Raw genomic sequence first — 70939 nt, 5'->3', positions numbered from 1 at the left:
TCCCCGCACCCGCACAGCAGGCGGAGGGATCCCTCTAAAACATCGGTCGGATCGTGCCACGCCTCCGCTCAAGAACCTGCGATAGCTCCCCGGCTCACTCTCGTCAGGCCCCCAAGACCTCCACAGTCTGTCCCCAATGTTCTTTGACCTCCTCTCCCCCCATGCTCTCCCTGCTCCCTCAGCTCTCGCCATGCTGACCCCCCTGACAGTCCTGTAGACACCAGGCAGGCTCCCAGCTCGGAGCTTCTGCACTGGCTGTCCCCTCTGCCCGAGATGCTCTTCCTTGATGTGGCGACCTGGGCACGGCAACGGTGTTCTCAGGCACAGCCTGAGAGGTGTATTTTGCGTCTGAATGGCCGGCTGTCGTAAGCTCAGAAGGAAATTCAGTCCTGCAGAGGTGAAGATTTGGCCAACACACATTAGATGCTGTGTGATGATCTTAGAGATGGCTTCACTTCTCTGTGGCTCAATTTCCTCAGTGGCTAACTAGTTCTTAAGTGAGCTGATAGCATCACTGGGGGTTGAGTTATCGCAGCTTGTGGGGAGACATAGGTCATAGGTCATGCCCTCGGAAGCCAGAGAGTTCAGCCTTGCAATTTTCTAGCTGGGGACACCGAGGCCCAGAGAGGGCTCAGATTGCCCAGACACCCACAAAAAGTTAGAAGTGGGGCTGAGGAGTTGTTTTTGCTCCTGTTTTTGTGTTTTAGGGATTACTTTATTCACCGGATCATTCATTTGTTGAACACTTCCTGTGGGTGATCCATGAACAAGACACGGTTCCTGTTAACGTCAGGGAATTGTCGGGTCGGTGGAGGAAATAGGTTATAATCCGCTCACCGGGTAAACAGTAATTCCCATAAACGATGTTCGGGGTTGTGGTGGAGGAAGGCTTGGGGCCTGAGGGACCTGAGTCGGGAGAGGGATTCTTTCTGTGTGGTAAATCAGGGTAGGCTTCACAGGGGAGGTGACCCTTAATCTGGGCTTTGCAGGATGTGCTGGGATTAAGGCAAAGAGGAGCATTTCATGCAAAGGGACCTAGGTAGGCATTCAGGGGCAGAGTCACAGAGGCGAGGAAGAGTGTGCAGAATCCGTGGGGCGGGGGTGGGGTGGGGCGGGAGGTGGGCAACCGGAATGGCTGGAGTTTGGGGGGACGCAGAAGGAATGTCAAGGCTGGAGAGCTTAGTAGGAACCAGACCACAAAGGGCCTCGTTCGCCAGACTCAGGTGAAACCATAGGGAGCCATGGGAAGGCTTTCAAGCAGGGGACTGAGTGGTGCAGTTAGGGCTGAGTTTGGGGAAGATGATGGGTTAATTATTAACCATGGAATTTTAGAGCTTGAATTGAGTGATTACCTGGATCCCTGGGCTGGAGTTTCAAGATAAACAAATTGAGGCCAAAGACGGAAATGATGCCCATCGCCGGTCAAGGGCAGAAGTGTTTTCTCCAATCTGGTCTCTCTAGGTGGGCAGAGCCCTGAGGCGGGGATATGTGTGCAGATCCTGTGGGGTAAACTGTCCCCAAGAGGACCAGTTCCCACCCCTCGGTGACATTCCTCTCTCTGTTTCTCCCCATCAGTCCTGCCCTGGAGTCTCTGAAAGCCATGACTGATACAGGAGCCCTCTCCCTACAAGCTCCTCGTCTGGCCCTGTGACCCTGCCCGTGTCCCTTCCCCTTTGCAACTTCAGTTTTCTTCTCTGGTTAGTGGATGTGGTAAATGAGGGGATTGCTTTCTGATGACTATCAGGCCTTCTGGGGTCTCTTCGAACCCTTGCTAAAGCCCCAAGGAGGAAGAAGACCAGCTGTTAACACATTTCCTGTCCACTGGCAGGAAGTGTGAGGCAGAAGGTGGCTCTGGGTGGGATGGGAAAACAGAGGCAGATAATCTGCTTCACTAGCCCGGATGTGGCTGTGGGTGGCTCAATCGAGATGCTCACTTTTCTCATTCTGGTCCCTGTGCTTCTCTTAATACGACCGGAGACCTAACAGCTGTGTAACTGAAAGTGGTACAACAAACCCACTGAGGAACTCCTCACAATACCAAGGGGCAGCCCTGGAAGACAGACTCTCTTTTCCAGTCCCCACAGGGCCTTTGCATGGCCGAACCCAACTGGTAGCAGACCAAAGCAGCAATGGCCCCAGGGCCTGATGGGTGCACGGGAGAGGCAGGACTGAGTCGTTGATCTAGCTGAACATGACCTCACCCCCCGGCACAGCCTCCACAAGCGCTCAAGACTGGCACTTGGGAAGGGTCACACGGCTTTGGCACTTGGCCAGTTTTAGCTAAGGCGAAGCACCACTGTGTCAGAGTCAGGATTATCGTAGAAGCTCAACTCCACCCTCAGGTTGGAGTGTTGGGTCTTGAGAAGGACCCAGAAATCCCTCAGGCAGCCAACGGGGGGGGCACTCGCTTGGCCTGGATTGGGGCCCCCTCTGGGCCCAGTTTTGTGCCAAGCCCTGAAGGAGACAGAGAAATGAGGCAGGCATGTTCCCTTTCTGGGGCTTTAACAGAACATCTGTGGTTTTCTCCTACTTGATATTAATGTGTGGTCACTGTGCCACATTTATAAAATACAAAAGAGCCAAAAGAGTGAAATGAAAGTCACTTCAAATGTCATCAGCAGAGAGAGCCATTGTTGGCATTTCGTCGTATTTCTTTCAGTGTTGCTAAACCGGTGACGGCAGGTCGGTTCATTCAATATCCATTTCAGCCTCGTACTGTGCGCCTTCCTGTACTTCAGGGGCTGGGGAAGCGTGAAGACCGCGTTGCGGACTCCCTTGCAGCTACGGTCTGGAGACCAGTGAGGTCGTGCCCATTAAATGCACCCATGCACGACCTGGAAGACAAAAGTGAGGTGGAGGTCTCTTCCTCAGCGTTGGCTGTATCCTGCCCGTTGTAAAGCCATTAGGATTCTCTGCAGCCGTGGTCTGTGTCCAGTCACCAGCCTGTGGGGGCCCTGGGGTGGCGGTGAAGACGTCATCGACATCTGATCCCTACATTAAAGCCAAAGTGACAAATTCCTGAAGACGGCGGTCCCAGGCCCCTGGGTTGTGATGGAAGCAGCAGCTCCCACGGTGGGCAGCATGGTGGGGGATGCTCTGAGTCATTCCTGGAGGCCCAGCCCACTCTCCAGATCTTCCCACAATTTTGCAAGAACCCAGCTTCCTGTATTAAATCTCTTTCTGTTTAAAGTGATAAATGTAATCTCTGCTTTCTGGTATTCCGACGGGTATAAACCACATCTTTGAGCCTGTTGACAAATTATTGCCTCAGGGAAAATTTCTAACCGTGGAATCCAGGATTCACCTGTTGTTTGCTTAGCTTTATTGAGATATAATTAACATGTCATGAAATTCAGTCACTCAAAGTGCACAGTGTAATAGCTTTTAATATATTCAGTTGTTTACCCTCACCACAATCTACTTTTGGAATATTTCCTTCACCCCAAAAAGAAATTCCATACCCATTAGCAGTCACCATCCACACCGTTTCCCAACTGATGCAACCACTAATCTTCTTTCTGTCTTTCTGGATTTGCCTATTCGGGAAATTTCATATAAACAGAATCACACAATACATGGTCTTTGCGACACACGTCTTTCACTGGGCATAATGCTTTCATTCCACGTTGTAGCGCGTATCGGAATTTCATTTCTGTTCAATGCCAGACAATATTGCATTTTATGGATATCTCCCATTTTATTCATCCACTCATCAGTTGAGGGACATCTGGGTTGTTCCTCCTATTAAGTTATTGTGAGTAATGCAGCTGTGAATGTTTGGGTACATGTTTTTGTGTGGATGTATTTTTAATTCTCTTGGGTATATACCTAGAAGCACAATTGCTGAAGTATATGATAACTCTATGTTAAACCTTTTGAGAGATTGCCAGACTGTCTTCCATAGTTGTTGGGCCATTTTACGTGCCCATTAGCAACGTATAGATTGCCATTTTCTCCACATCCTTTCCAGCACATACTATTGTCTCTTTTTAATGTTTTGAATGTTTACTTATTTTAGAGAGAGACAGAGCATGAATAGGGGAGGGGCAGAGAGAGAAAAAGAGAGAGAGATTTGCAGATATTTTCTCCCATTCTTGGTTGACTTTTCATCTTCTCGATGATACTGGGCGGCAGCACAAAAGTTTTTAATTGTGATGAAATCTAACTTCTCTATTTTTCTGTTTGCCATTTGCGCTTTCGATGTCATATCTAAGAAGGCTTTGCCTAACCTGAGCTCATGAAGATTTACTCCTATGTTTTCTTCTAAGTGTTACCATCTCAACAATATTAAGTCTTTTGATCCATAAACATGGAACGTCTCCATTTATTTAGATCTTTTACTTCTTTCTTCAGTGTTCTGTAATCTTAAGTATATATCTTGTACATCTTTGTTAAATTTACTCCTCAATATTTTATTCTTTTGATACTCTTACAAATGGAATGTTTTTCTTAATGTCCTTTCAGATCATTCTTTGCTATTGTATAAAAACACAGTTGATTTTTGTATATTAAACTTGTATTCTGCAACCCTGCTGAACAGGTTCATTAGTTCTAATAATTTCCTAGTTGGTTCCTTAGGATTTTCTGTATATAAGATAATGTCATCTACAAATAAAGAGAGTGTTACTTCTTTCCGATCTCGATGCCTTTTATTTTCTTAACTGACTGCTCTGGCCTGAACCCCCACTATAATGTTGAATAAAAGTGGCAAGAGTGAACTTCATTGTCTGTCTTGCTCCTGATCTCAGGGGAAGAAACATCTAGCCTTTTGCCAGTAAGTATGATGTTAGCTTTGGGTTTTTCACAGATGGCCTTTAGCAGGTTCAGAGCTCACTCCTTTCTTGAAGGCTTTTGCCTTGTCATCTGAATCATGCTCCTTGACATGCCAATCGTTCTCCTTGGTCACTCCCTTGACCACATCATTCCAGGGATGAGCTGGGCGACTATGAAGGTGTAGCCTCCAGAAATGACCAAAACTCTCCAACTGATGACTAATCAGCAGAGAAAGAGAGAGTCACCTTCCTTGATCAAGTTATGATATTTGGCGACCACAGTCATAATGTGGATTCTTTTATGAGCTTCAACTAATTAGTGGCTCTCAACCAGTCAGTGCAAAAACCCCTCCCTTTAAAAACTTCATTGAGGGGCGCCTGGGTGGCTCAGTCGGTTAAGCGTCCGACTTCGGCTCAGGTCACGATCTCGCCGTCCGTGAGTTCGAGCCCTGCGTCGGGCTCTGTGCTGACTGCTCAGAGCCTGGAGCCTGTTCCGGATTCTGTGTCTCCCTCTCTCTCTGACCCTCCCCCGTTCATGCTCTGTCTCTCTCTGTCTCAAAAATAAATAAACATTAAAAAAAAAAAAAACTTCATTGAAGTAAAGCGTTGTTATGTGTCAATTTGGCTGGGCCACAGTACCCAGATATTTGGTCAAACATTATTCTAGATGTTTGTGTGAGGATATTATTAACATCTAAATCAGTAGACTTTGAATAAAGCAAAGTACCCTCCATAATGTAGGTGGGCCGCGTTTAATCAGTCGAAGGCCTTAATAGAAGGTGACTGACCTTCCTGCTCCCCACTCCCTATCCCCTGCCAGAAAGGACAATGCTAGCAGCGGACTGCCTTCAGATTCAAACTGCAATATCAGCTCTTCCCTGGGTGTCCAGCCTGCTGGTCGACCCTGCAGATTTTTGGACTTGCCAGGATCCACAACTTGCCAGGATCCACAATTGTGTGAGCCAATTACTTCAGAACAAGCAAAAAAAAAAAAACCAAACACCCCCTCTATATAGATAGATATAGATACAGATATAGATATCTCTTTCTATCTATGAGTATATGTATGGTGTGTGTGTATTTGTATATGTATATATATGTGTACACACACACACACACACACACACACACACACAGAGGAAGTGCACATAATTGTACCGCTTGATGGATTTTCACAAAACCAACACATCAGATCCAGACATGGGGCCTGCCCATCACCCCAGAAGTTCCCTTGTGTTTCATCCAATCACCACCTCCCTGCCCCCCCGCCCAAATGTCACTGTTTCTCCTTTCTAACAGCATAGATTCGCTGTGCTGGTTTTAGACCTTCCTGTACAAGGCATCCTTCGGCACATACTCTTTGGGGCCTGGCTTCTGTCACTCAACTGTTTGTTCACGTGAGATTCATCCGCAGTGCCCTGCGTCGCTGTAAATGGTCCATCCTCCCCCCTGTGGGGCACCCCACTGCACGGCTCACCTCGGTCTAGGTATTCATTCAGCTTTGATGGATAGCCCGTTGTTCCCGGTTCGGGATTCTTACAAATGCTGTTGCTGCCAACGTTCTTCCACGTGCCTTTTGGTGAACACGTAGAACGTTCTAGTCGGGCATAAACCCACGAGCGTAATTGCCGAAGTTCCCTTTCTATAGCAATTTGATGCTTCCTTTCATTTTAATTTTCTGAAATGAAACTCACGGACGATAATCTCCTGACACACATAGGTGCCAACACGATGCCCAGTCCGTACTATAAACGGGGTATAAAAAGGGAAGTGATTTATAATAAAATCATGTGTGTTTCCCTGCGTTCTTGGGCACAGCTACCCAACAAGCCGCAGCAACCCGTATCTACACATAATGAATACGTTCGGATTCCGGAGGTGTAGGCAGATCAGACACCATTATACACGAGAAGCGCAGGTAAATGACAGGCCAGGAGGCACAGGTGGAAGTTAAAGTAAAAACTGTTGTTAGGGCAAGAGACAACAGACCCGACTTCTTTGTGTACGATAAGAGAAAGCGAGAAATAACCTTAACTGCAGGACGGAGAACATGCCAAGACACAGCGTAGCCTGTCCAATGGAGAGAATGAGGAAGGTGAGCCTTGAGTGCAGTGACACAGATCTCCCGTTTTGTGACACAGGACAGGGTGGCAGGGTCACACAGAAAACACTTCTTCCTTAGAGATCCATTCTCGACAGGGGTGCACTCTGTCTTCAGATCTTTAAAAGAATGCACTTTGGGGGCGCCTGGGTGGTTCTGTCAATTTAGCCTCCGACTTCGGCTCAGGTCGTGATCTCACAGTTTGTGAGTTCGAGCCCCGCGTCGGGCTCTGCGCTGACAGCTCAGAGCCCGGAGCCTGCTTGGGATTCTGTGTCTCCCTCTCTCTCTGCCCCTCCCTCACTCGTGCTCTGCCTCTCTGCCTCTCTCTCTCTCTCTCTCTCTCAAAGATAAATAAACATTTTTTAAAAATGCACTTTGTGATCATATTCCTCATTAGGCAGAGGTGATAAATGAACGTATCACAAAAGGAACCTCTCCTTCCGATGCCGTTGAAAACCCCGCGAGGCATCTACAGGGACAATTTCTGAGGAAGACAGAATAACAACAGGGTTTTCATCTCAACATGTAATTTTCACCACATAGATTCAAAACAACTATCCTCAAAGAAACCCAAACCAACTTCCCTTGAAAAAAATCCAATGAGATTGCATCTCTAATTTACGAATACAAGCAAAACCTTGGGTTGCGAGTAACTTGTTCTGTGAGTGTTCCGCAAGACGAGCAAGCATTTCGAATAGAGTTTAACTTGATAAACGAGCGATGTCTTGCAATACGAGTAATACGTGATGCCGAATGTCACATGATCACAACTGAGCCAATGGTTCTTGACGCATGCTTTGATATACAAGTGCTTTGGATTACAAGCACGTTTCTGGAACAAATAATGCTCACACACCAAGGTCTTACTGTATTTGGCTCTAAGCCCATAAAAAAGGAGTTACACATCCCTATTGAATATTTATGGTTGGTCTCACTGTTTTTGCAGGAACGGCATTCATGCTCTGGAACGCCTTTCCTCCAAATATGTAGCTGGTGATGGTCTATTGCATTGACCTCACAGATTGCAGAAAGGAAATGATTCAATAATTGAATTACTGTCCTTCTTCTATGTATGCTTCCCTGTCGATAACAACCTTCTCCTAAGTGACTGAGTTTTCCACGTAACTTCTTGTAAGAACCTTTCAGTATTGGGGTGCACTACAACCTGACCTGTTTGTATTTCTTGTGTTTTCATCTGATGGACATTTGTAAGGCGTGAAGCACGTAGGGCAATTTTCAATTTTCAACAGGGTGAGACTGTTCTATGCAACGTGGGATGCCCAGCAAACCTGGCTCTTGCCCCCTAAATGTCGTTAGAGGCTCCCACTTGTAGAAATGGAGGAAACTACCCCCCTCAAGAACTACTGATTTAAACCTGCTTTGTCTCCATCATGACCTCCTCACCCCAGACTCAATTGTTGGTGTTTGGGCCCAAGTACAGTGGCAGATATTCACTCTCAATAGATTTTTGTGTTCTTATAACCAGCCCATTGGTCTTGCAGGTCAAAGACTTTGGACATCCTGGTTCTGACGTCCAATGTCTTCTTTCCTCCCCAACCACACTGTAATGGACCACCTTCCCGTCTTAAAGTGATCAATGGACCTGTTGAACAGAACGGGGCTGGGCACCAAAGCCAGTGACATTTCACCCTAGACCTTTCCTCAGCTCAGCAGTGAGCTTATATTTGACATCTTCTGGCTCCTGGTTATTTTTCGACCTCATAGAACGCAGCCCACGTTTCATCAGCTTGTTGTTTGAATGCTTATGTGTTAGACCCCCTTGGGGTGGAAAGTGCCCAATTCAGAACAGGGAAGTGACTTGCCCAGGGTCACTTGGCAAATAAGAATAAAAGCCAGGGTACAGCGGTCTGCCCCAGGGCTGACCCGCTTCAGGTCCTGGGGGATTGAAATTCCTCTGGTGGCGAATCAGCAGCCCAGAGTGGACCATGCACTGCTCTGATCTGGCCTAAAAAGGGGTGGAATCCAGGGGCCTGTCCCAGCCAAGCACCCAGTGTCTTACAAGCCTATTTCGAAATCTGGCTTGTCTCTGGAGAATGGGCAGGGAGCCAGTGCTCTGTGGAGAGGGTAGGGTGAGCAGCCCATCAGATTAGAGATACCAGCAGCTGCCTGCTCAAGCATCTGGGACAGAGGGGTGGACAGAGCCTCCAAATGGGTGACCTGTGCTTCAGATACACGCACGTAATCTCTAGGCTTCTGTTTCCCTGTCTATAAAGCGGGACCACTCCTTCCTCCCTTGCTTACCTCCCAGAGGTATTATAAGGAGCCAACAAAGAAAACTAGACTGTTTAGGCATTCTAGAACATTCCAAAGACATTATATTTTACTCGCGGTGAGATGGGAGCCCTTGAAGGAGTTTGAGCAGAGGAGACAAACCATCCGATTTAGGTTCCAATAGGATGTTAACAGGATGCTGTGTGGGGGAATAGATTGCCCTGGAGAGATGGTCTGAAGCAGAGGGTCGAGTGAGGGGCTACTGCAATAATCCAGGCAAGAGAGGGTGGGGGTCGTGGGGCAGGTGGTAAGAAACAGTCAGGTTCTGGGCATATCTTGATGGGAGAGCCCGTAGGATCTGCTGACAGATCGAGCACGAGAGACAGACACCGAAGATGATTCCAGGGGTTCTGACCAAAGGAAGGAGGCAGTCGCCAGTGTCTGGGATGGGACGGCTGGTTTGGTGGGCGAGAAAGGGAGCTCAGTCCAGGACATGTGAGGTTTGAGTTGCCTCCAACAGCCGAGCGGGAATGTCGATCATCACGAGACACGTAAGCCCTGCTGTCTTTTGCCACGGGACACATGACTGCAACAACATGCACTTGACCTTCTGATGGTAGCTTGGTCCCACTAAATGGTAGCTGCTTTCTCCCCGAGATGCTCTGGCTAGACCTGGGAGCACCAAGGCGAGCTCTATAACCAGAGGCGGCCTATATTTAAGCTCGGGTCACCCCAAACACGACCCCATCGTGCGTAAACATACACTCCGTTGTTCTTTAGAGACACACAGTTTATTTAAGTGGCTCAGAGTGTGATGGGCTGGGTCCAACCATCGACTGTGCTGGAAGCAACCCCCTGAGACCAGATGGTTCGGGCATCCAAGAAATCAAAGGCCTCCAAATGGGCAATGCCTCTCTTGTGTCACACAGCAATGCAGGTCTGAGCCGAGGCTGGGACCCAGCCCGGGGCGTGGCTCCCACCCCCTGCTCTGTCTCTTCTGAGTGCACACACCCTGGGGATCTCTGGACATAAAGCAGTCCATCCTCCCGGTCAAAGAAAAATTCCCTCTTCCCACTCCATGTTCTCCTTTCCCCGAGAGTCTCCTCTCCTCCTTCCTCGCTCCCTGGACACTGTCCCCGTCTGTCCTGCTGCCCATCTTCTTGGGATTACTCAGGCCTCCGGGGACCAGACGTTCAGAGAAGGGTCTGAACGTGCGGTGGCCCACACATCCACGGAGCTAAGTACAAACTTATTACAGAGCGTTGACTGGGTGCCATACGCTGCTACGAGCCAACAATCACTTAGCCAACCCTCCCAGCTACCCCAAGAGGTACACAGACTCTATTATTAGTTCCATTTTACAGATAAGTAGACCGGGGCCCAGAAAAGTTAAAAGACAGAGCCGGGATTCAAAAAGGCGGTCACCATGGGGTGCCTGGGTGGCTCAGTCGGTTAGGCGTCTGACTCTTGGGTTTCGGCTCGGGTCACCATCTCACGGTTCGTGGGTTTGAGCCCCGCGTCGGGCTCCTCGCTGACAGTGCAGAGCCTGCTTGGAATTCTCTCTCTCCCTCTCTTTCCCTCTCTCTCTGCCCTTCCCCCGCTCACTCTCTCTGTCTCTCTCGGAATGAAGAAGTAAAACTAAAAAAAAAAAAAAAAAAAAAAAAAAAAAACCTGCATCACCACCACCAACATCGGGGTGGGGGGGGGGGGGGTGGCCTCCAGGGAATGTATGCTCAGGCTAAAAATCAGGGAAGGCCAAAGTGGGACCAGGTCAGAGTCACAGCAGGAGACTGGGACCAGGCCAGGGTCACCCATTAGTATCTCCCACCCCCAGCTGAGGCCTGGCTGTGCCAGGGGCTGGGGCAAGCCCTGCAGGCCAAGAAAGGGCTTCCCCCAGGGAAGCCTCCTCCTTCTGCCGACTCAGCCTGCCCCGCCCTGCTAGAGACCTCAGTGGCACAGCTGTCCTCCTCAGAGCTAAGGTTGGGCTAGTCAGGATGTTCAGCCCTAAGAGCGTGAGGCCCCCCCAGCCCTGCCCCAAGCTCCAGCCCTCTCTCCTGAGATGGGATCTTCGTTCTGTCCCTGAACACGTGTTTTGGCCCTTTATTTCCCCCAGGAGCAAGAGACTGGCAGAGGAACCTCAGAATGCCTGCAGGGACTTTTAAGCTGTTCACTTAACAGCTGGGGAGACCGAGGCAGTGAGCGAGGAAGGGATTTACCCAAGGTCCGTCAGCTAGTGAGGGGACAGGCCAAGCCCAGACGGCGCGACTCTTCGGTCCAGCTCTCTCCACAACGCTGCAGGGGCTCAGGAGAAGGTGGGGCAGGCTGGGGGCGAGCCGGTATCAGTGGTTCCCCAGCCCCTGCTGGATGCCCCTGTGATGTCAGAGCCCACACTTTCCTGATAAAGAGATGGTTAAGAAAGGGCGTCTCCAGACTGAAGCCATTTCTTAAAAACAGAAAAAAACACAATGAAATGAAACCAAAACCAGACAAAGCCACAAGGAATTGTACCCACCCCCACCTTGGACTCTGTCTTCATTCATTCATTCATTCATGCACCGCACATTTGACGACCTACTGTGTTCCAGGCTCTATGCTGGCTGTTTGGGATTCAGTTATAAGCATACCCGTCCCGATTCTCGTGGAGACAAACAAGTCCAGAGGCAGTTACAAAAATGTATAAATACGGCCAGCTCTGTGGTGGTCCAGGAACAGGAGATGGGCGTACCCAGAAGAGGTGCTAAACCCAACCTGGGGAAGAGCATGATCAGGGAGGGCTTCCAGGAGGAGGTGATGTCGGAGGTGGGCTTTGAATTGTATGTAGGAGTTAGCCCAGATCTTCCACTGGCCACCCAAGTCCTGATGCTGATGTTTCTGAGCTCCCCGAGGACCTGCTGTGACCTAGGCTAGGGTCAGGAGATGCTGCAGGGGTGCTGGGGACGGCGCCAAGGACAATCAGCAAAGACAGGGAAGCTGAAGGCCTGGCACTTTCTCTGGAACTTTCTAGAACAGACCCTTGAGCTCTTGGCACATGCGTATTCGGGGGCAGGGCGGCTGCCTTCCTGAGTCTGTATTTCCCATCTGAGGCTTCCAACAGGTGGGAGGATGTTCAGAGTTAGAATCTAACTCATCACTGCTGGTGATAACGATGAGCACGCGTCCTTCACTGAGCCCACCCCCCTTCTCTGCCCTGTGGGCCTGGCACCTCTTAAATACCGTTTCTGATTCTTGCCACACTGTGTCACAGCGATGGCCAGAGAGGTCGATGAAGTCACCCAGGGCTGCACGGCCGGTCAGAAGCTGAGTGGAGGTTGGGCCGAGGTGTGTCTGACTCCTACTTCAGCCAGCTGGGCAAGGGCTCCTGAGTGGGATGGACTGTCTAGGTGGCGCCTCTGAAGCAGACCCTGAGAGAGGATTTGTGCAAATGTGGTTCATCGGGGCGTGTCTCCAGGAGCACCAGAAACCCAGTGGGGGAGCGGGACAAGGCAGGGCGGGCGGTCAAGCAAAGGTGTGCCAGGTAAGTCCCCCTGCCGGGCAGATGGTGCAAAGAGCTGGGGTCTCTATTACCTCGTCCGGGCAGGCCCCTAGTGGGCAGGGGGGCATCAAAGCCCAGGCACTTCCAGCGCCCCCTGGCCACAGGCAAAGGGGCTCCCGATGGCCTGAGGCCGCCCACGACAGAGACGCAGGTGCAGGCTGCTGGGAGTGTATGCACATCCAGAGTTGGCGTGTGGAAAATGGGAAAGAGAGCTAAGCGTCTGGGCCGAGTAAAGCCCACGAGCTTCTGCTACCCATGCTTAGAGGAGCTGAGCACCATCCATGTCCCCGGGCCAGTGCCTGTGGCCGCCTTGTCATCTGCAAAATGCTTCGCACTGTCCCGCCTCCACACGTTTGCTCCTGCTGTGCGTAGCCACTCCATCCGTAGTCACCAAGACCCGCAACGCACACGCGGTGTGCTAGGCTCCCGGGACAGGGAGGTGACCGAAACAGCTTTGCATGGTCCCTGCCCGCCTCGAGCTTAGAGCCTGGCTGGGGACACGGGTGCCAGATTAGCCAGATGGTCACTGCAAAGAGATGTGGGCTCTGAAGGGAAAGAATGCGATTCTTGGAGAGCAAAGAAACTTGAGCTAAGTCAGGGGTATCAGGTAGGGCTTCCCTGAGGAAGTGACATCTGAGCCGAGACCTAGAGGAGTGAGAGGTACAGCACAGGTAGAGGGAACAGATGCCCGATGCTTCTCTGACCGGGGCTTCTCAGCCTGGGACGTCCTGGGTGAGGCGGGTCCTTTTCGGGACACTTGAACAAGCAGATCCTCTGGCCGAGCCTCGGTTTCCTCACGTGTACAATGAAGTTTGGACTTCCACCTGACTGCTGCCTCACAATATCCACCAACAAGTGGCAACGGCAGCCATCTAAGGGCTCTCAGTGACCTCTGTCCCTGTGACCCACAGATGCCTCCTTTGTGTCCTCCCGTGGTCAGATAACGAGTGACCTCCGGGCTTATCAGCCTGACCTCCGATTACCCCCACATATGATGTTGCATACGGGTTGCAAAAAACTGCCTACTTCCCCAGAAGACGGCCTGTCCAGACCCGCTTGGCCCAGACCGCTGTTCTTGCCTGCCTGGGAAATGTCAGCCCCCAGGGGAAACTGACCTGGGGTCAGTGCTTTGAGGGCCCTTGCAGAAAACAGCTCCATTTCTGGAGAAAGTCTGCCTTTGGTGGCAGCAAAGCTGGGTCCTGGGCTCACAGAGCCACGAGTGCCTCGGCGTATGTTCTTGGGCCATCCATGACTGCATAGTTATCACATCGTATCCTGGGGGGGGTCTTTGAGCTTCCAATGGGTGTCCATTATTGACAAATATTTACTGACTTTCTACTACGTGCCGGGCACTCTCCTGGGCGCTAAGAGAGATCGTAGCCGACAAAAAACAAGCAGAGCAAAACCAAACCAAGAACCCTGTCCTCGCGGAGCTTCCATTCGACTAAGGGGGTGAACGAGGGACAAACAGACAAACGTACCACAGTGCCAGCGGTGACAAGCGCTTTGCGGAAAAATCCAGGCTAGGAGCCAGCAAACAAGACAGGGGTGTCAAGGTAGTAATCTTCTCTGAAGAAGTGATGTTTGAGGATAGACCTGAAGGAGGTAAGAGAGGGGACTACGTGGAGAAAAGATACACCAGGCGCTGCAGGATTTTTTACCTTAATACCCGGGGTTCGTTGTCCCACCGCTTCCAAGAATGAAGAGGTGGGACACAAAATGAGCAGCGGGGGGAAGTTGATCAGAAGATCAGAAAGTAAGAATAGCAGGAGAGCTCTCTTTACAGAGAGGGGCTTTCAAAGGTGAGTGCCCCCTGGCATTCAAGGGTCAAGGGTCAAGGGTCCTTGTTTTATAAGGTTCTGGTCAGCACCACCACCACCCCTCCTTTCCCTTCCCCCTTGTTCCTTCTCAAGCCCTGTCCTTACTGGCTGGATCACTGGGTGCTAGGTGGTCCATTCCTGATTGGCTCTGCTCCATTGCGTGAGGCATCAGACTGGTCATACTGTCCCTTGTATGACACAAGTTTTATGGTTTACCTTTTTTAGTTAGGTATTTGGATTGTCAAACTCCTGAGAGGAAACTGAGGGGGAGTAGGTGATGTCTGTCACATTCCGAAGAGGGCCCTTGCACCCTATGGGGTTTGCTGTGGTCAACCGCTAACAGCACTGTTCCAAAATATGTATTTTTCCCCACCCAGGGCCCTCAGGTCCTAACCTTTGCCTCTCTGCCTATTTATCCTATCTTTCCTTATCATACAAGCAGGAAAAGGGGGGGGGGGGGAGACAGTGCAAAGGTCCTGAGACAGCCATGTGCTTAATGTGTGAGGAATGCCAAAAGGCCTGTGTGGCTTGACTGGAGTCCAGTGAGGGAGAGGGAGAGTGTGTTAAACATCGGAGTTGCATTCAGGAGTGTGTTTTGTCAGTGTGTGTGTGTGTGTGTGTGTGTGTGTGTGTGTTTGTGTGAGAGAGAGAGAGAGAGAGAGAGAGAGAGAGAGAGAGTCAGAGACAGAGAGACAGAGAGAAACCTAGAGACTGTCTCCTCTCTTTCTTCTTCCTCCCCCTCCCCCTCTTGGCCTCATCAAGATTAAGAGGGGAAAAACACAGATGATTAAATGATTTAAATGTGCAAGTAAAATAACTCCTCAGTGAGCACATTATGCAAATCTATGCGATTAACATCACAAATGAGGTGAAGCCACCCAGGCCAAGGAACTAATTTCTCTGGGGGTTCCAGCTCCATTCTTGCCCCTCCCTGCATGCCAGAAACTTCTCTGGGTAGAAGGGAAGAGAAGTGAAGTCTTGCCACGTGCCTGGGCACAGTGTGGTTTTACCTTCATCACTTCTTCAGCGCATCTAGCACCTGTCAGAAGCAGCGAATTATTGCCGTATTTCACAGAAGAGGAAATCGAGGCCTGGAGAGAAGGAGGTTAGAACCCAGGCCTCCTGGGGACAAACTTAGAGGTTTTTTTTTTTTTGCCGAGAGGTTTCCAATGTGTCTCTGGGGAGGTTTGCACTTCTAGAAGGGGCTGCGGTTTCCCCGGGCCTTTAAGGAAGGCAAACTTTCTGGAAAGGGCCAGGAAATAAATGTTCTAGGCTTTGTGGGCCATCCTGAGCTGTGCCCTCGTAGCGTAAGCAGCCACGGGAGTTCTGTAAGAGAGCCGGTGTGGTTGTGTTACAATAAACCCGCTTACGAAAACAGGCGGTGGCCCAACCTGAAGGCTGTCCTGGGCCGAGTGCTCTAAGGCATCTGGTTTAATCAGAGCTTCCCCTGCCGCAGAGCGTTTAGCCGCCCAAGGCTGTGTGACCCCAGACCAGTCGCTGGTCCCTCTGAATCTGTTTCTTCACCCGAGCAGTGAGGGGATGTTCTAGGGGAGGCTGGGTAACGAGAGGGGAGGAGAGCAGCCATGGTGGGGAGACCTGAGAACCTCGGGTGGGAAACCCTCAGCAAGGCACGCTCTTCCAGTACTTTCTCTGCATCACAGACCACTCAACGCTCCATGGGGTAAAATGACCATTCCATGACGCTCCTAGGTCCCGTGGGTCAGGAATTCAGACCCAGCCCGATTAGGGACAGTTTGTTCGGATCCATGATGTCAGCTGGGAACACTTGCATGATGATTCAATGGCGAGGGTCTGGAACTATCCAGAAGCGTCCTCACTTGCAGATCTGGCGACCAACGCTGGCTGTCAGCTGGGGGCTCGGGGAGGCTCTGGCCAGAACACCTCCACGGGACCCTTCCCAGTGGGGTCTCTCTGTGGGCTAGTGTGGGTTTCCTTGCAGCATAGTGGCTGGGTTCCAAGCGAGCAAAGTAGATGAGCGGTTTTAGGACTTAGCTTTGAGAGCCACATGGCGTCACTTTGGCCGGGCTCTTTTGGTCAGTCACAAAGGGGAGGGAATATAGACACCCCGCCCTCTCCCCCCCCCACTCTATGAAAGGAAAGTCAGGGTCACATTGTAAGAATAATGGAGGACGTGGGAGATGTCATGCCCATCTTTGGGAAACACAGTCTGTCCCACATATACATGGTGGGAGAGCCCCCAAGAGGCGTCTGGGCCCGGGATCTCCTTTGCCGGTTCCAGGCAGCACCAGCGCTGTCGCTGGGAGCCCATTCTGCTCAGACCCCTCCCTCAGACCCAGTCAAGACTTTTCTGGTCCAACTCAGCCCATGCTCAATCCCAGGTCTCCACGCAGAGCTGATCCTGGGACCCTTCCTGCAGAGGGAAGAGTGGTGAAGTCTTTTTCTTACAAACAGTGAAGGAAACACAAGCAAACCCCACCCCACACACACACACATCAGCCCTGTGACCCCAGGATTTGCAGGAGGGCTGGCCAAACAGATGGGGAAATGTTGAGACAAAACCAACTGGGAAACGCCTCCTCAAGCCAGAGGATGCAATTGCGCGAGGGCTGGAGGGCGGAGCTGGGGTCCTGGCCTGGCCCAAAGTGGGGAGACTCTCAGAGAGCCGGCTGTCAAAATGGGGCCTCTGAAAGAGGCCAGGAGCACACGAGGGTCACCTGGCTGTGAGCAGATGTCTGAGTAGAAAGAGCCATTGAGATTGGGGTTGCTGAGGTTCTGGGGGCAGATGTGAGAGGCGGGCCAGCCCCCTAGTTAGGTTAATGACAGGTCCCTAGAATCACATCCAGCTGATTCCGGACTTCTACTCTCCCCAGCAGAGCGAGAAGAGCCTGGGGCTCAGAGGAGGGGAAGGGCTCACAGTAAACCAGTGGCCAGGCTGGGACTTGAACCCAGGGTTCTGCCTTCTTCTGCTGAGGTGGCCCGGCAGAGTCCTCTTAGGGTTCAAAGTCTCTTGTAAATGGATCCAAATGTTAATAACAATGTGACCTCCCATTCGTGGAGCCCCTAGGCTGAGCGTTACCTGCCTTTCCTCACCCAGCCCTACGGTAGGGTAGGGCGGAAGGGTGGGGGCTGTTACTGACACAGCAAATAGGTGGTTGAGCAGGGATGAGACCCTGAGCCTGGCACTCACTCACTCTGAGAGAGGGAAGCGTCGTGCTCTGAGAGGGCTGGGCATGCTGGCATATTCCCAGTCCTTGGTCAAGCGTGTTGGCACTTCCTGCCCTGGATCCCTGGCAACTAGAACTCCCAAGAACCCCAGCCAGATGTGGCTATGTCAACGGGAGTTCCTCGGGGTGGGGGTGGGGGGGTGTGGAAACAGGTGGTCCCTACAGACATCCCGCTCCCAGCCATTGTATCCCGGCCTCCCGGCAACCAGAGTCAGGATGATTGTCCCCATTTTAACAGATAGGCAAACTGAGGCCCAGAGGAAAAATCAGATCATTCCTCTTCTGGAGGAGTTGAGTTGGGGGGGGGGGGGGGAGGGCGGGGAGCACAAGCCACAGCTGGATCCCAGCTAATATCTTGCCCACACGGCTGCTTCCCCAGGGTGACTAGGATGTGTAGGAATGATGGAATAACAGGAATGAGCCAGAAGCTCCTTCCCTGCAGACATCAACTGATCAGATAGTCCCCATGACTCATCCCCACATCCCCATTGCCCCGAGGCTGCTCTAGCTTCAGCCTCCTTACCCCAGCCTCCTTCCGCAGCAGTGAGGATGGCACCAGACCTTCCCCGTTCCTGGGGAAGCGTTGTCCTCCAATGAAAGGCACCAGATGGGTAGGGTGACCATGTAATTTACTGTCCAAAGCAGAATGCTTTGGGGAGCTATTAATAATTATGTGGGGACAGGAGGCATTAACCTAGGTTTTCTAAGGCAAACAGGGAAGTCTGATCACTCTACTCCTGGGCTAATTGCTCAGCTCAAAGTGCTGAAAGCACACAAATGTCTGACACCAAGGCTCCGGCCACAAACAAGGGCAAAAGAGTTCTTTGGAAGATATATTTTTGAGAACCCCTCAAGTCCTAGGACATGCCTAGGGGGATTCAACTCTATGTGCAGAGCTTCAGAAACATATACTCTGAAATGAGACTATCTGGGTTCACCTCCTGATTCTACTTCTTGAGGGCTGTGTGAGCTCAGGTCTCTTACCTAACCTCTCTGACCCTCAGTTTTCTCATCCATAAAACCGACCTACCCGCAAAGGCCTGAGGTGAAGGTGAACTGAGATAATGCAGGGGAATCATCACAACAGTTTTGGCACAGATTAAAGGCTCAGAGAATAAGAGGCCATTGTTATTTTGTATTAATTTTATTGTTATTAATGAATGATTCCAGGCACTGAAAGGGGCAGACCTCTGAGGTCTCAGATAGGGCCCTGTCCTCCCGTATGCACACTCTGGTGGGAATGAAGTCTTGAAAGACAGACCCAGGGCTGTGGAGTTCAGAGATGTAGGAGGGCCAGAGTTGGCTGGGAGCATCAGGGTGGGCTTCCTGAAAGAGGTAGCCCCTGGGCAGAGTCCTGGTCCAGGCCCTTCTGTAAGAGTAAGGTCATAGTCAGAAACTGCCTGGCATCGCCGATTCCCAAATTCAAATCCTGGGGAAAGAATCTTACTGGCGAACTTGGGTCACATGTCTCCTCCTCATCCAACCGGCTGCAGCGACCCTGGACCTGGGATTCACAGAGGACTCCTGGCTGAGGGTGCTGGACCGCCACTCTCAGAAAAGGGAGGTCGCTTTTGCAGGAGGGGGGCGCCACTGGGGCAAAAACATAGAGGTGGGGAAGCGGAGGCTTTGCGTGAAGGGCACCCAATGGCTGAGTTCGTGTCAACCCCGCTGTGGCTGCTTGAAGGGTGGTTGCTGCAGCCACAGCCCTGCCTCTGTGCCCAGTGGCCCACACGTGGGTGAGAAAAGGGAAGTCGAAAGTGAACTAGCAGCCGAACCAGCGCTCAAAGCCGGGTCCTTCTCCCAGCCCTGCTGGCTTGAGTGTCTGAGGGGTGGGGGGAGTGGGGGTAGAGAAGCAGGGAGAAGGAAATCAAGAAATAACAGGCTTCACAGGAGCCATAATGACATTTTAACTTGAAAATTGCAAGGAGACGGGGCTGTGGAGGCGTATGCAAATGTCCATGCAGATGAGATGCAAATGAACCTGCCTGCTCTTGCCTGGTGCACCTGGATGTGGTCGGTGACAAATCCTAACGGGCACCGCATGGCTGTGTGATTGATTATCAAGGCCAGCTGGGATGACAACTGCACTCCCCTCCTGGGAGCTGGGCGGAGATGAGATTGTTTCTAGAGCGCCCTCTGATGGGGGACCCTGAGGCATGGCCCTATCTAGCTCAGGGATATGGCAAATTTGGGACACATCTATTACTTCTGTCTATACTGGCATCCATGGCAGACATCATTAATCAATCATAGACTTCTTTTTACTGAGCCCAACGTGCACTCTAGGCAGTCCCTACTAATTGATCAAAGTTGGCATTCATTCATCCACTCCTCTGATGAATTTGGTTGAGTTTCTTCCCCGGTTGCCAAGGATATATTGAACAGAGACTTTCAGTTCCGGCTCTCACGAAACTCACAGTTTAGAAGAGGGCGTGAGCATTAATGAAATATTCCACAACGGCAGTTGGGATAAGTGCTGTGATGGAGAAGCCCTTGGTTCTAACACAAAGGGGTTTGACCTGTCCACAGTGGCCTGATGTTGCTGATATCTGAAGCATGAGAAGGGCTTAACTAATTAAAAAGGTGGGGGAAGAACGTTCCAGGCCTTGAGACAAGGAAGAGCTTGTAAGCAGACACCGTCACTGCTACACCTACGTTCCCTATGATCACTTTTTGTTTCTCTGCATCCTTCTGGTGGCTTTAAAAAAAGAACAAACAAACAAAATAAATAAATAAATAAATAAATAAATATTTAAAAAGAACAAACACCTTTATTGAGGTAGAGTTCACATACCATACAATTCATGCAAAGTGTATGATTTAATAGTATTTCAGCGTATTCACAGATACATATAACGACCACAGTCAATTTTCATGACCTCCAAAAGAAACCCTTTACCCTTTAAGGATTCATACTCTCCCACCCCACACCCCCAGCCCTAAGCAACCACTAATTTACTTTCTGTCTCTACAGATTTACCTTTCTGGACATTTCATGTAAATGGAATCATATGATATATAATCTCTTATTATATACTGACATATATGAGACTGGCTTCTTTTACTTAACCTAAACTTTATAAGGTTCATGCATGTTGTAGCATTTATCAGTACTTTTTCCTTAAAAAATTTGTATTTTGATAAAATATATATAACATAAAATTTGCCATTTTAACTATTTTTAAGTGTGCAGCTCAGTGGCCTTCATTTACATTTGAAGTGTGCAATCATCACCACGATTTCCAAAATATTTTCATCACCTTAACAGAAACGCTGTGCCCATCAAACAATAATTCCCCATTCCTTCCTCCTCCCGAGCCCTGGTGACTTCCAACTTGCCTTATATTTCTATGAATTTGCCTATGCTAGATATTTCGTATAACAGACTCATACGCTATTGGTCCTTTTTGCCCGGCTTGTGTCACTCAGCATATTGTTTTCAAGGATCACCTATATCGTGGCATGCACCAGAACATTCCTTTTTGTGGATGGATAATTTCCCATTTCGTGTACATTCCACATTTTGTTTGCCCATTTATCTGTTGATGGACGCTTCAGTTGCCTCCACCGTTGAGCCGTCGTGAATAATGCTGCAATGAGCATTGGCACACAAATGTCTGTTTGAGTCCCCATTTTCAATTCCTTGGGGTATGCGTCTAGGAGTGAAATTGCTGGATCGTTTTATGTTGATCTTTCGGAGGAATCCTCACATTTTTCCACAGTAGCTGCATCATTTTACGTTTCTGTCGGCAAGGCAAGAGTTTCAACGTCGCTGCCCTCTTACCAATATTTGTGATTCTCTGCCTTTTTGATTACAGCCCTCGTTGCAGGTATGCAGTGGTATCTCACTGTGGTTTTGGTTTACATTTCCCTAATGGCTAAGTATGTTGAGCATCTTTTCACGTGCTTGTTGGCCATTCGTGTATCTTTGGAGAAATACCTGTTCTTTACCCATTTTTACATTGCGTTGCGTCCTTTTGTTGACTTATAGGCGTTCTTTATAGATTTTAACTATTAAACTCTTAATATATATATGATTTCGACATATTTTCTCCCATACTGTAGGTTGTCTTTTTCACTTTCCTGAATAAGGTCCTTTGATGCACAAAAGGTTTCATGTTGATAAAGTCAAATGTATCAACTTTTTCTAATGTTTATTTATTTTTGATAGAGAGAGAGCACGAGAGGGGGAGGAGCAGAGAGGGAGACACAGAATCCGAAGCAGGTTCCAGGCTCTGAGTTGTCAGCACAGAGCCCGACGTGAGGCTCGAACTCACGAGCTGCAAGATCATGACCTGAGCCAAAGTCGGGCGCCCCACGGACTGAGCCACTCAGGCACCCCTCAAATGTATCAATTTTTCCTTTTGTTGCTCATGCTTTTGGCGTCATATCTAAGAGTCCACTGCCAAATCCAAGGTCATGAAGATTTAGTTCTATATTTTCTGCTGAGAGTTTTATAGTTTCAGCTCTTACATCTAGGTTGTTGATCCATTTTGAGTTAATTTTGTATATGGTGTGAGTCCGGCTTCCTTCTCTGACATGTGGAAACCCAGCTGCCTCAGCATGGTTTGTTGAATGGACCTGGCACCCTTGTTGAAAATCAATTGGCTGTAGATATATGGGTTTATTTCTGGACTCTCAGTTTTATTCCATCTGTCTGGATGTCTGTCTTTATGGCAATGCCACACTATTTGGATTACTGTAATCTCGTAGTAAGTTTTGAAACTGGGAACTGTGCGTCCTCCAATTTTGTCCTTCTTTTTCAAGTTGTTCTGGCTGTTTGGGGCCTCTTGAAATTCTATGGGAATTTGAAGATTGGCTTTTCCATATCTGCAAAAAAGGCTGTTGGAATTTTGATATGGGTTACATTGAATTTGTTGATCGCTTTGGGGTAGTATTGATATTTTAATAATGTTAAGTCTTCCTATCTATGTGCCTAAGATGTCTTCCCATTTTTTTAGGGCTTCTTTCATTTTTTCCAGCAATTTTTTTCAAGTTTATTTACTCTTGAGAGAGAGAGAGAGAGAGAGAAAACACAAGCAGGGGAGAGGCAGAGAGAGAGGGAGACAGAGAATCCCAAACAGGTTCCGCACCGATAGTGGGGATGCAGGGCTCGAACCCACCAACAATGAGATCACGACCTGAGCCGAAATCAAGAGTGGGTCCCTTAACTGAGCCACCCAGGTGCCCTTCCAGCAATGTTTTAAAGTTTGCAGCGTATAAATCTTTCACCTCCTTGGTTAAATTTATTCCTAGCTTTTATTCTTTTAGATACTATTGTAAATGGAACTGATTTCTTCATTTTCTTTTCAGATTATCCATTGTTGGTGTATAAAAACACAACTATTTTTGTGTGTTGATCTTGTACCCTGCAACTGTTAGCTCTAGTAGCTTTCTTGCGGGTTACTTGGGATTTCCTATACACAGGGTTATGTCATCTGTGAATAGAGGCAGTTTTACTGTTCATGCCTTTTATTTGTTTTTCTTGTCTAATTGCTCTGGCTAGAACTTCCAGTACAATGTTGAATGGCAAGGGTGAAAGCAGCCCTCCTTGCCTTTTTCCTGATCTTAGGGGGAAAGCTTCGGGGGAAAGATCATAGGTCTTGCACCTATGAGTGTGATGTTAGTTGTGGGTTTTTCTTAAGTGTCCTTTAGAATGTTGAATAAGTTCCTCTCTATGCCTAGTTTTCTGACTTTTTTTTTTTTTTATCACAAAGAGGTGTTGGATTTTGACAAATGTCTTTTCTGCATCAAGATGGTCACGTGGGTTTTTGAACCATTCTTTCTACTACTATGGTATGTTACATTGATGGATTTTCATATGCTTAACTACCCTTGCGTTCCTGGGATAAATCTCAATTGGTTACACTGTATAATCTCTTTAATATGCTGTTATATTTACTTTGCTAGTATTTTGTTGAGGATTTTGGTATGTATATTCATTCATAAGGTATGTCGGTCTATAATTTTCTTTTCTTGCAATATCTTTATCTGGCTCTGGCGTTAGGATAATGGTGCCTTTGTGAAGTAAGTGAGGGAGTGACTTCATTCCTTTTAATGGCTGAATAATGTCCCATTGTTTGAATATGACACATTTTGTTTATCCATTCATTAGTTGATCAATATTTGGGTTGCTTTTACTTTTTGGTTACTATAAATAATTCTGCTGTAAACATCCACGTACAAATTTTTGTGTGGGCACACGTTTTCTCTTGGGTATATTCTTCATACTGGAATTGCTGGGTCATATGGTAACCACTTAAGGACCTGGAAAACTGCTTTCCAACATTGGCATGTTGTGTCTCTTCTTCGGAGAAAGGCCTATTCAGATCCTTTGCCCATTTTTATTTTTTTTATTTTTATTTATTTTTTTAATTTTTTTTTAACGTTTATTTATTTTTGAGACAGAGAGAGACAGAGCATGAACGGGGGAGGGTCAGAGAGAGGGAGACACAGAATCTGAAACAGGCTCCAGGCTCTGAGCTGTCAGCACAGAGCCCGACGCGGGGCTCGAACTCACAGACCGCGAGATCATGACCTGAGCCGAAGTCGGCCACTTAACCGACTGAGCCACCCAGGTGCCCCCCTTTGCCCATTTTTAAATTGTTCACTATTATTATGTAGTTGCGAGAGCTTCCCGCATATTCTTTATACAGAATAGTATCTTCTACGGATGGACCCACACCTGCAAAGACTTCCAAAGACTGCCCTCGGGCTCCTGGACCCTGCTTAGCGCAGCATATTTTGCACACAGCCCGTGTGCCTTGCGGGTGTAAAATGCCCTCCAGCGTCTCCATGTTACCAGCCAGAGGCTGACACTGCTCTGCAATTATACCTTGGCCTCCTTGCCTTTCTGTCTTGATCGCCTTTTCGACAAATCACCCGCACCGGAGCCTCATCTCCAGGTTCTGCTTTTAGGGGAACTTGACCTCAGAAAGAGCTTGGAGTGGCTGAGGAACTCAAAGGACGTCAGTGTTGCCACAATTCAGAGAGAATGTGGAGATTGGGGCACATGGCGAGGCTAGAGTGATAGGCAGAAGCCTGACCACACACAGCTTCGTGCAGCACAGCGAGGGCTGGGTTTACACCCGGAGAGCCATGGGATGCCACTGGGTGGTGACATCGATGTTATCTTACGTTTTGTAAAGGTTCCTCTAGATTCTGTGGCTCGGGAGGACCGCAGAGGCTACGGTTACAGCCGTCCAGGGGAGAGAGGATGGAGGCTGGGAGGACGGTGGGGATGCGGAGGGAGAGAGAAATGGAACATCAGAGGATAGGCAGGCGGATTTCAGGGCTGTGGGGAAGTTCAAGAACAAGCTGCAGATTTCCAGCCTGAGCACCTGAATGCGTGGGCAGTGCACAGAGGAGGAGGTGGCGTTGGGACGGTAGAGCAGAGTTCCACATGCAAGACGACCCCAGCTTGCCATCCGTTTCGGGCCCGACCCCCTCGTTTCACAGATGGAGGAAGTGAGGCCTATGGGGTGCAGTGGTTCCCCAGGGGCCCCCACAATGCCCCAAACAGAAGGGACAGGACTTCAGGAATCCTGTTGCCCAGACAGAAGACTCACTCTCTGGGGGACCCACTGGCTCCAGCCTCAGAAAGCTAATTTGTCAGCTAGGAGAGGGCGGGGGTTTGAGCCAGACGGGTTTGTCCCGGGCTGGAAGCCAGTTCACAGCCCCCAGAGAACAGAATATCTCTGTTTTATGACGGCTGCCTGTGCCCTGACTCCAACCGGCTGCCCTGTCTGGGTCTGGTGTGGGTAACTTGACGGCAGGAGGGTGCGGGGCACCCCCTTCCAAGTGGCTGACAACTGGAGGCTTATCTGCGCCCCCAGATTTGGCATTGACCAGAAGCGGGACAAGATTCTGGGCTTTCCCCTTCTTGCCCTGTGACCCCTTTCCTTGCAGTTTGACCTTGGGGACGTCACCTCCCCTCTCCGGTCTTCATTGCGTCTTTTCAAATGCAACACGGGGACATCCCAGAGTATGACTTTGGTGCCCTCGGGGTTGCAGTGACTCTCAGAGGAAAAAACAGACGGACAAAAAAAAAATACTTTGTAAACTGTGAAGTGCCTCAACTTCAATCTGGGCTCATCTTGCTTCTTGCCACGGCCCAGTGGATTCCTAAGGCTTTGCTCCTTGACACGACAGTCACCCCTCTGGAGAAGAAAAACGCTTGGTATGGAGCTCAGGGATCCGGAGATCTTATCGTGCTGGCCCGGGAGGCTTGATAAACCCATTGGAAGGTGGGGAAAACTGAGAGGCTGCCCTGGTCACAGCCGCCAGGCGGTCAAGCCTGGATTCAAAGGCAGGGCTCTCTGAGTCCAAAGACAAGAAAAATCCTTATCCATTTAGTGATCTGATGGGACGGATAGGGCAAACTGAGGGCCAGAGGTGAAAGCAACCCACCTGGGGTCCTGCAGGCGGTCTGCAACATGGTGCGTCACCTGAGGCCCCTGCCTCCCAGGCCGTGCTCCTCCTGCAACCCCTCAAGCACGAAAAAGGGGCTCCTGTCACCGTCATGTCACTGGCGGACTCAGGGTTCCTTAACGGTCCACCTTCCTCCCACCGGCACAGAGGAACTGCACCTTCGCCTCTGCACAGCAGCCTCTTGGGGCTGAGGCTTTGCTGACACAAAACTCTGTTGTCACTAGAGCGACATCTCTAGGGGGAGGCCACGCCACGCCCCTTCCACGGGTGGGTCAGGGCAGAAGTCAGTTAATCAGAAATTAATTAAGAGATCCACACGATTCCAAGACCAAAAAATTCTTTGGGAATCTACTGGTGGCCTCTGGAGAAATGTCTCCCTTGGCTTGCTAGGTAATGAAAGCAGGGGCTGGCCGGGCCAGTGCTAAAGTATAATACAAGATACCCATTTAATGAGCACTTACTATGCTCCAGGCACCTTTCTAAGGACTTTCTACATACTAACTCATGTAATGCAGCAAGCCTCTGAGATCTGATTATTCTCTCGAGAAAGGAAACCACGGCACAGAAAGACCACACAACTTGGCCAAGGACTCACAGTTCATGAGCCGCGGAGCCTGGGCAGAAATCCAGTCTGTCCAACTCCAGAGCCACGTGACTGACCACACTGCCACACTAGCTCGCGCACTACTGGAGACCAGGTGTGAAGGGCCCAAAGGACCAAGACTGGTCCAGCCTAGGCACACAGCTGGGCACACAGCAGCGGCCAAGCTCCGCAGGAATTCCGAGGGGACAAAGCTGCGACCACCGCAGAACCAGCGATCCGCCCGGGCTTGTCCCGAGGTGAGTCCAAAGCATCAGCGTGTTATCAGGTCCTGGCTCTGCCACTCTCTGCGTGGCACTTCTCGGAGTCTGTTTCCTCCTCAGTAAAACGGAGTGAAATTGGTATTGGCCTCACATGACTGTCGTGAAAGATTCAGTGAAACCTGTACAGCTTTTCAGGTGTTTAGCACCGAGCTAGGCAGGAAGAAAATGCAGAGTAAACGTCAGCTATTACATTATGTATTATTTTATTCGTTATTATATTTCGTTTCGGCATCCCCTCTCCATGGGCTACTGTGATGGGATTTGGCTCTTTTTAGGAAGCAGAGGGATGCGCAAGATGGCTTTGGGGAGCCCTCCTTTCCAAGAATTCCAGGACCATCCGTCCCCTTCCTCAGCCCCCCTCAACCCTCGCAGTGTCTGTATTCTCTCAGAAGTTAGTTTCCATCCTTGCACCCCAGGTGCCCTGGCTCCCTGCCTGTGGTCCCCACTGGTTGGATGCTGTTGCTATAGCAACAGCATTTTAAGAGCCTTCGGCCCCCTGTCTGAGGCGACAGGCATGGATGGAGGGAGGTGGGCTTATCAAATGCCTCCTGTATCCTCAGGCCCGTCTGGACTGCAAGGCAGGAGAGTGGAATGCAAGAAACAGAGCTAGCCTGGGGTGGGGGGCCAGCTCAGACCCCAGCCCCAAGTGTTGCCCAGCAGCACCCCACCTCGCTGTGTCACATGGGAAACACCTGAGCGGTTGATTATAAATGCAGATTCCAGCCATGCCCTGGCCCCAAGGGCCTGATTTTAATTATCTGGGCGGGAACCCCTAGGAGGCTGCCTTTGATCAGCTCTGCTCGTGGTCCTGAGGCAGGCAGGCCACAGACCACACTTGCCAAAATCTTAAGTCCTAGAAGATTCCTGAAAGCCAACTTGGGCACTGAGGTTTGTGTTGCTTTCCCTGCTGAGCTGTCTCTGGAAAAACTCGCCTTGTCCTCCACACCAGTCCCGCCTCCCTCTCCTTCCACAGATGAGCTAAGGGCCCCACCCTCTGTCTGGAGCCAGGAAAATTCCAGGGCCGGGCTGCCAGGGGCCACCTTGGTAACGCACCGGAGGTGGAGACAGGGGTTCACAGTTTCTCAGCATCAGGACATTCCGGGGAGGTGCTAGCAGGGGTTACTCTGGGCCATGTGAAAGGCCGGGTGTCTTCTAGATACTCTGAGAGCAGAGGTGCGAAGTCCTCCCCACCTTGACCCCCTGCTTCACGGGGATGTGGCTCCCCACTCTCACCCAGTCCCAACACCAGCAGAACCCCATGACGCTGTGCCTAAAGAGTGTCCTGGGGTCGGGGGAGTGGGCCCCATAGAGTCTGAGAAGACATGTGGGGAGGGGAAGCGGGTTCTCTCTGGAGGGCCAGGACAAGTGGGGTTCCTGGAAGGTGAGACAGAGGGCCCTCGCCGGTGGGAGGAGCAGAGCAGAGAGTGCATTCTTACTCCTTTGGGGTGCACTAACTGGCTTCTAGGAGATGATTCTCTTCGCGGAGGCCAACGGCCTAGAGAATAAACAGCCGGCTGTGCAGGGATTTGCCTGACAACACACCCTTTATTCCCTTCCCAGACTCCCCTCTACTCCTCCACCAGAGGATCCTGAGTTCACCGCCAGATAAACAGGCACTGGAATCCGTGTCTCAGATAAGAAGCCACTCCCGAGTGCCCCCGCTCATGACAAGGGTGCCCCGTGGGCCCCCCGGGGAAGCTTGTGCACCCCTGAACTCCAGGTGGTTGCCTCTGAGACTTCTGGAAGGGTCTGTACCAATTACACTTTCCACGACGGGACCGGGGGTTATGCAGTCGGTCCCGGGGTCCCGGGCTCTACTGTGTCCTGCCCTGCCCTCCATACTCCCTATTTCTATGTGAGTCGGGTCTTCCTGGAGTTTCCTGGAGCTCAGAGCGGGTTCAGGCTCCTGCCCTCTCCTGGCGACACATACAGCAAGTGTCAGGAGCCACGTCCAGAGGGGCTCAGCCAGGGCTCCCGAACTGCCTCTTGTTGCTGGGCCCCTCCCCAGCCACCCCCTGGAGCCTGGTGTGAGTGGTGGGGGTCCTAGCTAGAGAGATGCAGGGGACTTGTCTGGGGTGAGTCCTACAGAGACGTCTGTGAGTCTGTCCCCTCTGAGGAGAAGCTGCCTCCAGCGGGGTGGGGGGTGTGACTCTGCCTGGGGAGTCACTGCCAGGAGACGAGAGGGGCAAGGAGAGGCTCCGAGGCAGGATCAAAGGGCTCCCGGGGACCTTTGCCTTCATCAGCCTCTACAGCCTGGCCAGCTTCCTGGGCCAGAAGGCCTGCCTGGAAACTTCCATTCTGCCCCTCTCGGGGGGCCCGAGGCCAATAGGAATTTGGCGGTCGATCCAGGCCCAGGGAGTCCCGGAGGGGCAGGCCCCGCCTTCCCCTTCCCCTGGAAGCGACCGCTGCATTCAGACCCCGACCCTCGGCCGCTGCCTTTCTTAGTTCTGGGTGTGCCGAGTGGGCGGCGGGCCCCGCTGGGCACGGACAGTGGGCCAGTGCCCTCTTCAGGAGGGTCTGGATCTCCTCGTGTCTCCCCCGGGCCTCCTCCCACAGGGCCTGGCCGGGGCCCTCCTGGCTCAGAGAGGCCACCTGCAGCCCCATGGCCGTGAGCTTCTCGGCAGGGAACTCGGATGCCAGTCGCCGCAGGTAGCGGTGGAGGAGGCGCTGGTCTCCGGGGCTGGCCCTTTGCGTCTTGCCCAGCCTGAGCTGCCTCATCAGGTCCTGACAGTCCACGTGAAACCAGGTTATCTGGGGGCGAGAAGAGAGGGATGTGGGGTTCAGGCTGGGAGCGGGGCCGTGGGGCTCCACGAGGACGGGATGTGCATCTCCGAGCAGAAAACACGGACTGCCGGGTTGAATTCTTAAGACGTTGCCCAGTCGATGCCCCGGCCTCCTCTGTGGGGTCATGAGAGTCTCTGCCGCCAGCCAAGGCCACGGTTTCGCTCTCGCCCCTGAGGTCAACACACCTGCGACCAGCAAACAGCCCCTGGCCCCCTGGGGATCCTCAGGCATGACCTGGGGGCCAGCCAAGCCTCACCCCTCTCGGGGGGGGGCGATCCAGAGCGGGGCATTCGGCTCCTCGGGTTGTCCTAACGACTGCATTCACCCCTCACGACTGGCGCAGAGGGAGGCATCGCGCTGATGTTTACGGAGCACCTCCGGCTGGCCAGGCTCTGTGCATCTCACGCGCGATCCCACTGAACCGCACCCCCGCAGCCCGTTTTACGGAGGACGAATCCGAGGCTCAGAGACAGGAAATCACTTGCCCCGGGTCACACTGCAGTTCAGTGTGGGATCTGAACTCCGATGTATCCAGTCTTTGACAGAGTATCTTGCAAGCACCTCCCTGCCCGGGCGACACCGGCCCAGGCAGGGCTGCGTCCCCGAGCAGTCGCTGGAGAGACCATCAGCCAACCCGGCCGGGGTGGGGGTGGGGGTGGCCCTCCTCCCTCAGCCCGGCCTCTGCCCCACTGTGGGATTCTGCGTGTCCCTATTTCACCCACAAAATGTCTACAGGCTGCAAAGGAGCCAACACGTTTCCCAGCAGCTCGTGAAAAACATAATCTTTCTCTCCATTAATTTAGAACCGACAGCGAGCTGTTAGCTGTGGGGATTGGAGAACCGTTTTCTCCAAGGAAACCATCTTTCCGCGGATTAAGGGAACTTGTCTTTAGATAAATGGCTTCATATTCGCGGAAGCACACGGAGCTCATGGCTGGGAAAGGGCTCCATAAATCTCTGTTAGCGGCGCGATTGTGTTATTATTATTTAGTGCCAAAGCCACCGCACGCGCGCTCTCTGCCCAGGGCTGGGCCCAGCACAGGGCTGTCCTGTCTGTCTGTCTGGCACTTGATCTTCCAGGCTGAGCTGGACAGGGATGGGGGCAGCCTGCTGAACCCTTCGCTGTGCGGATGAAGATCCGGGGCCGGAGAGGAACCGGGTCAAACAGCGAGAGGGCCACGCACAGTGGGATTCAAGGTCAGGGTGCCACCTCCCGTAGGATTCCCAGGCCTGGGTGGGGCTCTATCTTCCCACATGCCCCCAACCTTCCTGCTCCCTCCTCCCTCCTCACTCTTCCTCCATCCACTTGGTCACTGACAACAGACAAGCAGGTGAGGAGGCAACAGGAAAATTCCAGATCATGGTGAGCACCGTGAAGTGAGAAAAACAGGGGGGGACGAGAGGGAATGGGGGCCAGGTGGGGCCTCGGCGGGGAGGGGACATGTGAGCTGAGCACTGAAGAAAGTTAAGAAACCAGCCGGTCTTAAGGAAAAGCGTTCCCAACTGAGGGAAGGGCAAGTGAGAAGGCCCAGAGGTGCAGCAAGTGTGTTTTATGGGCCTGAGATCAGCCGGAATCAGCACGCGAGGAGAGAAGGGGCCAGCTGCCCTTGACGCGCGGGGCATTGCTACCACTCCTACTGCTGCTAATGATAATAATATTGGCGTTTATAATAATCATCCCAAATTTGAGTAAAGCCTGGGGGGGTTACTTACATTGAGTTTAATTCTCTCACTACCCAGCAAGAGCCGGATGATCTGCGTTTGAATCTCAGCTAGGCCATTTCCCAGCTGTGTGACCCTGGATGAGTTATTTGACCTCTCTGTGTTTCCTTGTGTGTGAATTGGGCATAATAATAGCACCTGCCTCAGAGGATGGGTGTGGCAATAAAATGATATGTGAAATGACAGACAGGGCCTGCCACATAGTAAGAGCTACAGAAGCTTTGGTTATTATTACTATTTTGATCGTTATTGTTGACGAGGAGCTGAGGCCCAGGGCAGTGAAGACCGTGGCTGTGGTCACACAGCCTTGGGGGGGCAGGAGCCGCCCCTGGCTCTAAGCCTCAGGTTCTGCCACTGCCTGGCTCTCTTCTGTCAGCTGGGAGCGGGATCCCCTGGCTGCCACCGTCCCTATTCCTTGCCCGCTGCGCCTCAGAGGCAGAGAAAATGACCTGTCCTCCCAGCGCCCCCGGGGGACTTGAGCAGAGTCCCTCTCGCTTCCCCTCTGAAGCATCCTGACTTCTCCATCCTTTGTGTGCTGAGCCAGCCTGACAGCTGGGAGGCTGGGGTCAGGCTCTTCCCCCGCTCTGTCCTCAGGGCCGAGTCTGGGGGTGCTGGGCCTGGACCGGAGCTGTGGGTTCTTGTCCCATCCAGGGTACAGCTCTCCCAGGCTGCTGCTGGTCCCCCTAGGCCTCAGTGCCCCCAGGAGAAAAGAGATTTGCTCAAATGGATTGGGGGGTGGGGTCTCTTAAGTCAAATCCTGCTTGACCATCGGCCCTCTGGGGAACCTTGTGCAAGGCACATTCCTCAGTTTCCTCATCTGCAGAATGGAAACAATGTTCGCGCCCCTCCCCCATAAAGATATGGTGAGATTAGGGGAGCCTGGCTGGTTCAGTCAGTAGGGCATGTGACTCCTGATCTCAGGGTTGTGAGTTTGAGTTCCACAGTGGGCATAGAGCCTACTTAAAAAAAAAAAGAATTGAAAAAAAGAGAAAGATAATGGTGAGATCAAATCAGATAAGGTTTGTGAAGCACTTAGAAGAGTGTCCAACAGGGAGTTCACAGTCACGAATGCAGGCTACTCTCATAATAATCCTATCATCATCACACCTGATTGAACATGGGAACCTGTTACCATCCACACCCCCACCTTTGGAGAAGAACACAGAGCAGGAACGCATCTGTGTTCAAATTCCAGCTCTTCTTTTCTGCAGCTGTGTGGCCTTGGGCAAGGCCCTTCTCTTCTTAGGGCCTCAGCATCCTCATCTGTAAAATGGGACCACTCTGCCTTGCCACACTGGATTGCCCAGAGACGACGGATGCAAAGCAGCAGAGTTCGTCTTGCCTCCGACCCCAGCACTGCCCCCGATCCCCTCCCCCGGAGGAGCCCTGTCTTTTCCTCCCCACTGCTGGCCAAACTCTGGGCTCCTGGCCAGGACTAAGGCCTCTGTTCTGGGGGTGCTCAGAAAAGACTCCGGGCCCACCCTCCGCCAACTGTCCCCTCCTTCCCCAGCTCCCACCCACTGTGTAAGGCAAGGCGAGGCATGGAAAAGAGCACTACGATGGTGCCACGGGCTTCCCGTGTGACACTGGCTAAGTGTCAGTCCTTCTCTGATCCTGTTTCCCCAACTCTGCAACGGAAGTTTCTTAGGCTGGTCTGACCGCCTGAAGTTGTCTGCGGAGAGCTATGCGTAGAGAGGAAGTCTATGGCTTTGACTGGATTCTCGGAAATACCAGGTCCCCTTCCCCTAATCCCAACGTTTAAGAGGCAGATGATATCTGAGTGTCCTTTGAGAGCTGACTTCGAGGCTGCTGGGAGGCTGCCTGGTGTAATGGGACAAGCTGGGGTCCGAGATCGGCTGGGACTGACTTAAGGGGGTCACCTATCCTCTCCAACCTTGCTTCTCTTCTGGAAACTGCAGGTAACAATAGAATGAATCCTCCAGAGGGCCTCGTGCTGTGTGTGGGCTGCTCCCTGCCCCCTCCCCCCTCACTTCCCAGCTGGACGGGGCGGGGAGGGTCTGTGCGGGCGGCCACAGGCTCACCTTCTTGCAGAAGTGGTATAGACGGAGCAGCGTCTCCAGGTCCGTGCGCTGCCGCTCGGCCGCCATGTAGAAGTGGGTCAGCTTGGCCTGGAAGGCCCGCTGGGTGGAGGTGAAGGCCACCAGTTCCGGGAGCTCTGCTCCTCCGGCCGCAGCTCCCAGCTGAGCTGCCTGCTTGGACAGCTCCAGGCCCCGGCGGTACTGGGCCTGAGCGGGAGAGGAGAGGTGTCCATTCGGGTGCCATCTTAGCTGAGGCCTCCCTCAGAGGCCAGGAACCTCTGCCGCCCCACTGCTGAGTTGTCGGGCTTCCCAGACCTCTGTTGTGTCATCTACAAAATGGGCACCGGGCCTCCGCCTCAGCAGTTCACTTGCCCAGCTGGGACTCCGCTCGCTGTCACCTCCTTCGGGGAAACTTCCCTGACCCAGGGTCTGGGTTAGGGACTCCTGCCATGCGTCCCCACATTTCTCCCTTTCTGTGTGTTGCCCTGTTTTTCTGGCACCCCTAGCCCCCACTGGCCTGGGAGCTCCCTGAGGGCTGAATCACCCATGTCCTAGGCTCCCGTACGTCAAGGGTGCAAATTCCTTGCCCCTGACCTGTGAGGCTGACTTAATAGGTCTCTGGTGGGACCCTGGAGTCTGCATTTTATAAAATCTTCCAGGGATTCTGAGATAGGTCTTCTTTTGGATGTGGTGATCCAGGAAGGCTTCCTGGAGGAGACAGCATCTAAGCGGAACCCTTTCCGATCCATGCTGGTCTCCTCACTGTCTCTGGACGTTTCCTTGCACTCTCCCACCTGCACACCTTTGCCCTAGCAGTGCCCCCCACCCCCGCCCCCCACGGCCCTCTCCATTTGCTCGGATCCTGCTCCTCAGTCTTTAGGAACGCACTGCGGCCTGGAGAAAGAAGTCCTCAAACTCCGCGTGGGCTTTCTCCACAGTCTCCAAGCTTCTGTCTTTGGGGGTCAGCATTTGCAGGCACCGGCTCCCCTCCTGCTCCATCCAGTTGCTGACCTGGGGCAGGGGAGGGAAGTGCGGACATGAGGGGTGCCTGGGAGACGTCCCTCGGCCAGCTCCCCGCTCCCTGGGAAGTGGGGATCGTGTCCTCACTGATTCGGTGGCGGGGCCTGCGCCCGTTGGCCTGGACCGAGACCCTCCCGGTTCTGGGCAGAAGGGACAGTTTGGGGAGGGTGGGTGCATTGTCATGTTCTTCAAGTAGCTGAAGGGGACAGGACTCTCCGAGTGGGACCCCAGGGGGCACCTGGCCCGGCCAGTGCCATGCACGAAGTAGGCCGTCCGTGCGCGCTTGTCTGAATGAAGTCTCACGGTGGCAAATTTGAGCTTACTCTAACCACTCAGCGCTGCTAATCAGAAAAGAGGCAGCCTGCAGAGTAATGAGCTCCTCATCCCCGGGGCTATGCAAACAGGAAATGCTGCCTTCTGTAGAGCAAGGTGCGTGGGCCCGCTGTGAACTAACTCACTGTGCGAACTGGGCAAGTCGCGTCCCCTTTCTGGGCCTTAGTTTATCCAGTGGCAAAATGGGGTAGGCGTGAGGATTCGATGAGGGACAGAGGGGATAAAACGGCCCTCGAACCCAGGAGCAGAAGTCCCCTTCTTACCCTGGGATGCCTTAAAGAGTAGGTACTCACTCCCTTTACCCTCGAAAAGCCCATTCGTGGCAGGCACTCATATTATCCCCCCATCTGACAGATGAGGAGACTGAGGCAATGAATAGTTAAATAACTTGTCTGGGGTCCGGGTCAGTGCTGGAGCCAGGACTAGAACCCAGGCCGTCCGTGTGCCCCCCAGCCCCCAGCACGAAGGGCTGCACTGTTTCTAGACGCTGGCAGTCGGGTGAGGTGATGCCGGGGGTGGGCTCCAACATCAGATTCCCAGGTGTGTGACCACAGGCAGGTGACGTAATGTCTTCCGGCCTCAGTTTCCTCATCGATGAGTGGGAGCGATCCTAGCATCTTCCCCCATCCCTGGTAGGCGGTAAGGTTGGAAAATCATTGTATACGCAAAGGCTCTGGCCCGGGGCTCGGCAGGATGAGAACAGCTTTCGGGGTTATGTCTTCACCCGCGCGGCACTTCTGTAGTGCCGTGTCATACGCTGCGTCACAGGCCGCCCGCCTGGCTCTTGAAGAACGGCCAGCCTCGTGTCCTTACACCAGAGCAGAGTGCCTGGCTGGGGCAGGGCCTGGAGCAGGGCCTTCCCCCACCCAGAGGCCAGCCTCCCCTTTCACCTGGTGGATGGCAGCCTCCAGGCGGCCGAGGCGGACGCGGAGCTCCAGCGCCCCCAGGAGGTGGTTAGAGGCAGTGACCAGGACATGCAGCTGTTCATCCACGAGGCCGTACCAGGCGACAGCTTCTGCCAGATGGCTCCTGGGAGGTGGAAGAGGGTGCAAGAGGGCCCAAGATGCCCTCCCCACCAGTACGCCTGCCCCCCCGGCCCCCACCAGTTCCGTGGCTCCAGCCTGGGTATTCCAGCTGCCGACTTGCTGGGTGACCTTGGGCAGGTCCCTATACCTCTCTGGGTCTCAGACTCGGCCTTTCCTGGGACGGAGAAGGCCAGAGGACACAGTGGGAAACCGAAAGACCCTCCCCTTCCCTGGGAGATGCCCTGGGAATCCGAGTTGGACAGATCTGGGGTCAAATCTCAATACCCACCCTAAGCCAACTGAGTCAGGCTCTGAGTGCAGCCTGGACATTAGCATTTTCTAAAGCTTTTTAGATGGCTTCAGGGGGGCAGCAAGGGCTGAGAACCAGCCCTCACACATTCAAAACTCTTAACAGTATCCAACACCCACTGTTAGTGCTTATTATTCCTATTGTAATGATGGTGAGTGGCTGTAACCCGCCTTTCCACCACAGCCTCCATTTTACAGATGAGAAAACTGAGGTCCAGAGAGAGGAACTGACTCTCACGCATCGCATTCTGAATTGGAATCCAGTCTACAGCTTTTTTTGCACATAATTTAAAAAAATAGTCAAAGCCAGCAAGACATAAATGAAAGGGAGCAGACGGGAGTCTGGCACGGTGACACTCCGGTGAGGGGAGGACTCTCCGGAATCCCACCCCACCCTCCTCTGCCCTACAGGGTCTTATTTCAGATGGAAAAGGGAAAAAAGGACACGGAAGGAAAGCCTGCCATCTTTGCTCTGGGCCTCCCCCATCTGACTGCAGCTTCCCGCAGATCACTGCCTCTCCAGGAAGGGGTGAAGGCCCAGGGTCGATGCATGGAAAATGCCAGCCAGCCTGGCAGACACCGGGAGGAAGGGGTGGGCAGGCGGGAGCTGCAGGGACCCCTCTGCAGAACAAGCGCCGCGGCTCATGTGGGACCACACCGCCCCCTGGTGGAGCTGCTGGTGGCCAACAGTCTGGGGAGGCCTATGGCCGACAGGGACAGTGAGGCGGGGTCACGCTGGGAAAGACAGTGCCGGGCTGCGTGACAAGCACCAGGACCCACTTCAGTGCGAATCTGTCCGTGGACGCAGCTCAGGGCGGTGTGTTCGAGATTCTGGGCCAGGCTGCCTGGGTTAAGTCCTGACCCCCACACATCTCAGCTGTGTGACCCTGGGAAAGTCACTTAACCTCTCTCCGAGCCTCAGACCCCTCCACTGTAAAATGAGGATAATACGAGACTCCACCTAGTGGGAATTAGACATGTTAATATTTGCAAAGCCCTTAGCACAAGGCTATGCTCGTACTAAGCGCTATTTAGGTGTTAGTTAAATAAACAAGTTGTTCTTGGAAGCTTAGGCAAACAGTAATTGTGTTTGTTCTAACGGAGACAAAATATCTCCAATTACTGACTGATTTAATTACTGATTGGCACCCCCACCCCTAACTTAAGAAAACCCGTAATTTCCAGGAATGTGTATTTGTTTTGTTTTGTTTTGTGGCTCTGAGACCATGGCCACGGCTGACGGTTCTCTCCGCCAGGCTGAGAAGCCCACCAGGGAAGGCTGGGTGGTGCAGGGGTTACTGCTCAGATGTCCTGGCTCATCTATCATTTCGCTGAGCCTCGGTTACCCATCAGCAAAATGAGGACGATGTGGCCCTCACAAGGTTCTTTTGAGGAATCAACGAGATGGACCCTTGAAGGGATTCAGCCCAGTGTCTTAGAAAGTCAGAGAAAGTGCTTGAGGGTGACTGGAAACGAGCAGGAGCTGTCCTCTGATGCCCACTTTGGGCTGAAGATGGCCGGGGCTGAAGGAGGGGCAGCAGAGAAGGGACCTTACCAAAGCCTCAGCCCAGGATACGGACCCTGCAAATGCCCCCATGCTGGACATCCTTAGGGCCCACCCTATGCGCTCCCAGCTCCCAGGCCAGTGGACAAAGCTTGGGGAGGAAAAACCTGGCTGTTCATACCTGACATCAGGGTTGAAGTCCAGCCTACTGGCTTCCTGCCGTAGCCTGGCCAGAGTGGCTCCCCCTTCTCGCTGGAGGCCCAGCAGCCCTGGGTCCCTCAGCACGGTCTCCATCAGCTCCTTGGACTTGCTCAGACACCTGGAGGCTTCCTGCCAGTGTAGGGAGGTGGCCTGAGGCCCCATCCCCACTCTCCTTCTACAGCCTTCCAGGGCTCCCCACACCCAGATCATGCCTGACTCCCCCAGTTCGGCATTCAAGGTCCTGCATCAAGTCTATCCTTTCTATCGCTAAAACATCTCCTCGAGCCACGCCTCCTCTTGTCACCATGGCAACCTCACGGGAGCAACCCCCACCAATCCAGGGTCTACACCTCTTGTTAGGACACTCACCCCTGCCTCTTCACTGGTCTCCCTGCTGCTCTCTGGCTCCCCCTGCAGTCTGTTCCCCACATGGCAGCTGGCAGGATCTCAAAGCGGCAATGTGTTCGCCCTGCTGCTTAAAATTCTCCAGGGCTTTTCCTGCTGGCTTAGAGTCGAATCCCAACCCAAGTCCTTGATACAACCTCTTCTGGTTTCTTCTCTTCTAGTTCTTCTCTTCTCTTGCCCCGCTCCCACCGCTCTGTTCTACATTGGCCTCCATGCTATTCTCGAACATACCAGAACAACCCCACCTCAGCACCTTGGTACGTATTTGTTCTCCAGGTGGAGCAGTCCCCCTCTGTTCCCATGGCCAGCTCCTTCTCATCTTCAACCGAAATGCCATCTCTTTAGGGAGGCCCTCCCTCCTTCCTCATTGTTCTCAATCTTATTTTCATGGCATTTGGCACAATTTGGAACTACGCACCCGTTTCTTTGCTCATTTTCTTAATGACTACTCCTACCTCTGCACCCTAAACCCTATGAGGGCAGGGACAGGACAGTGTGCCCCAGGCTGGGTCTCCAGGATATGACATATAGTGAGTGTCCAGTAAATATTAGTCAAGTGAGCGGATAAAAAAAAAACGGGATGATGACGCCCACCCCAGCTGCCCCCCTCCCTGAGCCCTTGGTCCACGGAATCTGGGGTATAGTGAGGCTTCCCCACCCCATGCTCCTGGCTCACCTGCACCCCTCCAGGGAGGTCGCTCTTCTCAAACTGCTTGATGGAAGCCTTTAGCAAGGAGGAGACCTGGTGCAGCTCAGCAAGGAAGGGGTCCAGCTTCTGCACGATGGAAAGCCAGAGTGGGAGTGTCAGCCCGGGCCAGTGAGGCCACCTGCCCACTCCAGGAGGACACAGGGAGGGCATTAGGCAGTGGTTCTCAGACTTCAGCTGCATCAGAATCACCTGGAGGTCTGGAGAAAATCCCGACTGCTGAGCCCCACTCCCGAGTCCCCGGTTTCATTCCTTTTGGGTGGGGCCCGAGAATGTGCACCTAACAAGTTCCCAAGTGATGCCGATGCTGCTGGTCCAGGGACCATACTTTGGGAACCACTGGTGCTGGGAATGAAAGAAGGAGGAGAAAGAAGGCCCCCAAGGGGATCTTTTGGGGAAGGGGAAGGAGCAGATGGGGGAGGGCAGAGTCAGGGGGCGTCTTCTGCTGGGTCCCACTTCGGCCCAGCTTCCCCGCCGACTAGCTGTGAGACCTTGGGCCAATGGCCTAACCTCTTTGTGCCTCGGCATCCTCCTCTGTAAAATGGGATCGCAGTCGTTCCTACCTTAGGGGCTAGCGTGAGGATGAAACGTGTGCATTTGTGTGAGGTGCTCAGTGTATCCGATTAGCCAACATCATTATCAGTTTCACATTCTGGGTCTACAGGTTAGATGTCATTTCGAGGGAAGGTTTTAAAGTGAAAATACAGTTCAGAGGCCACTGGATTCACCAGAGGGGAACTGGGGGGGGGGGGGGGGGGCGCCTGTGGGATGAGTAGGAAAGGAGACCACTCAATATATACCCTTTAGTACCATTTGAAGTTTTCACATACTGCCTGTTCAAAAACAGACACATGATAAGCGGGAGAGCACCGGGGCCAAAAACATAAACAAAGCACCGCATTAGATTGTTAGTGGAGACGCGTGGTTCTCCCTGGGCGGGGGAGGGGTGATTTCGATCCCCAGGGGACAACAGGCAATGTCTGGAGATGTTTTTGCTTGTCATCATTTGTGAGGTGCTCCTGTCAGAGTGGGTAGTGGCCAGGGACGGTGCTAAGCACGCTGCAGTGCACAAGATCGCTCCCAACAACAAAGAAGCAGCCAGTCTCAAACGTGACTGGGGCCGAAGGTGAGCAGCCCTGGTCTAGGGAAAGTCCAGGGCAGCACTTACGGGCACTGCTTTCTGTGCGAGTTAAGCCAGGAATCTTTTGTGTGTTCTTGTGCCAGCCACCCCCGTCCTGTGTGTCCTCATGTACTAAAGTGGGCACGAAATGCCCCCTCCAGGGTTGTGCGGAGACGAGCCTGAGATCATAGGGAGAAGGAGTTTCCTTATTCCCTCCCGCTTTCAGGAGGGAACGAGTCTGCCTCCCTCACCAGACCCTGAGCTCTCCGAGCTGCGTGGGTCCACAGAACGAATGTCCGTCAATTTCATCGGTACTTAGCGTAGACACAGCTCTTAGCATGCGCCCGACACTCTTCTAAGCTCTTCGCCCACATGAACTCAATTAAACCTCACAACGGCCCCCTCGAGAGGTACTGCCATTACCGCCCATTTTGTAGTGGAGGAAAAGGGCTCAGAGAAGCTATGTGACTTACCCAAGGTCACACAGCAGAGCTGGGACTGGAACCCAGGCAGTCTGGGTGCAGAGCTTGAGCTCCTCGTTACTGGACTCTGCACCCTCATCATAAATGTATGTTGGATGACTGTCTCTGGACCTGACGGGGTCACTAGATCCAGGGGGCAGGAGAGTGAAGGGAGGAAGAGAAGGAGTTAGGGTGGGCGGTAAAGGCTTTGAGGGTAGGCACCTGGAAGAATTGCACCCACTCGCTGTGGCAGTAGGGGAAGGGGCCTTCCAGGGCTGTGGGCAGCTGCCCGGGGTCCACGTAGTGGCTGAGAGCTCTCAGTGAGGTCACCACCTCTACCTGCAGATGAAAGAAGACAGTCAGGATGACCAGGGGGCTCAGCGTGGCCACACCTGTTTGAGAAGGGCCTGCCAGATCCCTGCCCCAACACCACTCCATCTGCCACAGGTAAGGCTGGCCCTGGCATTAAGAGTTGCTTTTCCGGGCAAGGATCTTCTCTGGAAAGTCTGACAAATCAAAATTCAGAATGAGCCCCTGGCTAAGGAATGGTAAATAAACAGCACTCCTACTGCCCCTTCCCCAGCACGTGCCCGAGGCAGACATCATTAATCAATCACCACACTGACTCCCTCTAAGCTGGGCTCTTTCCCAACACAGATCTCCAGGAAATCACACAAATGGATGAAAGCTGACCCTGGTCACGTAACTTCTTTGTTGTAATCCTTGTTCTGTTCTCCAGTGACCCACCAAGGTGCCGTCTCCTTCTTGGGGCTGAGAAAGGTCACCAAATCCTGACCATATCCTCTAAGACATGGAGGAGGGACGAGGTGGCTGTTTCTCCCGGACGGTGAAGTTGGAGGTTTATGCTAGGAACAGCTCCAGAAACCTAAGCTTGGGATTGGGCAGATTCTGTTTGTTTGGGCCCATCTGTTATCCTCGGTACTCAAAGTGTGGTCCATGGACCAGCAGCATCAACATCACCTAGGAGCATGTTAGAGATGCAGGATCCCAGGCCCCATCCAGGGCTACTTCATTAGAACCAGCACTCTGACAAGGTCCCCAAGGGATTCATTGGCACATAAACCCTTAAAAAGCACAGAGCTTCTGGGATTGCCAGAGAGCGAGCACTAGATGATTGATTTGGCCACACCTGCCACGGCGGCAGGGCTGACAATTGTAACGCCCAGCCTCCACTAGGTCACTCCAGGCGGGTCCCAGCTGGTGAATTCTGCACCCCGGCTCAGCTCAGCCTCCCCCTCACCTGGACGTCAGGCAATGTTTCCAGCTGGAGGGCAGCCTCCTTCTCTCCCAGGTAGAACACAGCACGGATGGAGGCTGGGGCCAGGGCCTGTCAGAGAGAACCGTTTCAGAGGTGCTCTGTCTAGACCTTCACTGAGCCCCCTGCTAAGACTCAGGCAAACAGCTGGGGCCGGGGGCGGGGGGGGGGGGGCGCTCGGCTGAGACGTTTATGTGGTATGTTTGGAAGATGAATGGTTGGAAGTCAATAGAGCACCAGGTCCAAGCCGAGTTGCAAGATTCCTAGATGACCAGTCCCCTCTGAGCCTCAGTTTCCCCATCTATAAAGTGAGGAGGGGAAGGAAGAGGAGGGGATCAGACCATAAAGTAAGTGTATGCCAACCTTCCACTTTCTCGCTGCCTAAGCCAGCAACTTATGAACCTCTTCCTTGCTCCTCTGTTCATGAGGCTCATGGGACCTAAGTCTAAGCCCATCGGGGTGGCCACAGAGATCGGTTGGTGGATGAACACCTGAGCTAAGGAGACAGAAAGAAACCTCCTGGGACCTCTGGGAAGCGAATCTCTCACTCTTTCCTACTGGGTGGGCTTCAATGAAAAACCATGGGAAGTGAGAACCAGACTGCCACCAGGGCGGGAAGCCTGGCTGAGAATAGCGCCCTCCCAGGAGAACTCGGCCGGAAATGGAGACAGGAACCAGGTCTTGGTGACAATATCTGAGCCCCTGAATCCAGGCATTTAACTTCTGGATTATCAAGTCACGTGGACCAATGAGCTCACTCTGTCTTCAAGACTGGGCTGGGATTTCTGTATCTGCAAGGAAGAGTTCCTGCCTGGGGTTTCCGGTCCCAGGTCTGTGCCCCCTGGGGCCCATGAATGTCAAAAGTCACCTGGAGCTCCCAAGCTCCTTGCTAGGCTGAGGCTGTCCGCCTCCCACTCACCTGGGTGGCCTGCAGGGCACTGACCAGACCAGGGTGTGGAGGCTGTTTCCTGGAATCAATCATAACCGCCAGCCCCTTGGTTTTATCTTCAGGCCTGTGGGTGGTAAACGGAATCGGCAGTCTTGCTGGATGGATGGGACTTTCTTGGGGGAAGGACCTCGTGGAAGGGGAGGGGGCTGGCTGCCAGAAGCCTTGATTTACTGGTGAGCTCTTCATCTCGCAAGACGACTGCCCATGGCCACCCCACTCCAGGAAGCCCTCCGTGATCTTTCTCTAGGCAGAGCCCATTGCTTCTTCTTTGGTGTTCCCACAATACCTCACACAGCCCTCTCTCACACCCTAACAATCATAAGCTATCAGCCACCATCCCAGTTGCTGTGGGTGAGTCGCCCAGCATTTACCCCACCCCCTTCCCATGGGCAGAATTCTGGTTTCGTTCAAGAATCCAATTCCCTCCATAGAACAGGTCCCCCAGGCATGGTTTCTGATTGGTTGAGGCCGAGAGTAGCGAGCCAATTCCTCTGGCCAATGGTTGCTTTACGTAGGGGTCACGTGACATGTTTCTGTCCAATGAGGAGTGAGGGGACGTTTGCCGGGGGACTTCTGGGAAAGACAGGCTCTCCTTGAAGAGGCTCTTACTAAGAGCTCTAAAGCAGAGACCAAGAGAAATAAATTTCCTCATGAGTAAAGACATTTCGAATTGGAACTTGTTACTTGCAGCCGAAACGCTGTCACTGGTTCACTCTGTACTTGTCAGCGATTACGTTAGGATTTCCCAAACTGGCTCAATGGTCAGGAGTTGTTAAAAATATCGATTCCTCACCTCCGCCCCTACCCCGAGCCCCCAGACGTCTGGCCCAGCACGGACAGGGTGGGGCAGGGCGTCTGTGTGGTTCCAAGTGCCCTTGGCCATCCTGATGATCAGGCAGGTTGGGAAAATAACCCCCAGTGCCTTCCAGCCTTATGTCCAGCCAGTTCATAGATAAAACCAGAGATCGCCAGTGTGGAGGTGGGGTTTCGGCACTGCCGTAGTATCTGGTCACCCCGGTAAGTTGTTTCATCTTGCCGAGAGCCAATTTTCCCATCTGTAAATGGGGAGAATGGTAGTTTCCGCCCTGCAGGGCTGCGGTGAGGACCGATGAATTCATGAGCGTAAGGCACTCAGTGACTGCTGTAGAGTAAGAGGAATATAAATGTCTTCCGTTGCTATTCCCCTAGAAGGGAAACTGAGGCACAGAGCAGCAACGTAGCAGACAGTGAGAAGAGGCTCTTGGAGATGAAGCCCCTGTGTTCATGTCCCACACCTCACCTGCCTCTGGCTGTGTTCGTGCTGGGAGAGTGGTCTGTTTCCACACCTGCCTTGCCACCAGCCTGGAGGCCCCTGGAGGGCAGCGGCTGATGTGAGGAGTCAGAGGCTCTGGCATGTCCCAGTGTGAAGCTGGGCCCAGTACCCCACAGTTTACACTGGCCATCGGAGTCCACTTGGTGTTTCCTTTTGATCGGGTGAGTCTCAGAGGGGGAGGTTACCGCCCCAAGGTCACACGGCAAGTTGGTGGGATTCCAGGGCTCTGTTTACCACACTGGCCACTTCTCAGCACGGAAGAGGGGGTCCCATCTCCCCCCTCAGGCCAGAAAAGCCACACCACTTTGGAGAAGAGGAAGAAAAATCTCAATGGCCAGCAGGTGGCAGTGATAGCTCCCATGAGATGGAGCACGGGGAGAAGGTTCCAAAGGGTTCCACGAGTCCCTCCACCCCCTACCCCTAGCTGCACAACCTCTAGATTGGGTTGGGGTCTATCGCCACGGTCCTGAGCAGACACCAATTCTGAGACCCTCCTAGCCGGGGGCTGGGACTCGCGAGGAAAAATGGTGACTTTCCCCAGCCGGTCCAATGTGACGTCTGAACGGTGGGGGAGGAGAGGTATTAGCATCAGCCTGGATCGCCCATTACTCACAACTTCTTTCTTTCACTCTCTTACTCATCCACGCATACACACCCATTCGCCCCTTATTTGTTCAATATTATTTATGATTATCACCTGCCAGCTCAGTTATGACCTCTTCGGAGATGCCCTCCTTGATTTATTTCCCAATTGAAATTAGTCACCCACCCTTCCCACTCTACAACCGTGGTTCTCCAAATGGGTCCCTGGCCAAGCAGCATGAGTAGAATCAGGACATTTGTTAGAAATGCAAATTCTCAGGCCCAAGACCTAGCGGCTCAGAAACTTGGGGTGTGAGCCGGTGATGTGTTTTTAACAGCGCTCAGGGTGACTCATGCATGCTCGGGTTTGCGAGCCACTGATCTACACCATCCCCCCGTTTTCTTCACCACACAGACCCCCCTGAGCGCTTCTTTTCCATGCTGTTTCTTGCACTCCATCCACCTCCCCATCAACCTGGGAACCCCCTGATGGCAGGGACTAAGTTTGTCCTGCTTTACCCCACCCCCCTGTCACCCCAGCATCTGGCTTGGGACTGGCTCTGGGAACAGAAGTTCCTGGGGTCTCTCCCTTCAGTCCCCGGTCCTGGGCTCTGGGCCAAGAAATTGACGGGGGACAGAGCGACCAGCTGGCCCGACCCCTTACCTGGGGACAGTGCACAGGTAGGAGAGCAACTTGGTGACTTCCGAGGCCGTGCACCACGGTGCCTCCCAGGCCCCCTCGGTGGTTGACACCAGAAGCAGGCGCCTCCCAGCCCTGTCCCGACCACCTGGAGGAGAGAGGACACACGTGAGCAGCGAGAACTTTGGTGGAGCCCTCACTCCAGGAATCTGCTCTGGGGCCTCCGGGTCTCTCCACCTGGGATACCCTTTCTCTCGTCCCCCATGAAGTCTGACCTCTTAGTCAGCCTTTAAGACCCAGCTTGAACGCCACTTCATCAGAAAATCTGTCCCTGAATGCCCCCCCCCCCCCGCATGCAGAATTAGCCTCCCCCTCTGTGGACCCTGCACAGGGCACCCTGGGAGGCACAGCTCGCGGAACAGACTGCAGCCACGTGGATGGGTTCAAGTCTCAGCTCTGCACTGACTCACTGTGTCCTTGGGCTCGTCAATGTGCCTCTGAGCCTGTTTCCCCATCTGCTAAATGGGGAGAATAAAATGCTGAGCTTATTAGGTGATTTCGAGGACTAAAGGAGACAGCTCCTGAGAAGGACGCTGAGCCGAGGGCTCGGTGACAGCGGTTGTTATAAGGATCATCATCCTGTCCTCGTCTCTGCCCCCCGCATGGTTGGTATGCAGCCACGGCCGCCAGCTCACTATTTACTGTTGCAGACTTTTACCCACGGCTTGTCCACAGACTATTTCCTGTTCCGGGAATCGGGGCTGTGTGACCCACTCTCCCCACGGGGGTTGAGGGTCCGGGGTCCGGGGAATCAGCACGGCCCGGTCGCACCGGGGCAAGGGAGAAGGACGATGGGAATAAGAGGCTCAGACCCGTGGAAACGGGGCCTGTCTCACACTCAGGGCTCAGAGCCCTGCCCCACCCCCAGAGTCGCCTCACACAGAACTTTCCTGCACTGGTCACCCCCACTCCACATGGGCACAGCCCTCTACAGTGTGTAAGTGTGTAAGACCCTTTGTGGCTCGTGAAGTCTCAGACATAGACTTAACTACCTTCACAAGTGCTGTCATACACGGGGTGCAGACCTCGAACTTTGCACCCCAAACTTTGAGGGGTGCCTCTCAAACTTCCATGTGCCTGAGGATCCTGCTAGAACGCAGATTCTGACTCACCGGGCCTGGGAGTCTGCATCTCTCCATAGCTCCAAGGAAATGCCGACATAGTTGGTCCCCAGACCACACTTTGAGTAGCAGAGGGCTCAAGTACTCGGAACATTACCCACGGGGACACGGCTATCTGTTCATGTGTCTGGTCCCCCACGAAGCCCTGCCTGGGGTAGGGCCTGCACACCACCAGGGCTAACTGAGCACCCAGATGCTGGCTGGGTCTACTTGAGCCATGGGCAGCTGTCCCCCGATCTGCTTAAGATTCTCTCCCTCCCTCTCCCTCTGCTCCTCGCCGGCTTGAGCTCTCTCTCTCTCTCTCGCTCAAGTGAAAAAAAAAAAATGCTGGGGTGCCTGGGTGGCTCAGTCAGTTAAGCATCCGACTCTTGATTTCAGCTCGGGTTGTGATCTCATGGTTCATGAGTTTGAGCCCCGTGTTGGGCTCTATGCTGACAGTGCAGAGCCTGCTTCGGAGCCTCTGTCTCCTCCTTTCTGCCCCTCTCCTGCTTGTGCTCTCTCTCGCTCTCTCTCTCTCTCTCTCAAAAATAAATAAACGTTAAGAAAAAACTGTTTCACTTTTCTGCAGCATTATTCACTCCCAGTTCGGGGGGAAATGGTACGTGATCTAACTGGCAAGCAATTTAGAGCATTTTTTTCTAATACTGAAACACATACGAATGTATTCTTAAGTCGCATACAAAATGGACAGAAATTTTAAAGACGGAAAAGATTTCAAAGATATGTGCAGAGCAACTGAGAGCTGGGGGTGAGGTCTCAACCCCTGGGACCCTGTTCACTTTCTTCTGCATCCGGGGTTTCTCTGCAACAACTCTGAGAAGCCCTCTCCAAAGGCCTGGGCCTGCGGTCGGCAGAGTTATGGCTCCAGAGATGCCCACGTCCTAATCCCACAGCCTGTGAGTAACGCCAGCTTACCGGACAAAGAGACTCTGCAGATATGATTAAAGCAGGACCTCCAGTTGGAAGATTAGCCTGGGTCATGCACTCTAGTCACATACTCTAATCTAATCATGGGATCCTTAAAAGCCGAACACCTTCCCTGGCTTCAGGCGGTCAGAGAAAGGTAGGAAGACAGATGGGTAATGTACCAGCACATCTTATGCTGGTGTGACTGGTCCGGGAGAGAAGAGGAAGGTGAACACGTAGGGAGGAGAGGAGAATCTTGCTGGAGGGATGTCTCTAAGTAGGTGAGTAGCAGCGGAGCACCGGCGAGGGCTCACCTGTTCTAGAACGCTGGCTGTGCAGAGGCCAAAAGGTAGCTACGTGGGGCAGCAGGAGTTTGTAGCCTCTTTTGGGTTGCTTCTCCTTGATCATTGAGAGATAGAGGAAGGTTCTGGGCTGAGAGGAAAGCTGAGGGAGGCAGTGGGGAAGGTCAGAGAAGTGGAGTGCAAAGTCATCGATGAGGCCGGTGGGGGAATTCACTTAGGACTCGGGAGGTGAGGGGATCCACAGCACCACAGGGCCCCATGGCCGGTCAGCGGTCACTAGTCTGGCGGGCCACCGGTCAGCACTCTTGTGTGAATCCCCGGCTTTGTCCAGCTATGAGGGTGCGGGTCGGGAACAGGCAGGGAGCTGGACTTAATGGAGGGCCGGGATGTATCCAGGGAAGCTGGCAGGTGGCAGGGAGAGGCTAGGGGCCTGTGAGCGAAAGGGAGAGATTGTAATGAGCCTGGGATCTACGCTGGGAAGGAGTGAGCACAGGGTAGAGGTGAGGAGGGACAATGAGAAGGCGGTCGGACCGACAGGTTGAGGGCCTGGGGGACCAAAAGATGGTTAAAATTGGGCCGGTGGGGGAGCAGGGAAGAGGGGCAGTATGGTGTAATTACAGAGGTGGCTGTGGCAGGAGTCGCTGGGAGAGCGAGGACAAGATCACCGAAGACGAGGGGGTCAAGGGAGGAACTGGAAGGAGCATCTACATGGAAAATATTCATTCACTCAGCATATGCCTTTTGAGCACCTACTATGTACCAGACCCTGCTCCAGGCACTTGGGACCCATCAGTGTATGTGGCAAGTCCCAAAATTACAACAAGAGTCATTGTGGAAAGAGTGACGGTGAGCCAGGTCCTGTCTGCTGCTTCTCCTTTTACGCAAGGAGGAGCCTGAGGCTCAGAGAGGGCAAGTGACTCTTCCAAGGTCACACAGGAAGCTGACAGATCTGAAATTAGAAGGGTCTCCCACCTCCCAGAGCAGGGCCCTTCGATGGATAAAATCTGAGCGCTTGGAACGTGACAGCCCTAAAAGGACGGTGAGATCCTTTGTGTGCAATTAATATGGGGAAAAAACAGCATGAGCTTCAACAAAGATGACCAGGAAGAAGACAGACAGTGCTCCCCTAGGAGCTTCGAAAAGACACAGCACTGTCCCGGATCCTGCAGAGATGCCGAAGCCTATAAGGTAAAATAGAATTTCAAGACAGTAGGTCCCAAAGACCACTGTGGTCTCTCTTAACCCCAGGCATTTGCACATCCTGCTCCTTTTGTCTGGAACACTGTTCCCACCCCTTCACCTGGATAACACCTACTCATACCACAGGACTGAGCTCTATATTGCTTCCTCCTTCCTCCCTGACCTCTCCTCCACCCCAAGCCTGGGCCACGGTGCACATCTGTCCTCCCACAGAGCCCTGTACTGCCCCACAGCTGCGATATGTTTACACGGGGTTGTAATAACCTGCTGTAAAAACCTGTCGAATTTTCTCTACCACTAGAATATAGCCTTCTTGAGAGCAGAGCCCACATCAGACGTGTTCCCTGCTGAGTCCTCAGTGCTAAGCCCAGAGCCTAGCTGTACACGGCAGGTACTAAAAAAATATTTATTGCAAAGATGCATAAATATTAAACAGGAGTGATAACACCGTCTGTATTGGATGCGGGTAACACCCCACTCCGATCCCTTTGCCAGACCAGACTACCCATCCCCCAGAGGCGGTTGGCCGTTGGCTGTACTGGCTCACAGATGTTCCCTTCTCTGGAGAATTGCCCCCAACTGAACTGGATCATGGGCTCAGGCAGCATTCATGCATCCTGGATCATGCACCCCCATCCCAGGATCAGCCTGGGGTGATGACCAACGGACCCAAGCCTACAAAAGCCCAGCCCCCTACACCTTAAAATGGAACCGGCTCCGTGGTATGAGTTGATGCTCCTCATGGGGTCAGGCCACATCCTTGCTTAGCTCCTCCCCTGCCCTGTCCTGCTTCGCTCACTCCCCTTCTCCTGAGAGCAACCTTCAACAAATCGCTTTCCCAAGGAGCTCTGTCTCAGGCCCTGCTTCTACAGAACTGACCTAAGACACCTGGCTGCCTCACTGAAAGTAGGATGGATGGCTGGCTGGCTGGATGGACGGGTATCTAGAAATTGCTTCATAGAATCCAACTCCTTCGCTGGAAAAATGAAGAACCTGAGTCTCAGAGAGGCTTGGCCCCGAACACAAGCCTCTAGGACTTTCCCTGTCTCCTCCACACCCACCAGCACCAGGATGCTCAGAGGCCGCCCTAGCCCCACCCCCCCCCCACCAGCACCCTCCCCTTCACCTCCAGCTGCCCTGCGACCCCCGAGACCTGGCAGGCAAGCCATCCTCGACTGGAGGATCTCCACACTCAGGGCCCCAATCCTAGGCTCAGGCCCTGGGGGCTCCTCATCCAGAGGGACTTCTGGGAAGCCGGCCTTTTCCCCAGTCCGTGGGCCTGAGTCAGCAGCCGGGCCAGATGTTTCGGTCTGAGTCTTTCCAGCTGGGGATGAACGACAACAAAGAAAAGGGTATTAATCCTCCGGGTTTTCCCAAAGGAAATGTCTTCTCTTTCACCTTCTGACTGATGATGAAGCTTCCGGCTGTTGATCTCCTACTGGGTGGCCGGCGTTGTGCTAAGCTCCTTACCTCTGGCGTGTCTTTGAACCTCAAAACGACTCTGGGAGGCAGGTGAGGCCCCCACTGCACAGAGAAGGAGCCCTTGATCAAGGTCACCCAGACCCAGCCGGGTGCGGACTCAGGCCGACTCAACCCAAGCCAGTTCCAGACCCATGAGACCTCAAGCCTCTCGACATGCCACCTGTGCACCAAATCCCCGAGACTGAGCCAGTTCAGAGGGGCTCCGTCCCTGGCGACCCGCGCCACCTTGTCGCCTGGTCACATCCAGAGAACAGCACCCCCGTCCGGCTGAGCGAGCGGACACCTTACCTTTCCCCACGCGCTTGGCTCGGTTGGTCGTGGGAGACGAGGGTGAACGCAAGACTTTCCAGGGCCTGTCGGGCTGGAGGGAGGCTTTCTCTGGGGGCCCAGGGGCTTGCCTCTGCCCTTTCAAGAGGGAGAATCTGAGCCCAGAAGTAGGGGATGTAGGAGAGGAGGTATTCTGACTGGGGCCAGTCTCAGGCTTGGGAAGTCTCCCGTGCCCCTGTGTGGCCCTCTCTTCCAACTTGGTTTCAGGGGCTGGAGCCGCAGGAGGGGAAGCCGAGCACAGGTGCAGGGAGGACGCTCGTTCTGGTGCAGGCCTGAGTTGCGCCATGTTTTCTGGGCTTCCCAGAGGTTCCTGCATCTTGGAGGAACCACCTGCCTCAAGGCCAGAGGCACAGGGCGGTGACTCCTCAAGGGCGCGGAGGTAGGGCTCCTGGGGCTGGGGTTCTGAGTCCTGGGTGGATGCGTTAACTTTATAGTTGACCTTTCTCCTCGAGCCCAACCTGCAGGGCTCCTCTTCTGAGCTTGCTGGCTTCTCACAAGCCCATTTTTCCAAGGAAGGTCCCCCCCTGGCCCCTGAGAGGGGCGGCATCCTTTGAGAGAGAAGGATTTCCTTAGTTCTGGATGGTTCCTCCAGTGCCCCCAAAGGACACCCACTGGACGTCTCCACTTCCCTACTGGGAGGCCCTCCTCTGCTCTCCAGGAGGGCCACATAGTCTCCTTCTAAGTCCTGGCTGGCCACATCGTCCATCCTAAAGGCCACCTCCCCCGGCCTGGCTTGTTCCACCTTGATGAGTCCTGGGTACTTGTTCCCATATGTCCTGCCCTTACCCTTGGCCAAGCTCCGGGCAAGCAGCCCCTGGCTGCCTGAGGGCCTGGGCTGATGAGGCTCTGGAGGGCTGCTCAAATCGAGGGCCTCTAACTCGAGGGACCCCCAGGCCCGGGAGAGGACGTTCACTGCTTGGGGTCTGTCATCCACAAACTCTGGGCTGGCTATCTTGGTCCAGGGCACAGGGGCAATCCCATCTTCGGAAGCTACCAGGCAGTTGTGCAGAGGGCTTCCGTCAAAGTCACTGTTGATGGCCTCCAGCCACGTTTGGGTGAAGAGTGTAGGGTAGGATGACGCGGGAACAGGCTTTGCGTCCACCGTGCGGAGGTCCAAGGAGAGGCACTTGACCATGATGCAGACGGACTGCTCCTCCTGGGGCTCCACTTGGAGGTAGAAGTCTCCCTGGCGCAATAAGAGGGGGTTGAGGGGGGCCAGGTGCACCACGACCTCATCTCGCAGGCACAGTGGCCAGCCCTCATGCAGGAAGAGGCAGTGTGAGTACGGGGCCTGTGGACAGAAGGGCGATGTCAGAGAGCCCCGCCCTGAAAGACCTTGCCCCTGCCCGCGGGTCTGCTCCCTTCCCTCTCCCAGATGGACTCGAGCAGGTCGGGCAAGAGAGGTGCCTGGCCTCTAAGAGGCGCAGCACCTAAGGACAGCCCGTCTCTTGCAAGTCGCACAAACCTGAGAGTGGGTGCCTTCTCTTGCCTCGCCCTAGTCCCGGCCGTGACCTTGAAAACGCTTGCTAGCCTACTAGCCCACGGGAGAAAAGCTCTGCGTGGCAGGCACCCATTAGCAGGTGCCTTTCCCATGAAGACCGCTCTGCTCGGGTCACAGTCCCTTCTCCCCACCTATTTGAAACCTCTCTCAACCTCGCTCAAGTCTGAGCCCTCCATTTTGGAGCCAGGAGACGTGCGTTCCAAGGTCTGAATCACTACTTTGTACAGATGATATAACTGCTTCCAGCCTCAACTTTCCTATCTGCAAATAGGAATAACAATATGTATCATATGATTGGGTTGGCAGGAGGATTAAGTGAGATTATATGTGTGTGTGTGTGTGTGTGTGTGTGTGTGTGTGTGTGTGTAAAAACAAAAATCCACAACCCTATGCCTGGCATATACTACTTAAGTGGATGTTCAACAAACATTAATTTCCTCTCCTCTCGACATTTGCCCTTTGAAAGATTGTGGGAATTTTCAATGAAAAAATAAAACAGTTTGGAGGTGCCTGGGTGGCTCAGTCAGTTAAGCATCCGACTTCAGCTCAGGTCATGATCTCATGGTTGATGAGTTCGAGCCCCATGTCAGGCTCCGTGCTGACAGCTCAGAGCCTGGAGCCTGCTTCGGATTCTGTGTCTCCCCCTCTCTCTGCCCCTCCCCTGCTATGTTCTGTCTCTTTCTGTCTTAAAAATAAATAAAAACATTAAAAAATTAAAAAAAAATAATAAAACAGTCTAAGGGCACCTGGGTGGCTCAGTTGGTGAAGCGTCCAACTCTCAATTTTGGCTCAGGTCATGATCTCATGGGTTGGTGGGTTCAAGTCCCACATCGGGCTCTGTGCTGACAGCTCAGAGCCTGGAGCCTGCCTCGGATTCTGTGTCTCCCTCCTTCTCTGCCCCTCCCCCCCTTGGTCTCTCCCTCTCTCTCAAAAGTAAATAAAAACATTTTTAGAAAATAAATAAAATAAAATAAAACAGTTCAGGGGCGCCCCGGTGGCTCAGTCAGTGAAGCGTCCAACTCTTCATTTTGGCTCAGGTTGTGATCTCACAGTTCGTGAGATTGAGCCCCGTGTCAGGCTCTGTGCTGACAGCCCGGAGCTTGCTTGGGATTCTGTCTCTCCCTTGCCCTCTGCTCCTCCCCTACTCAAACAAAACTTGAAAAAAAAAATAACATGGTCACTTACTGCATTTATACCATTCTATAATTTTTTTTAATGTTCTTTTCGAGAAAGAGAGACAGAGAGAGACAGAGCGTGCAAGTAGGGGAGGGGCAGAGAGAGAGGGGGACAGAGAATCCAAAGTGGGCTTTGCAATGACAGCAGAGAGCCAGATGCTGGGCGCAAACCCACGAACCGTGAGATCGTGACCTGAGCCAAAGTCAGACGCTTAACTGGCTGAGCCACCCAGGCGCTCCACCCCCCCCCCTCACCATTCTCTAATTTTTAGGCAAAGAGATTACAGAGAGGTCAAAACGATACTGAGAGAAAGGTCAGGAAATCTGACCCTGCCACTAACTTGCTGGATGACCGTGAAAAAAATCATTCCATTATTCTGGGCCTGAATGTGTATTGTTTCCTGGTTTATGATCTACTTACTTCCTTGTTTATGTCCCTTTCCTGGGCAACAACGTGGCAGGTGAGGCGAAACTGAAAAAAAGCTTTGTTTACACAGAAGGTGCCAGCAATTCTCTGTAGAGACATGGCAGGGCATCCAGGAGCCCTTCTGAACACAACCATCCCTCTTGGTGGGACCGCTCCACTGGGTGGTGCGGGACCCGCGTCCAGCAGTGACCCCACGTGGCAACAACAGCTCCGCCAGACTGACAACAGGTCTCTCGCTACCTGGCTTTTGGAAAAGGGTCGGATTCCTGCGGATTGAGAAGAACCCGGATAATCTTATGTAATCTGGATGTGTCGGGGCGGGGAGACCTCCACACGATGACGCTGACGTTCCCGCTAATGAAGCAGGTGCTTCCTGGGACTATGAACTGGGGGAAATATCAAGAACCGAGTGTATTTGTACCCCAAGTTGATACGCCGGTTCAGGTCAGTGACACTGTAAGTTCAGCTGCCTCGGGGAAACTTCACATCCATCAACCCCATGAGTCCGTGAGTTCCTCCACCACTTTCCTCTAGTGCTCTGTTGTTGACAACGTGCTGTCCCTCACCGTCTCATTGAACGAGGCCGGACAACCCGGCCGTAGTTTGCAAACGGCAACACACCATAGAGATGATGGTTATGATCGTCTTATCTGAACGTCGCAGTAACTCAGTGGGGCAGGGAGTTCAGGCATCACTGTCCTCACTTCAGAGACGAGGAAACTGAGGCTCAGGGGGCGTGAGGCTCGGACACCTGTGTCTGTCCCTAATCCCCACGGGACTTCATCTGAGGGTGCTGGCTGCCTCTGGGTGCTGGCGGTTACAAGGACAGACTGAAGCTGACGCATTACTTCCAAGGGAGAGAGGCAAGAGTGTGATAGTAAACGGCCAACAGCTACTAAGCACTCACTGCACGCCACGCTCCTTGCTAAGCTGCGCGCATCATCTCTGTGAGGTACGGGCTGTTATTAACATTCCCACTTTCCCATTAAGGAAAGTGAAGCTCAGACAGGCGACACGGACCACCCCCCCCCCCCCCAGCTCCACAGTGACGGAGGCTGGATTTGAACCTGGGGCACCTGACTCCTAAAACCAAAGTATTGATCCCACCCCTGGCTCGGAGGTGATAGGGAGTCACCTATAATTATAATTAAAGTCACCTGTCGTTGAAAATAGAGAAATTAAAACGTTGTGACCCTTGTTCCTGGGAGAAACAGGGAAGGAGATCGTGCAAATGCAGTTTTAATGACCAGAAAAGGGAAGCGGGAGTTTCTAAAGCTTGCCACGGGGAAGGCGTCAGGAGGGGAAGGACGTACGGGAAATAGTGTCGGGGTGGATATGTGGGAGTCGGCAGCACAAGCTCGGTGAGTCTTCCCTCTGCAGTAACCATGACTGTACGTCACTGTTTCTCTGTATCAGGAACCATCCTGAGCACGTGAGATGAATGGCCTCCATCTCCTTCCAGGTCCCACATCTCTAGTTCTGGCTCCAAAACCCGAGCTTTTAGCTACTGCCACATTCCATTTCTTTCTACCACTGCAATGATGCACACAGCCTCTGCTCTTACTTTTTGTGCCTGATGTATGGTGTCCCTGACGCACATCAGCCAGCAGGACCTTTTGGGACCCTCTTAGTGATTCCTGAGGCTGGAGCCGCAGGGGACCGAGCAATCCCGTGAAGGGTGTGCACAAGTTCCTGGGTGTGGTCTCCAACAGCCTGTCCCCACCCTTACAACAGTCACCACGTCTGGCCATAGATGTAGGGGTATGATTCAAGCCTGGCCAATCCTGCTATCCCATTTCTCTGGCTGCAGTGATTGGCCCAGGGATGGACATAGAACCCAAGCCTGGCCAATCAGGATCCTTCCTTGCAACTTTTCTATCTGCTGTTGTTGGGGAAAAGTTCTTTCTCCTCCCCAGGACAAGATTTGAACCCAGAGCTGCCCTGGGCTCCAGGCGTGTGGAGACAGCCTATAAGAATGATGTTGGCAGGGGCCGCCTGGGTGACTCAGTCAGTTAAGCGTCTGACTTCGGCTCAGGTCATGATCTCACAGTTCGTGGGTTCGAGCCCCGCGTCGGACTCTGTGCTGACAGCTCGGAGCCTGGAGCCTGCTTCGGATTCTGTGTCTCCCCCTCTCTCTGCCCCTCCCCTGCTTGTATGCTGTCTCTCTCTCTTCCTCTAAAAAATAAATAATAAACATTAAAAAAAAAAAAAAGAATGATGTTGGCAAGCAAGGAGAAGCAGAGACAAGAGACAGAAACCCCTTAAGGCATTTGATTGGTGCATCAACTCGGGGCTGAGACCGATTACCTTGTCCCGGTCTGAGTAAAGAACGGGTTATTTGCAGCCAATGAGCCCTACCTAAAACACTTTTCTTTCCACTTTGCCTTAGAGAGGCCTCCCTGAGATCTGGGTTCAAAGGGGTCTGCTGGGAAGAAAGTGAGTCCTGAGGCCTCAAGGGCTCCAGGAAAGATCTGGAACATTCTCTATTTCCACTGAAGCTGACCCGCTTCGGCCAAGGCAGCCTGGTGTTGCCCACAATGCCAGCCCCAGGGCAGGCTCCGAGGGGCCATCACGCAGGGATGTCTTTTATCCAGGATTTCCTCCTGGATAAAAGCATAGGCGTGATGGGCTCCTAGAAGCCAGAGAGCAGAGGGTCAAATGAACCTCCCGTTCCACTGGGGGGCTGAAGTCTCCCTTGGGCGAGCAGTGGTACCCGGAGAACCACCCCGTGTCCTCGGTTCCTGCTCTGAGACAAGACACGCACCGACCCGCTTCCTTCTCTGCTCAGCGCCAGCCCCGCGGTTCTGGGAGAGCGTGTCCCCCGGCCCCACTGTCCCTTCCAACTTACACAGGCTGCTTCACGCACTTGCTCACACAGGCGCTTGGCAGGAATGAGGAAATCCAGGAGGAAGCTCAGCCCATCCCCCTGGAAGTCAGAATCCAGGAGACGGAATACCTGCCCCAGGATGGTGGGCGCTGTGGCCTCAAAAGGGGGATAGAGGCCCGCCAGGGCGTGCTGAATGGCTGTGTCCAGGGACGGGGGGTCCTGTAGGGGATAGGAGGAGAGTGTGAAAAGTGACAGTGGCAGCAATAATAAGGGTAGTGGCCACTTGCCATGGCCTTCTGGGCCCCATATGACCGAGGCCCCTGACCTCCCCTGCACCCCTCAATCATGCCCTCCAGCCACACTGGCCTTCTTTCCTGTTCCTCAAACACAGCGGGCACCGTTCCACCTCAGGGCCTTTGCACCGGCTGCTCCCCCTGCCTAGAATACTCTTCCTCGAGACATCCTCACTCCCTCACCTCTTGCAGGTCTTTGCTCAAATGTCACCCACAGGCTCAAGGCCGAGTGGAGGAAGAGTAAGGGGGATTCAGGTCAGGGGCCGAAGGAAAGGGGAGCTCAGCGTCCATAAGTCCCACCACCTGACAGATCTGCAGACCTTGTCTGAAGCCGAGCGGTCAGTGAAGCCCAACCTGTAGTCGACACGCAGGTGCGTCAGCATGCGGGTGCGTGAGTGATAATAAATAATTGTTGCTTTTTACCACTGAGTGTCAGGGTGGTTTGTTACACAGCGGTAACTGATGAATGGAAGTTACTGTAGCTGCCTCGTGAGTTCCTATATCCAGACTCACATAACCAGGTGCCTCCTGGATGCCTCCCCTAGATGTCCATCGGGCACAGATCATCAACACGTCAAACCCAACTCAATACCTCCCTAAACCTACCCTTCCCCCATGTCCCTACCTCAGTGATGGCCCCACGGTCCACTCAGACTCCCAGAACTCTGCTCATCATCCCGCCCCTCCTCTTGCCTCCTCTATTCACACACAATCCTCAGCCATGTCCTATACCTGTCTCACATCCAGAGTTCACCAACTTGCCCACTCAACCCTGTTGCCCTGTGCCCGCCCTGACTCAGGCCTCTGGCTCTCCCACTCAATCCCCTCCTCATTGCCGTCCAATCTCTAGGCTGCCTCACTTCCAACCATGCTAGACCAGGACCCCACAGTGACTTCCTCAAATGCAAAGCTGATCACGGATGTAACATGCTCAAAACCCTCAAAGGCTCCCTCCCCACGGCCTTCAGGAAAGCACTGGCCTCCAGGCATTCAGGTCCCCTGTGATCTTGGCATCCCATACTCAGCCTCCCCACCCCCTCCCCGCCCAGCCTCTCTGCCTCTCTCATGCTTCAGCCACGGTACATCCTCTCACTCACCTCTGGGCCTTTGCACATGCTGTACCTTCCTCCTGGGATGCCTTCCACTTCCACTCCCTCTCCACCTGGCTAACTCCCTCTCACCCGTCAAGATTTGGGTCAGCCCTCATCTGTTTCATGGGATTTTCTCTGACTTCCCTCTCCCACACCACCCGAGTCAGGCGCCCCCTTTCCTGGGCTTCGATGGTGCCCCTATCATAGCAGTTTCCACCCTGATTGTCATCCCCCTCAAGGACTCTAGACTCTCTGAGGACGGGAAAGGTAAGCCGAATAATGCCCCCCGCAAAGGCGCCCGTGACCTAATCTCCAAAACCTGTCCATATGCTACCTCACAAGGCAAAGAGGAATTGAAGCTTCAGATAAAATAATCATTGCCAATCAACTGGCCTTAAAATAGGGACGGTTTCCTGGATTTTCCAGGTGGGCCCCACGCAATCGCAAGGGTCCTCCAAAGCGGGAGAGGCACCAGAGAGGTGAGCGTCAGGGGGGAATATGATGAAAGAAGGATCCGAGAGATGTGATGTCTCTGGCTTTAAAAACAGAGGATGGGCCAAGGAATGCAGGCTGCCCCTAGATGCTGGCTCTCCTTTGGAGTCTCCTGGAAAGAATGCAGCTTGCCGACCCCTCCATTTAAGCCCAGCGAGCCCCGCGTTGGACTTCCGATCTACAGGACCGCGAGGCAATAACTGTGTGTTGCTTTAAGCTACCAAGTCTGTGACCACCCTCAGCAGCGACAGAAACTACCAGAGCAGGCACTGGCTCCTCTTCATCTGGGGTCTCCCGTTCCTGGCACGGGGCCTGGGCCAACCTAGGGGCTGAGTCGATGTTGTGGGAGGACAAACAAAATGTCCCTCTCTGAACCACAACGTTTTCCATCTGTAAAAACAGCTTGGACAAGACCAGAGGCTTCTGACCAAGTGTAATAGAACCCATGGGTTAAGGTTTTCAACTCTTAAAAAGCCTAATGGAAGCCAGGCTGGGTGGCCCAGACTCATTGCAAGCTCTGGGTCCATCTGTCACGGAGGGATGTAAGGGAAGCTGAGAACAAATAAGATTCCCGCGCAAAGGAGCTTACTTAAGACAGAAAAATCACTTTTTTTTTTTTTTTTTTTTTTTTTTTTTTTACAAATGAGGTCCCTTGTACCGGGGAGATTAAACAGGGACTTTGAGGAGGAGGAACATGGCACTACTCTACCTCAGTAAGAGTCCAATGCCAGGAGGCTGTAAAACAGGGACGCTAGCCCATGGCGTTTGGACAAATGTCCCTGTCACCGTTCTGTCCCCAGCACCCACACAGCGTAGGGCCCCCATTACTCTCTGCAGGAGGAATGAATGAATGTCTGCAACCCCCATTCTGAAGGAAAGAGGGTTTTGCCCCCGACGTGGCAGAAACCCAACGGGGATGATGTATTGCAGGCAGGCACTTGATGACAAAATTGCGTGTGCCCAGGAAGGGCTATTTTCACGCTGAGGGGCCAGGTAAAGGGGGAGGGGGACGTCTTCGATTTGGCAGAGTAAGGAAAGGCTCCTCTGGCCTGGCAACCTCTCCTAATGCTCTTCCCCTCCAAAGTAAGGCCAAACCCTAATAGTTACCCCCTCACCCACGCAATCATGAGGACGGCAGTGGGAATGGGGACCCAGAGTTAGAGGACCCGGTCTGACATCGGTGAACACACACACACACTAAGTCAGGTAAGCCCGGCCACATGCCCTCCCACTCCACCCAGCCTCTCTCGGGGCACTCCCTTTCCTGGGTTCCCCTTCACTGTGCCTCCTTGAGTAGATGCCTTCCCTCTCTGGGCCTCTTTTCTCCTGTGCACATTGCATTGGGCTAGGTTTGTTTCATCTTGGTTTTGGAAATTTAATCATTCACTGGCATCGTCATGAATTTTAGCATATCCAATGAGAACAAATACATTTTCTAAATGAACTTCTAGGACATGTGGTCACCTCCTGAAGGCTCATTAAGGTTCTCTTTGCGTTAGAAAGGTGGTAATGGTAAAGACATCTTATCGTGAGAGGGGGGTTTTCACTGGGGGTCCTCAGAAGATCAGAGGGAAGTTCAAAGGGACCGAGGCTCCCAGCACATGGTCACCCGCGTTATTTCGCTCCAGTCCGTGACAGCGTGTGGCCCAACCATGGCCTGCATACCAACCTCTGGGCAACAGCAAACTAAACCATCTCTGCCATGACATGCCTCAGTTTCCCCATCTGTAAACGGGGATTCTAGAATTATCCTATCTTGCTCCGATGATTGTTCTGCAGATGCCGGGGCGATGACGGATGTAGGGGTCCCACGAAAAGGAAAAGGTACGACCGCCTGTTTTTTATTTTTACTGCTCCTGTCACACCAGCCTAGAATCCCCGCCTCTGTGTGAAGACAAGGCCCCCTCTTGATCCCTTCCTGAACCCACTACCGTTACCCCAAGAACAACAGCAGCTTCCAAGCACCTGCTGGGCACCAGGCCCTGTGCTCACATTCTCTTGCTTCCCCACATGATCGGACTGGAGCAGGGAAGGAACATCCCACTTTGCAGATAAAGAAGCCAAAGGTGATCTTGTCCAAGGTCGCAGAGAGGAGGGGAAAGACAGAGCCAGCATCCAACGCAGCCTTGGGCAGTCCGGTGCGCTCTCTTCCCCTGCCCCCAGTGTCTTGCCTGTCTTGGGGCCACAAGCAGCCACCAGCCTTTGGGGCGGCCTTCCCAGCTGCCTGTCTTCCAGTGTTTCAAGCGGGGCCTGAAGAAGCTGTTTACTTCTCGCACACTAAAGCGCACAGATGGGACGCCTTTGGCTTTCGCAAATTGGCTCACTGGCCACACGCTGTAACCGTTTAAGGGGCAGCCAGTAAAAAACAAGAATGTTCCAAGTTAATGGGGCTCCAAGCTCTTGGCCAGAGCTTTACCTGCTACGGGCCCGCACCCCAGGGCGTCATAAGCTGTCCAAGTATGGGATAACGAGCCCAGGAGCCTGCACGAAGGAAAGCTGGCCACTCTCCCCTCAGAATCAATCGGGCAGCCCTGCCCGGGACCGCAGGAACCCAAACACCGTTGGCCAGACGCGGGCCCCTCAAAATGATTTCCGTGAAACTTAATCGATGTGTTTCCATTCCTTCCCAGTGAGTGTAGCCAGGCTGGGCCTTTAACTGTTCCTCGGCAGAAGCCAGCGTGAAGCTGGAAAGGGAGAAGGTGAGACAAGCCAGAGCCGTCTGTCCTCAGCCCTCCAGCCCCTCCCAGGCAGGAGACAAGGAGTCCCCTCTGGGGGGGGGGGGGGCCGCAGAACTATGTGTGATGTGCAGGGACCTTCTGGGTGGACTCGGGGAACCTGGTATGGAGCTCAAGGCCACATAGAAAAGTGTCTGTCCCCAGTGGTTCCCTCTGGGTATGAGAGGAGCAGGGAGGAAAGGGGTTTCTAGAATTCTGTGTCAGCCTCTTGCAATGAGCCTCAATTATTATTTTACAGGAAAATAAACAAGGTCGATGCATCTTTACCTACGTGCCTATCCCTGTGACCACTACCCAGGTCAACGCACAGGATCTCACCAGCCCAGAAAACGGCTCCCTCCCCGGCATGGCCCTCACCCCGAAGGTAACTAACTACTCTTCCGACTGTTGGGAGTTTTTAAAAGAAAAATTCCCATGCAGTGTGATCTCCGTTGCGTAAAAACGCGTGTAAGCCAAGAGGCCATGAAATAAAGTGTTAACTGTTAGTCACCCCTGAGCGCTGTGAGGGGCAGGGGCCTCGTAAGGCACCGTTTTAATTTTCTTCATAGTTTGCTGGATTTTCCGAACGTTCTGTAACCAGCCTGGGTAGCTTTTATAATCAAGGGGGAAAAATAAAAGTGCGATTGCGTGTGTTTTTAAGGCCTGTTCCCTTTTTAAATGGTCTCACCAGATGTTGTTAGCTGGGCTTTCTGAGATGTGTGCTGAACTCTTCTTAAAGGCCCAGATTTACCCATCTACTGCAAGATTCAAAGCTTTTTCGCATCACTTAGCATCAGCACCTCCTAGCTTGGGAAGACAGAAGGCTGGGAAAAGCTGAGGCAGGCAGTGTCCCAGGGCTGCTGTCATCCCCTACTGTCCTCTGTGGCGGAAACATCTAGGGAAGGTGACATTCCACCCCTGATTCATGGGGTGACCATGGTCTCAATTTCCCCATCTGTAAAATGGGGGCATTGGGCTTATCTATCTCTAAGGGTCCTTCCAGTCGGGGCCATTCTAGAATTCAAGCTGTGATCGGACTCCAGAAGGTCTGGAGCTGGGACGTGGTTTCTAAATGGGACCCACGTAATCCTCAGTTGGTGGGAAAGTTCGAAAAGACCCTTCTCCATCTCTGTACTCAGCCCAGGAAGAGTCTACACCACCAGCCACAGACACAAATGCCCACAGGGGACCGACAGGTGACAGGGAAGACAGAAGTAGGCCAAGTGTGAGAAAATCACCCCTCCGGTCCCTCGGTGAGTGGCCCTTCACAGTCAACCTCCGTGTCCGGGAAGCAGTAGGGAGCCATGGGGCTGGGACACATGCCCCACCTCATCAGCTCCTGCCCAGCCTTGCCTTGGCCCAGCGTTGCCGGATCTGCTGATATTTTAGTAAAGCCTCCCAATGTTTTAAAGCTTAGCCAAGCCAAATATGTCTGTGAGTCAGCTACAGCCCAGTGGGTATCAGCTTCTGGCCGCCAGGCTCAACGATCGGGGACTCTGCCCTTGAACTTCTCCAGGCTGGAGGTCCCAAAACCAGGGTTCTGCTGCCCTGGGTGCCAGGAAGTGGTTGATCATGTCCAACTAAAACTTCTCCTGCTTTAAATCCCTTGTATTTGTGTGTGGGTGGAGGTAGGGGTGCGAATTGGCTCCTCATTAAAAAAAAAAAAAAAAACTTTCAAAAACTGGAAAAACAGGCCAGATGCAGTGAACTGAGAAGGAAGTAGGTGTTAGAAGACCCACATTCAGAAATCCGGTTCTGTCATGTGTCGTCTTGTGGGTAACCTTGAGCAAGTCCCTTCACCTGTCTGGGGCTTAGTGTTGTGTTTGTTCTTTTTGCTCCCCATCCCCTTGGCCTTTGCTTTGGGGCTCACCGTCTGCCACCCAGAAAACATAATGATAATAGCACTTATAACTAGAGCTGCTTACTGAGCAAACTTCTGTATCAGGTTTTATCCTAAGCGTTTTCCATTCTCTTATTAACGTTAATTTTTTTTAATGTTTATTTCTTTTGAGACAGGGCCACACAGACTGAGAGCGGAGGAGGGGCAGAGAGAGAGGGAGACACAGAATCCCAAGCAGGCTCCGGGCTCCGAGCTGTCAGCACGGAGCCCGACTCGGGGCTTGAACTCACGGACCGTGAGAGCATGACCTGAGCCGAAGTCGGACGCTTCACCGACTGAGCCACGCAGGCGCCCCCTTTTATTAACATTATTTGATTTCCTCTTCCCAATAATCCTGTGGGAGAGGTATTATTATTCCCATTCCATAGGGTAAGAAACTGAGCCCAAGGCTCTCTACCACCAGCAAATGGTAGAGTTGGGGTATCGACACGTGCACATCACCACCAGCTCCTCTGCCCCTTCCCCTGCTCCCTCCCACCAGGCCAGGCTCTCCTTTGGCCACTACGATGGCCTTTTAACACAAGACCCGGTTGTGACCCTCACTGCTCAACAGTCTTGAGTGGCTCCCCACCGTCTTAACAACTCAGCCTGCCAATAGCGGCCATCGGTCTACACCAGCCCACCTTTCCCGCTTCTCCTAACACACCTGACACCCTGGCCCGGGGTTTCCCAGTCACCCGCGCGCCTCGCACAGGAGTTTTGCTTGTGGTTTACGTACCCCAATTTATTTTACTTGATATGGACTGTTGCTTACTTCACGTTTGTCTTTTCGGCCAATTTGTTTCCGACTTAAATCCACTGATTTTTATTTATTATCACGTGTTTGCGCTGCTTAAATTACCTTCCTAACACTAAGCCGAAAAATTGTAGAACGATAAATGTGTAGCCAAAGTCTCCCCCTCCCCCCTCCCCCCGCCCTGGGGCCCATGGCAGGTGCCCCACTTTGAAAGCACTGCCTGAACTCGCGTTGCACCCCTCCCTGGATCGGGTGAGCTCCTTCCCACCCTTCATTTTTTTTTTTTTTCAAAGTTTTTTATTTATTTTTGGGACAGAGAGAGACAGAGCATGAATGGGGGAGGGGCAGAGAGAGAGGGAGACACAGAATCAGAAACAGGCTCCAGGCTCCGAGCCATCAGCCCAGAGCCTGACGCGGGGCTCGAACTCACGGACCGCGAGATCGTGACCTGGCTGAAGTCGGACGCTTAACCGACTGCGCCACCCAGGCGCCCCGTCCTTCCCACCCTTCAGAGACCCACACAACCCGCATCTCTCTTTTTTGACACGCTTCTATGCAAAGAGAGGAACTCCCGCCACCCATCACCCAGCCTGGAAATCTCAGTGAGTGGGCACTGTAACCCCAGGCCAGGGCCCAGGGCTTCGTCTTCTCTCATTCGGGTCCTTACACAGGGCCCGGCACCTCGGGGGATCGCCATGAGGTAAGTACTTTGGCAATGTTAAATGAATTCAATTGGATTCGACCAGCTTTTCTCAAAGCTTGGGATAGGACGGCAAGTAACCACAAGATGAGTTGGGGAGGACGTGAACTCTATGTGAAACCACAGAAAGAAAGTTACCCCAACTCTCATCCAGTCCTCACGGTAACACCAAAGAGACGGTCTCAGTTCGGTGCCGGTATATCTTAAAATACCTCCCAGACACTGAGCGATTATTCCTTTTAACAAAAAGAAAGCAGCCCCCTGGCTTGGAATCATCCACAGCCGACCTCTTCCGGCCAGAATTGACGGATACAAATTCGCCTTCATGGCATACATTTTTATAGTGACTTTGTGTTGATGACAATGGATACAGATTTTTCATGGTCTTGATATAAAATGTCTATGGCATGCTAGAGTGGGACTTTCCTGAGGACACGATATCGGGGTGGAGATTTATAGGAGGGATAAGAATTCTTTAGGTGAAGGGGTGACACCCAGCAGGCACGGCATATGCAAAGGCCCTGTGGCGGGAGGGAGCTTGAAGCATACGAGGCTGTGAACCAATGTCAGAGCAGCTGAAGTACAGAGGTGAGAGCAGAGAGGTAGGTGGGGGGTGGGAGAAAAATCTGTCCGTCATTCCTATTCAGGAAGGAGTTGCTAAACCTTTTCAAGGAGCCCCCCCAAGGCCTGACTCTTGATTTGAGAGTCTGGCGTTCAGCAAGGAATTTCTGGATTTTAAAAAAGTAATCACAGAGTTAGGTCCAAAACTAGGTAAAGCTTAGCAAACACTGCTTGGTGCAGGTGTGGCTCTGGGGTGGCCGTGACAGCTGAATGCACATTCAGAATTCAGGCCATCCTACCTCCTGCTTTCTGGTTGGGTGACCTTGGGCAGTCACGGAAGCTCCCAGAGCTTCAGGTCCCCATCTGTGGGGGTGGAGATACCAGCAGGTGTATTCTTAGAGCTGGTGTGAGCTACGCGAGCTCCTGCACACAAATCCCACAGCACAGGACCTTGCCTGTGGTGAGAGGTGAATACCCATTAGCGTATGAAGGTTACCGTCAAACAGCTCCAAGAGCGATGTGTGAATCCACCTGTCCTGCGGGCGTGTGGATTTAGCAGCCTGGTTTTGCAACAGGTCTGTGGCACGCACGCCGGTGTGTGCCCATATTTCAGCGGTAGAGAGAGCAGGTAGGTAAGGCTTGTGTGTGCGAGAGGGCGCGTGGGTTCGGCCACGTAAGTCAGTGGCACGCGTTTTGGTGTGCTCAGCCTGGGTGCACACATGTCTCTAAATAGAAGTCTGCGTGTGAACGTGCACCCAGTGAAAGTCCACACCAATCTGACACGCTCGATCACAGCTAAGAGGTTAAAGCCTTGGCCTGTCTTCAGAGCACTTTTCCAAATCCCCACGGCTCCCATGAATCCGCCCCGGGGCTCCGGGGCCTGTTCGGGGCGGGGCTGGGATTCCCTGAAAACAGACTTTTCTTTCATCCCCTGTTCCCAGATACTGGCATGCGTGAGGTGCACACACACACACACACACACACCTCCCAGAGCATCCCAACCTTATCGAGGTGCCAGCTGAGGAAGCCGCAGTGTGGAGGTATTGCCCTCCCCCTGCCCTCCTCCTAGGCCTACCTCCCCACCCGATTCCCATGGGGCCACCTCATGTCAGGACTATGTGCACATCTGACTTTCCTGCCCTGACTCTCAAGTGGCAAGAGCACCCCAAATTTTGGTGAGCAGCTCCCTCCTCTCCCCTGGGCACCCTTAACCCACCTTGCCCAGCTCTGTGGGACTGGGAAGGGCCTTTAACCCCCCTCTCCATCCAAACCCTGTGTGGGGACACTGGGCATACCCGACCTTCCACCCCAAGTCTAAAATGCAACAGCCCCCCCCTGTTTCGTCCAAGGCCCAAGGGCTGGAGTTCAGCTCTGATCTGTGCCTGCGATGGGGCGACATCAGAAGTTCCCAAGTCATCCAATCTTATCCATCCACTTCGCGCCTCGATCGACGGGGCCCAGAGAGGAGAGAGGACGTGGCCAGAAGGGGGGTACCCGGCACTGCCAGCCCACCTCCCTCCCAACCGCCCCCCCCCCCGCCCCGCCCCGCCCCGGGACCAGTTAACACGGACCGGTGGTGAGGTGCTGAGGGTCATAGTATAAAAGGTCGGGGTCTGCCCTGACACCCCCACCAAAAGGGGACAGCGCCAGGTGGTCCAGGCCTTGGCAGGCGTTACCATGATGACGGGCTTCTCCTGTAGCCGGTGCTGGGTCAGTCGGTCCGCGGGTCCGTCTATCCGGTGCGCAGCCCCAGCCCCCACCTAGCCCTGGAGCGAGCGGAGCGGGCTGGCCGGGAGGGGAAGGGGAGGCCGGGGACCCAGGGAGAGAGCCAGAGAGAGGCGGCGGGCCAGAGGAGACTGGCGGCAGGGCGAGGCGAGCGGGGGCCGCCGGCGGCCGCAGGGGCGGGTCGGAGCGCTGCTCCCCGCGTGGGACGGGGCGGCGCGACGGCAGCCCTTTTGTGCCGGCGCCTCGCCCGCGCCCCGCCCGCCGCGCGGGATGACAGGCAGGCGCCCCCCTCCCGGCCAGGGCCTCGGCTGCCAAGAGGAGCTGGGCTGCCCGCCGCCTTTCCGACCGCTCCCCTGCTCCCCTCTGTCCTCGCAACCCCTCAGCTCCCGCTTCACAGACGGGCCAGGCCCCCCGCCGGGTGAGGCGCGCACCGACCTGGGCATCAGCCCTGGGTTCGAGGCTCCTCCTCGTCTACTTCCCAGTTGGGCGATTTGGGCAAGTCACGAAGTGTGGTAAGCCTCAGTTTCCTCATCTGTAACATGGGGGTGATGCTGCTGGCAATAGTATGATGATGGTGATAGTATCTGCCTCTTAGGGTTGGTGGCGAGGAGTAGGCGTCTGTCCCAACGTCCTTCCCCTGTGAAGCCCATGTTGCACACCATCAAGATGGCTCAATTCAAGACTTAGAGGTGACAGTGGCTATTGGCGAGTTCTGGGCTTCCTTCTCCTAGAAAATGACAGCTTTGTGACCTTGGTCAAGCCATTGTTCCTCCGCTTTGGAGGGAGACTAGAAACTAAATGATTTCTGGTTGGCTGATCTGGGATTCATCCATATATTGACCAAACAGGGTCCAAGCCCTGAGCCAGAATAAGTCAGAGTCTCTGCCCTCAGGTAATGTATACCTGTTGGTTGGACAAGGAAACAGAGAAACAGGAAAAAATAATAATTGAGTGTGGTAGCTACCGAGGCAAAGGCAAATATTGGCTCTGGGAACTGTAGGGGACCATCCTGGAGCTGGTGGTCTAGGAAGGGACAGAGAAGCCGAGATCTGAAAGAGGGTAAGGAATTAGGTGAAGAGTGGAGGTAGGGTTGGGGGAAAGAAACAGAGTTCCGGGCAGAAAGAACAGCATGTGCAAAGGCCCTGAATACCATTAAGCTTCAGCCCAGAGAATCCCCCGATAGTCTGTATTAAGCAATCAAACAATCATCTCCAACCTTCAGGAACCAGTCTGCTTTTGGTAACACTGCCCCAGACATGAACTTGGGAGAGAACAGCCCTGTTGACGTCAGGTGCAGAATTTACTGGGAATTGGAGGGATCACAGCTTGGAGGGACCAGAGTCCCAGCTTTGCAGGGAGACAGATTTGACATGACATCTACATCTAGTGTTCTGGGGTCGCAGGCAACAGAGACTGACTCTGAGTTAGTTTATCAAGAAACAATGGATTAGCAGAATTTCGGGAGCTCACAGAACCAATGAAAAGGCTAGGGACCTGCCCTCTGGAAAGCACAGGAACCAAATGAGATGCGCCAGGGGTCTCATTGTGGGAATGAATTGCAAACCCTTGAAGACTGATGGCAATGCAACAAGACAGAAAAACATGCCAAAGGAGAACCTTCTCTGTGTCAAGTACTTCTCTACGTGTGTAACATTTATGAAGTCGATTCTATTACGGTCCTTATTTTACAGATGAAAAAACCAGGGCACAGAAAGGTTATGTAGCTTGCCCAGTGTGGGATAGGTCCTAACCGTGGAGCCTGGAATTGAACGAGGCTGTCCATTCCCAGAAATCGTGTTGCTAGCCACCTTCCTGCGCTACCTGAATGAATCCCAAGCCGCGTGCCGCTCCCTGGCAGATTCAGAGACTTAACGGAGAGATTCTAATCGGGCCGTGTGTGCAAGGTCCCCTAACACTGAACATAATCGGGAAGAGCTGGTCACCTAAAGGGAACTTAGGCTGCGTGAGAAGGTGGGATTGGATCTGAAACGGCTGATAAGTATCAGTACTCATAACAGTCCAGCCCTTGGGCCCCTCAACATCCTTGCACCTCTGTTCCCATCCACACTCTTCCAAAAATACTCCCTGTTGACCTGGTGCTGTTCCGCACGCAGCCAAAAATGTGCACACACCTACCTACAGCCTTGTATGGCTTGGCTCTGTTCTGGGTGTGACCTCAAGGAAGTTCACCCTTCTGAGCGTCAGATCCATCCTTCGTAAGACAGAGAGCATGTAACTTCCGTCCTCACGAAACCATGCTGGACATCAAACGAGCTAATGATTGTAAAGCGCTTTGCTCTGTCTCTGGTACCCAGCAGAATCAATACAGAACCCGGAAAAATGGTGTTTTTATGTTAGGGGCCAATGGTTGTGAAATCAGTCTCCAGCTACACAGGCTTGACTATTGGATTGGATTTGGTGTATTTCTCAGGGACTTTCCAGAGGACTTTCCAAGGACTGTTCAAAGTATTTCCTCTCTCTTTGGCAAACGATTCACTGAATACTGCTCCGCTTGCTACGCCAGATTCAGAGAAATAATGAAAGCCATCACTGGTCTTACACATGCTGGTGTGGCATATAAGGGGAAGCGCTGTACAAATGGGTCTCTGCTACTGATTCGCTGGGTAGCTTTGCACAGATCCTTCCTCTCTGGGGACCACAATTTCCTCCGCGTAAAATGGAGGCTCTCATCGTTTCCTCATGAGGCTCTTGGGAGAATCCAACGAGATAATGATTGCAAGAGCTGAACTCGGTGCCCGGCATATAGTAGGTCCTCAGCAAATGCCAGTTGTCCCTATGATTCTGAGATTCCCCAGGGCCGGGTGCCGGGACACCTCACCCGGAGACCGTCTCACTTGGGGGAAGAGAGTTGCCTACTTCAGAATTCATTCATTTTCAATACATATTTATCTGTTCCTTCCATAAGAATAGCAAATACTTGGCACACATTTGCACGCTTCACCCCTTCCCTACCCATGGTAGACATCATTAACTAATCATGGAACTTCCTGCAGAACTTAGAAGCAGCCTCGGAACGCCCCTCAACACAGAGCCCAAGCAGCCACTACCAATCAATGTGAGTTGGCATTAAGACAATGCTTATTTGTTATTTACGGTCCCTGATGTATAAGGAAGATTAACACTGCAAACAGCACAGGCTCTGGAGGCAGAAGGCTTGGGTTTGACTCCAGTGTGAAAATCCCCTGTAGACCGTTATTAGAGTGAGTAGGGACTGAGGCACTGTATCAGCCATGGAGTGTCCCTCTTAGACTTCCCTTCAAGAAGGATCCTCTAGCGGGAAGTTCCATGAGTCGTGGATTCTTCTAGGATACAGGCTTCTGGGGTAGCGTCCGGCTAAGCACAGTGTGCACATGTCTGCCTGATGTGGGCTCTCTTACGAACAATCTTTGTGCCAGAGGTCCCCCCCGGGCTGGCTGAGACTTTCTCAGCGCTGTCCCACAGTCTGACATTCTTTCTCCACCGTCCTTCTCTCGTCCCCTCTTCCTTTCGCAGATGCCAGGACTGTGGCACGGTCTGCAGGCTCTCACGGGCTCTTCCTGCCCCCAGCTCCCCTTCATCCTCAGAGGCATCACCCCCAACAAATTGCCTGCCCTTCTAACTCTGTCTCTGGCATCTGTTGCAGACGATGCGGTTCACACAGCGCTGAGCTGCCTGAGTCTGGGTTACCAGGGAGTGCGCTCCTCTCCGGGTTGCTGGGACTAAGGGGAGGCACAGAGATTATTGTCAGGGCCAGAAGCAAAGACCCAGAACAGGGAAGCTGACGAGTAGAGAAACAACCTATGGCCCGCCCTCGGTGAAATTGGCCTTGCCCATATCTTGGTTGTAAATGACAGAAGTTCAACTCAGCCTAATTTTTAAAAAAAAGGGAATTTAGGGTCTTCAAAGTGAGAACGGGTGCCAGATATCTGCCATCATTCTTCTGGTAGTTTCACTCCTGTCCAATGGAAGATGGCTGATAGGAACTCCAGGCCTACAGGATCTCAACTCAGCACCCCTGGCACCAGCCCCGCCCCCTGCCACATCTATATACTAA

The 70939-nt window shown here is 53.0% G+C and overlaps 1 protein-coding gene across 1 annotated transcript; it reads right to left on the bottom strand.

Moving 5' to 3' along the window:
* Positions 1–27173: 27173 nt before the first annotated feature.
* KIAA1755 (KIAA1755 ortholog) lies at positions 27174–66869 on the bottom strand. The gene is given in 14 exon segments (XM_042930994.1): positions 27174–29708; positions 33506–33709; positions 34391–34513; positions 35746–35884; positions 37875–38023; positions 38976–39074; positions 40809–40925; positions 41848–41934; positions 42782–42875; positions 45370–45493; positions 50088–50258; positions 50705–52034; positions 56695–56892; positions 66837–66869. Coding segments are annotated over 14 exon segments (3546 nt in total). The 5' UTR covers positions 66840–66869; the 3' UTR covers positions 27174–29000.
* Between the last annotated feature and the right edge of the window lie 4070 nt (positions 66870–70939).

The sequence above is a fragment of the Panthera leo genome, chromosome A3 (assembly GCF_018350215.1).
Source record: "Panthera leo isolate Ple1 chromosome A3, P.leo_Ple1_pat1.1, whole genome shotgun sequence".
Lineage (NCBI taxonomy): Eukaryota > Metazoa > Chordata > Mammalia > Carnivora > Felidae > Panthera > Panthera leo.
The sequence above is the reverse complement of the archived record's forward strand: the minus strand, read 5'-3'. Positions and strand labels throughout refer to the sequence as shown.